The sequence below is a fragment of the Lactuca serriola genome, chromosome 8 (assembly GCF_051521515.1).
Source record: "Lactuca serriola cultivar US96UC23 chromosome 8, Lser_US96UC23_V15, whole genome shotgun sequence".
In the NCBI taxonomy this organism is placed as follows: Eukaryota; Viridiplantae; Streptophyta; class Magnoliopsida; order Asterales; family Asteraceae; genus Lactuca; species Lactuca serriola.
This window is the reverse complement of record NC_136415.1, coordinates 101,874,049-101,946,137: the sequence shown is the minus strand read 5'-3', so window position 1 is coordinate 101,946,137 and position 72,089 is coordinate 101,874,049. Positions and strand designations below refer to the sequence as shown.

Here is a 72,089-nt window from a genome sequence, read left to right as displayed (position 1 = left end):
AGAAGATTACCTGGTAGGCCATCATTGAAAAGGAAGAGGGATGCAGTGGAAAGAGAGTTTAGTGAGCCAGTTAGACATTCTATGACAAAAAGCGGAGCCCTGATAAGGTGTAGTATTTGCAAGGAACTAGACCATAACAAGAAAAAGTGTCCATTTAAGCAGCAAAAAAATACATCAGGTAAATTTCCCAATCATTTGAACATAATACATGATTTTGATAAGTAATTGAGACTTCAATTTTTTTGTAGCACTAAGTTCCTCCAGGGGTAGTGGAGCAGGACCAGGTCAACCACCACCAGTAGCAGCAGCCCAACCATCACCAGCAACAACAACTCAACCACCATTAGCAGCAGCAACCAACCACCTCAACCACCACCACCAGCCCAACCACCTCCTCCTCCACCACCACCACCAGTTGCAAGGCCTGTCCCAAGAAGGGGACCACTTGGTAGAAGTGGACGGAGGCAATATTTTGAAAGGATTGTCAAAATGGCATTAAGGAGGAACATACCTGTGGTTGGGAGCAGTGCAGAGAACCCTGCAGTCCTTGATTAAGTTAGTGTGTAGGTAGTGGGTGGGCACATCTTTTGTTATCAAGTTGTGATGTAAAGACAAAGTACTATGTTTTATTTATGTTTTCCTTTTGGGTATGTGGGCACATGGTGACCCTTCTTTTGTGGTCCCTAGTAGGAATCTTTTGTTCTATCTTTTGTGTATGCAGACAACTAATTACCCTTTATTTAATTTCAAATGTTGATGGAGTATTTCAATGAATCCAACCACCATATTCAATTACTTTATTGTTATTTGTATGCATTGTTGTCTCAGTGATTCTATTATAGTCAAAGAATGGAATCATATATTGTTAGCTTAGCTAATATGACAGTTAATCAGTTTTAACTACCAAGGGTAGTTTCATCATTTTTTACTTTCTAGTCTGTTACAAGTTATTTAGACGTCTTAATGTGTAATGTTATTAATTGTACATATATGTAATAGTTCAGTAGTTGTTCAGAAGAGAAATAAGAAAAAGTTTATTTTCAATCATCCTTTTTTCTCAAACCAATCTTTTGAACATCAACATATATGTATTCATTGTTATATGTATGCTACTTTGTGATTCCATTCTAGTGCAAATTACTACATTATAATTCCAGTCAAAATTACTTATTCCTAATTCCAGTCAAAAGCTTAGCTAATATGATAGTTAATCAATTTTAACTACCAAGGGTAGTTTCTTCATTTTCTACTTTCTAGTCCGTTACAAGTTAATTAGACGTCTTGATGTGTAATGTTATTAATTGTACATATATGCCTTCATTCCAGTCAAAATTACTACTTTGTGATTCCATTCCAGTCATAAATTACTACTTGTTGATTCCATTCAAGTCAAAATTACTTCATTCCATTCCAACAAGAAGTTAAGATAACGCCTTCATTCCATTCAAACAACATCTTTCAATACATCATTTCACATCATTTAATCATATACACGATGATCAAAAAAGAAATCCTATGGTAAACTTATATATTTTTTCCTTCATTGCAATGGCATCAGAGTACTAATTCAACTTTCATTCCCTCCACCACTTCCATTAGAGGCATTTGTACAGGTTCTACATCTAACCATTTCCCATATTTACATTTACCCTTCAACACAAATAACTCATAATGAGAATTCAAATTAGGAAAAAAGAATCAGAAAAGGAAGAAGATTCAAGTGAAATAACTTACTTTATTGCACACCGTGAAATGCCTCCCTGGATTCTTTGATGTTGTTGACGTTAGAATACATGCAGGGAACCCACAATCACAAGTTTTTGGATCGTTCACTGTTGATTTCTTGCTTGATCGATTGAGGGATGATGAGAAGCTGTAGGAGGAAGCCATTGGGGTATTAGGGCACAATAAAGGAACCACATACACCCCTCTTTTAATAACATTATCCCTACATGCCACGTAGGATCAAACTGACACGTAGGATCGACTAGGGGTGCAAACGAGCCGAGCCGAGCCCGAGCTTGGCTAGGCTCGGCTCGGGCTCGTTTAAGTTATATGAGGCTCGAGCTCGGCTCGATTCGAGCTTTCTTTTACTGAGCTCGGCTCGAGCTCGTAAAGAGTTATACAAGCTCGGCTCGGGCGCGGGCTCGACTCTTTTTTATCGGGCGTGCCTAAATAAGCATAAGCTCGGCTCGAGCTCGTTTACTAATACCCGAAATTCATAATTCTCCTAATATGTTTTTATTTTAATATACATAATTAATAATAAATAATATTATATAAAGGCTCGATTAGGCTCGCGAGCCTAATCGAGCTTTATGACATAGGCTTGAGCTCGAGCTCGTTTAATAAAAAAGCTTAATATTAAGCTCGAGCTCGGCTCGGGCTCGTTTAAAATCGGTTTCGAGTCGAGCTTTTAACGATCCGATCTCGAGTAGCTCGCGAGTAGCTTGACTCATTTGCACCCCTAGGATCGACTAATCCATTAAAACCGGAAAAAACCAGTCGTAGGGGGGAATTTACACGAATTAACAAGTTAAATGGCTATTAGAGCACGAAAAAATTTTAGTGACCAAATGTGACCAAAAGCAATAGTATGTTACCCTCTCACGTCATTATCCCAAAAATAAATTATGAGTTGTAACTTATGATAAGTTAATTCAAGAATTTAGTAAAATGTATGAAAACTAAAAAGGGCAAATGTTATATTAGCCCATCGAACTTGCCGTGTTTGTTTTAAAATGTCACTTAACTTTTTTTTGGTACATTAAGGGAATGAACTATCATTTTCCTTTTTTAAAATATCCTTATGTGACCTGATACAGGGTAAGACTGTAAAATGTGTGCCTTGACCACTGTTTGACCATCAACTGCGCCTCCACCCCCATTGAAGTATACTTACTATATCTACCTTTCTTGATTAGGTCAACTAGTTCTTTTCATTTTCATATCAATCGAACGGAAAAACTTGATCATTGATTATTGATTTGTATGTATATGACTTTGTACACTGAAAAACAAGAACAAATCAAAAAAGACGAAGGGAAAAGCGATAGAGAGAAGTTATCTCTGTGGATTCTGATATTTTTTTTCTTTTTCCTTATATTTACTAAAGAAATTTGATTTTGAAGGAAAACATAATGTATAAATCGATGGTAGCTATTTATAACGGTAAAAAAAAGTCATCGGTGATGTTGAGGTTTATTTTAATCCTCAGAGAAACTCAGGAACAAAATCAGGATTTTGTACTATTCGACCCGTAAAGAGTCGGTTTCTACATTCATTTTGTTTTCTTAGTAATTTTATTATTATATTTATTATATAAATTATAATATATGATATTTGAACTTTATATTTTTTTTTTTGACTTCGTGAGTCACTAACTTTTAGAAAGAAATATGTCGAAATAGAGTTTGTAGTTTTGATTGAATTTGATTTTTTTATTTAGCGGGTATCTATGAACCGAACCATGGTTACCCGCCTTTATACGGTTCGGTTTCGATTAGTGCATATAAGGTACCCGCCCCGTGGTTACGGTTCATAATTTTATTACTATTCGAATGGAACCGCCCCTAGACTCTAGTCATCTTCTCCTGCCGACATAATTTTTTCAACAATTTTTTTGATATCTTCTTGTTCTTGAATGCCTTGGTAAGACTTCTCTACGTCCAATCCTAAACTCAATGATGAAGAAAGGCAAAGATATGTACAAAAAAATGTGTTCTTGAACAAGATGCAAACTCGAACTTAATTTCATATCCGAACTTGATCTTCAAACTCGATTTCGTTATTGTGTTCTTCGATCTTCAAGCTTTTCATTGGGTTCTTGTGTTCTTAAATCTTCAAACTCGTTTAGATTTGAATGCATTTGTGTGTGTATGAACTCAATTTCATATTCGATTTAATGTATGATATGCCCCGATTTGATTTTATAGTTTATGTGTGTGTTGTTAAGCCCAAATTTCAATAACAAACCTAAGTCTAATCTTCATTGTGTTCCTTAAAAAACCAGATCTTTATCTTATTCATCAAAACACAGTTAGATGGTCAATTTATCTACGAATGATTTGAAGTTTTGAACATTAAAACCCACAAAAAGCGAACCTAGCGAACCTAGAAAACGATATTCATACGCAAGAACACAAAATTAAGAACACGAACCTAAAAGTTCTACTAAACATAAAAATTGAACCTAAAAAACCTTTTGAACATGAGAAACCTACATACACTCCTGCTGTCAATTTGTAGTTTCTTAAAACACATCAACACACATTTTTTTTCTAGGTTTTTTTTTTTTTTTTTTTCCAATTCTTGAATCTGATATGGGTTTATGAGTTCTTGAATCCAAGAACAATAACATATCAAAAAATAAACTGACAAAAAATTCATATTTAGCTGGAGAAGATAATGAATTCTGGTCGGAGCTGTCAAAAAGTTGGATGATAGGATTTTTATAAATATGATAAACAAATTTAATAATGATATATATGAACAACTAAATGTATAAACATGCTAAAATATGTTACCATTATAACCAGTAACCTTTATCAAAATACTCCTCACATCGAAATAGTGTTACAATCTACTGAATCGCTCGTTTAGGGACTTACATGCAAACCTGTTACAAGTGTAGGGAATAAGGGATCTACCAGCAAATTTTCCTTCTGATAAACTATACAAATAATGGAACCTATAAATAAAAACAAATGATGGAACACGCTCTCACTTCTCATATGCATTGTAAAAGACTAAAAGGTCCGATTTCACTTTCTTTTTTTTTTTTTTTTTTTTTTTTTTTTTTTTTTAAATTAGGGCACAATAGATTAAAAAAAACACTATTTTATTTATGTATTTTAACTACTCTATTTCAATATTATCAATAAAAGTTATAAGTTTGATATTGTTCTATATCATCTACTTTGACCCGCTATAATATGTTAAAACAATTAATAGAAAATTGTCAAAATTTAATGAAAAATTAAACTTTGACAACAAAAAGAATATATATATATATATATATATATATATATATATATATATATATATATATATATATATATATATATATATTATAACCATTTTAACTTGATATAAACCAAAAGATTTATAACTCAATGATATCAAATGTTGCTTCCTTCTCGAAGTTGGAAGTTCAAATCTCTTATGAGATATAGATAAAATTATGAGTATATTAGATTTTTATGTAAAAGAACTTTAAGATGTTATAATAGATTAAAAAGAGTCTACATAAAAACAGAAAGAACTTCAATTGTGTTTGTTGGGGAAATGTGAGGTATGGTGAACACCTTCTCACCCTCCCTTCGAGAGAGATATACATACTTGTCCTGTTATTAAAGATTTATTTAAAAATGACATTTAGTGAAAAATTAAACTTTGAGAATATATATATATATATATATATATATATATATATATATATATATATATATATATATAATATTATAACATTTTAATTTGTTTTAGAAGGTTAAAATAACAATATAAAAACTATCAAGTTTAAATGGTTTCTATTAATAAAACTTATATATAATTGTCGAATCTCAAAAATTGTTAAAAATATAGTAAGTTTTATGTATATTTCTTTTTTAGATCATTATTAATTTAATTTAAATGGAATAGAAATAATAATACCAATATGATCGAAGCCATATGTGATTTTAAGGGCGATTATAATAAAATATTATTTTGTTAAATGAATAAAAATATAAAAACATAACCATGGTTAATCATGGGTTAGGTGTGTTTGACCATTCTGGTTTGGTAGGCGTGTTGTCTCGGTGCCTCCTCTCTCCCCCATAAAAACCCCTCTTCAAGCCCAGACGTATCTCTCAACCACACCCAACACAAAGCGTTAGAGAGAGAAACTAGAGAGAGAAAGTTCAACAAAGTTCTCTTTTCTTTCCAATTTCTCTCTCTAAATCAGCGCTCACTTTCTGAATCGCCGGCGAGGACTTGTGTGGTCAGTTGAATCAGGTTGAGTTAGTGGAGAAATGCAATCGGAGTCCGTCGAAACGTCGCTGTTTGATTTGTTGACCGCAGCTCTGAAGGGGAAACTTATTGGCACAGTTAACGGATCGGATAGCGGAGACTCAACGATGCCGCCGGCTTTGGCGATGATTCTGGAAAATCGTGAGCTGCTGGTGATACTGACCACGTCGGTTGCTGTTTTGGTAGGATGTTTTGTTGTTTTGGTGTGGAAGAGATCTACGAATAAGTCGGTTAAGGAATTGGAGCAACCGAAGATCGTTATACCCAAGAGACGGGTGGAAGAGGAGGTTGATGATGGTAAGAAGAAGGTTACGATTTTCTTCGGAACGCAGACTGGAACGGCGGAAGGTTTCGCTAAGGTGAACTATCGATGTTGATTCGCATGTCTCTTGACATTTTTGAAATTTTGTTCAATATAAAGGTTTTCGCGTTTTTTTGACATCGATTCCTCTTGTTTTGAAGGCACTCTTTGAAGAAGCTAAAGTGCGATATGAAAAGGCCTCCTTTAAAGTAATCGATTTGGTGAGTGTTGACTTTTAGAGTACAGATTCAGATGCATATGGTACATAATAATTCTTGTGACTCGATCTTAAAGTCCTTGATTCTTAGAAACGTTGAATTTTACTGCTAGTTGAATCAAGGATCATAATTATCATTATGTTTTCAATATGCAGGATGATTACGCTGTTGATGACGAGGAGTACGAAGAGAAACTAAAGAAGGAGTCATTTGCTTTCTTCTTCTTGGCTACGTAAGCTTTTGTACCCATTTATATCTGTTTTACTTTTTTCTGAAAGAATCGTTGACTATCTTAAATCATGGATCGAAATCTATTGGATCGATCAGAACCCGGCAATTAAGTAACTCGACTAACTGAAAGTGGACTTTATTAATAAAAGGAGCAGATGCATAGAACTATTCAATAGGATTGCTTATGCAACACTCTTCAACAGGAAATCTTGAAAATAATAAACAATTGTTTCAACTTCCCTAGTCATCCAAAAAAGAAAACTGTTGAAGTTTTCATGGGGTAGTGAGAGGAAGCAACCTCAAAGGTTATAGCAGGTTGCTAATTACCTATTAACTCAACTTGTTTGATAACTTCTTGTGTAGATATGGAGATGGTGAGCCAACTGATAATGCTGCCAGATTTTATAAATGGTTCACTGAGGTAAACATTGTATACATCTTTTAGATTCATGTCACAAATCTCTCCCGATCTGGATATTGATTTAGAACCTCTTGTTCCTTATACAGGCAGAAGAGAAAGTTAGTCTTAACAAACTTCACTATGGAGTATTTGGTCTTGGCAACAGACAATATGAGCATTTCAACAAGGTAACAAACAATAACTATCACACCACCTTCTTAATCATTCAGCATCTTCTAGCATTATCAGTTTCTGAATCTTCTTATATTGCTTGTGTTATTTATAGATTGCAAAAGTGGTTGATGATGGTCTTGCAGATCAGGGTATGTTAAATTTGCTAATTTCTATCCATTATCAACTTATCAAGTAACAAATCTTCTCTTATTTCTTGTAGCATCTCTAATGTTTATGTTTTTCACCATTTTCAGGTGCAAAGCGTCTTGTTCCAGTTGGCTTAGGAGATGATGATCAATCAATTGAAGATGATTTTACTGCATGGTATTTAAAAGACTTCTTTTTCCTCTCAAAAAGATAAACATTTTTATTCCATTTGTAACATTTTATCTAATCCTGATTCTTCAGGAAAGAGTTAGTGTGGCCAGAATTGGACCAATTGCTTCGTGATGAAGATGACAAAGGTGTTGCTACTCCTTACACAGCTGTCATTCCTGAATACAGAGTTGTGTTTCATGAGAAACTCGATACATCAACTGAAGATTTTAGTCAAACAAATGGTCACACTGTTCATGATGCTCAACATCCATGCAGGTATTTGAAATGTTCCAAAACTGGATTTAAATGTTCTAATTTCTATAATCTGACACTTTCTCTCTGTTTAAAGATCCAATGTGGCTGTTAAAAAGGAGCTTCATACTCCCGAATCTGATCGATCTTGCACTCATCTTGAATTTGACATCTCTCACACTGGATTAATGTAAGTTACACCAAGAAACTTTTTACAAATAATTTATGTTATAAGTTGTATGATTCCAAATTAAAGTTTTTGTGTGTGTGTGTGTGATTTTTAGATATGAAACTGGAGACCATGTTGGTGTATACTGTGAGAACTTAAGTGAAGTTGTGGAGGAGGCTGAAAGATTAATAGGATTAGCACCAGATACTTATTTCTCACTACATACTGATAATGAAGATGGAACACCAAATGCTGGATCCTCATTGCACCCTCCTTTCCCTCCATGCACTTTAAGACAAGCATTGGCTCGTTATGCTGATCTCTTGACTTCTCCCAAAAAGGTAAATGACTATTTTACCCTTTGTCTGGAGTCGATGTTAAATACAAATGACAATAGCTAAAAATAACCCAAAATGGCATAATCACCATTTTATAGATAAATGGCATATGACTAGTGGAAGTATTGTATGAACAATGTCTTTTTTTTTTGCACTGTCTGAATAACATAACAGTAAATGACGATTTTACCCTTTGTATGGAATGAATAGCTAAAAATAACGAATGATTGCATACATTAATTTCAGTCGGCTTTGATTGCTCTGGCTGCTCATGCTACTGATCCCACCGAATCTGAACGACTCAAGTTTCTTGCATCTCCAGCTGGCAAGGTTTGAAATTTCTTTCATAATCTCATTAAATTTATAAAAAAATAATATAAAGTTTTTATTAAAAATTAATGTGGTTGTTATTTGTTCAGGATGAATACTCTCAATGGATTGTTGCAAGTCAAAGAAGTCTTCTAGAAGTGATGGAAGCTTTCCCATCAGCCAAACCACCGCTTGGTGTCTTCTTTGCAGCTGTTGCCCCTCGCTTACAGCCTCGATACTACTCCATTTCCTCCTCCCCAAAGTAAAAAAAAAAAATCATCTCCCCAAATATAAATTACAAAACAATCTCAAATTATTACAGTTATTAATTATTATTACAATTTACAGGATGGCACCTAGTAGGATCCATGTCACTTGTGCTTTAGTATACGAAAAAACACCCGCAGGACGTATTCACAAAGGAATCTGTTCAACCTGGATGAAGGTACTTCAAACTTCAACTTATTATTAATTTACATAAACAAAAATTAATTTTTTTTTTAAATTTTCATTTATTAATTATTATTAATTTACAGAATGCTGAGCCTGAAGACAGCTGGGCGCCTATTTTTGTCAGAACATCGAACTTCAGACTGCCTACAAACCCTAAAGTCCCGGTTATCATGATTGGGCCTGGAACCGGATTGGCTCCATTCCGGGGTTTTCTTCAGGAAAGATTGGCTTTGAAAGAAGCCGGAACGGAATTAGGATCTGCTCTTCTTTTCTTTGGCTGTAGAAATCACAGAGTCGTAAGTTTTAAACTATATATTTTTAATGTCATATTACAGAAAAGCCACTATATATTACATGTTTTCACTCATATTAATACCAAAAATAATACTATTAGTTATTATTATTATTATTAAAAGGAACCCAAATCACAATGACTTTCTTTATATAGAATCAGGACATTTTTAAAAACAGAAAAAAAAAAAAACTTGCCAGGTCATCTATGCCTTTAAAAAAAAGTAAAAAGTGATGGCTTTAATGCAAAAAAACATAATTTAATTGGTTGGCAAGTAAATGGCTGAAAAGGTGGTTTGGCTTTTATTTAATATATGTTTAAATATATTTATAAAAGGGTTTTATGAAAAAATTCAGGATTTCATCTATGAGAATGAACTAAACAACTTTGTGGAGAGTGGTGCACTATCGGAGCTTGTTCTTGCCTTCTCACGTGAAGGCCCCACTAAGGAATACGTCCAACATAAAATGACACAAAAGGTAGGAAAAAGAATTCTCCATTTTATTTAATAAATATGTTGGTTTTTTATTATATTATATTAAAATGAATTATTATTATGTGTAATAAATAAATAGGCTTCGGATCTATGGAATTTGCTTTCTGAGGGAGCGTATTTGTACGTATGTGGTGATGCTAAAGGCATGGCTAAAGATGTACACAGAACCCTCCACACCATTGTACAAGAACAGGTAACTTTCTCTTTCCTCATACAGTCATACTCTCTATTATTTTAAAATGATTTATATCATTATATATATGCCATCCAAAGTTGAATCTTTAATTAGTCAAATCAGAATGTGATTGTGGGGTCCTATCTGGTTGACGTATGTAATTGGATGTATTTTTGTTCAGGGGTCTTTGGATTCGTCTAAGGCAGAGCTGTTTGTTAAGAATCTACAAATGTCGGGGAGATACTTGCGAGATGTTTGGTAATTCAAGAGAAACAAACGTATGTGCCAGTGGGACCTGTTTTATGACAAAATATAGTTTTATCTTTTACATGTTTACAATCCGAATTCTTTTTCCATATCATTTTTTTGTTCTTGTATAATTTATATATAAGGATAAAGACAGCTTTGTGTCTCTATTTGTAATTGTATGACATCATGAAGTGGTAGCCATATGTAATAATAATAATAATAATATGAAGAAAAAAAATGTCTCTTAGAATAATGAATGAATGATTGTGAGAGAGTTTGTTAACTTATATAAATACAATGTCTCACCATAACAATTCAAAACTTAATTTCTAATCTAAAAATTGATTAAGGATGTGTTCCATACGGGGTGTTTGAGAGCTTTTAGTTTTTAATGTTTGATAAAATATGTCGTTTTAATTAGAAAGCTTCATTTGGTACTATAAGTTTAGTGTTTAGTTTAAACAAAATGTTTCAAATTCACATGTAATATCACATGACATTTAACAAAATGCTATCAGCTACAAGCTATGTGATATCAGCTAGTTGTCTAGTTTTGTCGAATATACCCTTAATAAATTCAATATTGAATTCCGCCAATAAAATTGTATCCTTCAATGTAGGGATGAAAAGTTTGTACCAAACTCGATATAGGACGGCACTCAGTACTAAAAAATCATAAAATTCAGGAATCGGTATTGTTGGTCTCGGTACTAGTACCAAAAACGGTATCATTCCTGGTACCGGTACCAATAATGTTACTCATGATTAACTTTCGATGAACTTTGGTATTCGGGAAATCAAAAACGGTACCAGTCCGTACCTATAACGGTACTAATAACCATCCTTCAAATACAATGCCTTTTAAAAAAAAAATTGCATATATTTGAAGCTACGTGTGTTTGAAATTATTTATTTAAGATAAATTATGTTTTTCATAAAATGTAATTGTTTATCCTTGTCAAAACATAATATTATAAAACATATTTAAATTAATTTATTTGGTATTTGGGTTTGACGTTTGTGTCCTTGATGAAATGGGTGGTGAAAATTTGTCCTAGCATTCCTTATCATTTTTTGAATCCTTATGGCAACCGGATGATATATATATATATATATATATATATATATATATATATATATATATATATATATATATATATATATATATATATATATATATATATATATATATATATGGGTAGCATCGTGTGGTGTTCTTGTCTGACATGACACGACAAAGATGACATAAATAACAATTGATTTATTTAATTAATATTTGATCATACAAAACATGAGAGACAAATGTTAAATCGTGTCAATTTCATGTCGAATCCTGAATACGGACACAAAACAACACGACGTTGTGTTTTTACACTTGATAGAATACGAATTTCAGTTTTGTTCCAATTTCGTTTCGTGTCGTGTATTTTTGTCGTGTTGTGTCATCAGTTGTCACCCCTCATTGTTTATTAATTTTAGGGCCTAATGTTAATTTATCCACATGATCCTTAAATTATCAAGGTTGACCTTATATTTCGAAGTTTTTGTTTTCATATATGTAGGAGATTTTCTATGTGACGATGTCGCTCTACCTATTAACGAGGTACAATTGTCAACATAAACCTTCTTATGTCCATCATAATACTATTCCTAGTGTATGTTGTGTTTTTTTTTCCTCAAAATTTTATAAAAAATAAATAAATAATAATGTGTCTTCACACACACAAAAAAAAAAAAAATCGATTATTTAAATAAAAAAAAATATAACTAATTTTAAAGCGTTTAATACATTGAAAAAGCTATCGGTTACATACTTGCTAACAGAAAATTACAACAGATTGGTAGTTTTGGTGTTTAAATAAGTGGTTGTGATACTCGAGGTGCATTTAGTGGTGATATTAGTTAGTGGTGTAGGTAGAGATGGTAGAATAGATGTTTTAGTGCATAAAATAAACGATCGAGTTCACATTAATAGGTTTGGTTGGGTTTGATATCGCTAAAAGGTGGTGTGAAATTGTGAATTGTGAATCAAATTGAATGATGGGCCTCTATTTCGAACGCCTTTATTATTATTTTCTTTCCTTTTATAGCTTTTTAACAACTCATCATTTTTCTTCAATACCATTAGATCTTCTAAAATCTGTCATAATTGGTACATTTGTCTAAACCAACGAGTATCATATATATATCATGTGTTCTGGTTCATTGAATACGTTATAACACCAAAATATTAAGCATATTCTCAATTTAATCATACTTGCTGAAAAACTAGTTATTAAATAAAAAAATTAGTTTATAACTGAAAAGTTAGTTGATAAAAAATATTGTTTGGTAAAACAAACAGAAAAGCTAATTGAAAAAATCTAAAAGGACATATAAAATAATGTGTTTTTATAATTAATTAAAGGGTATATTTGAAAAAAAAATTAATTTCTAAAAAGCTAGTCTAAATAACTTTTTAGAAAATATATAAGCTACTTTTTAACTTGTAAACATAACAACTTAAAAAAAAATAGAAAAATAAGTTAACTGTCGCGCGGCAAATAGCTTAAAGAATCACATATTCACTATCTTTATTGAACATATTCACAGCAATTTCTAAACGTGTCAGCTTGATATAAACTTGATTCTATTCGGAGGCCTTCAAGATTTAATAGGATGCGGGCTCAACAATAATGAAATATAGCCCAGTAATTATGAATTAATTGATCTGACTGGGCCTTAGATACAACTTCCAAGTTCCCCCAAGCCATTAAAAGTTTGATTGAGATTCAATTGTCGCATGTCAACTATTCGAGAAAATTAAATCTTACTAGTTTTGTGAACTGAAATTGATTAATCTATGTGTGATTTGATTCGTGTGAAAGGACCATCTTATATAAACTCTATAAACCGACAAATAGAGCTATTACATATAAGATGATAACATGAACACACATAACTTTTTTCTTATCTTTACCTAAAAACAGTCACAAAACTCACGATTGTGTGGCCATGAACATGCAAGGATCCGTTTCCCAAATAAATGCTTTCATTGACCATTCGTGATATTCATTAAATTTGTGATTCATCTTCATGTTTAATTCATTCATTCAGAGGTAACTGCGAATTTTGCTCGCATGTTTGTAGTGAGTGTTAAATTTTAGAATGCTTGTATCTAATCTTTGCATGGAACTAATATGGGACAAAGTCATCTAATTTCTTTTGTTATTCAAATAACACGTCATTAGAAATAACCATTGATGAAGCTTTTAGAATGCTCGAAACTTTCATTTATAATGACACTCCCAAAGTTTTTCCTTTATTCGCATTTTGTTGTTTTACACTAAGATTAGATTGTTAACATCTTTGATTTTTATTGTTTTCTATCTAGTGGTTTTGAGACAAACAAGTAGTTTAAAAAGATCTCACATTTGGCAAGAACAACGGGTGGACTAATATGAAGTTTTCAATTAATTCCTATTACTATATGAGAATGTGAAGCTGCAACTTATAATGATTAATTTCTATGTAATCAAAGTATGATATAGCATCTATGAATTACATAATGCTCATATACAAAGAATCTTTGATGAACAATCTTGTATCGTCTAATGGGGCCATTTATAAAAATGTGATTACAACACTCATCCGGAATGCCAATAAATGTTTTAGGCATTTTGAGTGTTCACGATAAGATGCGAAAGGCCTTCAATATATCGATGACTTATAATTTTAAATTTTATATGGTATACAACGGAACATGGAGAAGCTTGTATTAGTGTATCATAAAAAGATTAGATATAAACATTTAGTCCATCTATGGTTACATCTTAAAGCCCGAAAAATCATAATGTGGTTGGTTCTAATGTTCTCAAAGTCGCTGCATACCTCCATATTGGGTTACGCTGATGCTGATTGGGCTCAATGTCTGGAGACCCGAAGATCCACCTATGGTTACTCCATTTTTCTTGGTGGTAATCTAGTTTCTTGCTCGAGTCATACTCTCTTTGCTGCTCTGTTTACTTCACGTGATCCCAAGGGTTTCAAATCCGCCATCAAAAGCGCGCATTTTTTAGATGCTATGGAAACAAGAGCTTGGTGCACTTTCTAATAATCATATGTGGTCACATGTGCCTCCCTTGAAAAATCATAATGTGGTTGGTTCTAAATGGCTTTTTCGTACTCAATTGAGCGCTACAAAGCTCGTCTTGTAGCTCAAGGGTTCAATCAAATATCGGGCTTGACTACTCTCACACGTTTAGTCTGATTGTTAAAGCCTCTACCATTCGTGTTGTTCTATCTTTGGCAGTTATTAATAATTGGAGACTTCATCAACTTGATGTAAACAATGTTTTTCTCCACGGGCACTTGATTGAACGTGTTTTCATGGAACAACCTCCAAAGTTTACTGATTCTCAATTTCCCGATCATGTTTGTCTCTGCAACAAAGCTATTTATGGCCTCAAACAGACTTTGCGTGTAGGCCTGACAATGGAGCGGGTTTTGACCCTGATCCGATCCAAACCCTTAACAATTATATGGGTTTGGAGCATAGTTCTTGATCCGTTTACCCGTTAACGACCCATACCCGCTAACCCTTTTATTAAAAGGGTCGGGTATGGATCATCACCGATCCGCTCCGTTTATAACCCGCCCCATATAAATTTTAGAAATTTAAATTTATATTTTATATTGCCTAAAGTTTACATTAAATTCCAATTAGAAGTCCAAAGAGAAAAGGTCAAAGACTAAATTGTTTTTACATAGGACTCGAGGAATCACCTTCTAAACTTCGAGTCTTCTCCCAAGAGCCATGATTTCATTTTATTTATATTTCATCATGTAATCACCAATTTCATTTATAAATCAATAAGTTCATTTATCAACCGGAAGAAAGTTTGTAATTGTTATTCTCTATCAATGCAATCGACGGTCAAAAACCAATCGGAAGTAACTAAAATAATGATTTTAATTCCAACAGAAAGCCCTCGAGTACATAATGTGTTTTCTAAATCAAAACTTAGTTTTATTTAATAAATGTGATTTTATGATTTAAGTAAAATGTGTTTGATTATTCAAAAAACCTACGGGTTACGGGGAGGATTTGGATATATGTTGATTCGGTGGATAAGGGTATGGGTTTGATTATTCAAAACCATGCGGGTTACGGAGCGGGTTTGGATTGGATTTTGAAATTTGTTAAAAGGGCTTGGATCAAGGTTGATTCGCTCCAAACCCGCCCCATTGCCAGGTCTATTTGCGTGCATGGTTTCAATGCCTCAGCCATTTCTTGCTTCAAAATGGCTTCACATGCAGTCGGTCTGATCTGTCCTTGTTTGTATTCTCGTGTGACTCATGTCTTATGTATCTATTAGTGTATGTTGATGATCTCATCTTAACCGGTAACCAAGAGCATGTTCTTGCATCCTTCACTTCTTGGTTGCATAGCGAATTTGCCATCAAAGACCTTGGTGATCTAAACTATTTTCTTGGACTTGAAGTTACTAGGTCTAATGATAGGTTGTTTCTCAGTTAATCAAAGTATGCTCATGACATCCTTCAACGAGTTGATCTTCTTGACGCTAAGCTTGTCCACACTCCTTTAACATCTAATGAGGTGCTTAGCACTCATGGTGATCCATTCAAAGACCCGGCTCTCTATCGGTCTCTTATAGGAGTTCAATACTTGACTATTACCCGGCCTGATATTTCCTATGCAGTGAACAAAGTGAGTCAGTTTCTACAGTGCCCAACTACTACTCACTACCAGCATGTCAAACACATTTTTCAGTACATTAAAGGGACTTTGTCTTTTGGTCTAACGTTCTCAAAGTCGTTGCGTACCTCCGTATTGGGGTATTCTCATGTTGATTGGGCTCGATGTCTGGAGACCCGAAGATCCACCTATGGTTACTCCATTTTTCTTGGTGGTAATCTAGTTTTTTGGAGTGCTAAGAAGCAACCGATAGTTTCTCATTCCAGATGTGAATTTGAGTATCGTGTTATGGCTAACACCGTTGCTGAGATCATTTTGATTACTCATCTATTACGTGAGTTGCATGTTTTACCATGTGGTCGACCCATGTTGTTGTGTGACAATCGAAGTGCTCTCTTCCTCACTCAGAATAGAATCATGTGGCTTACAAAAGGGCCAAACATATTGACTTGGACTATCATTTCATTCGTGAGCTTGTCTCCTCCAGAAAACTTTGCACTCGGTTTGTTCCGACCAAGTTTCAGGTGGCTGATATTTTCACTAAAACTCTTTCGCAGCTGCAGTTTGAGTTTCTACGGTCCAATTTACGTCTCGGCCCGCCACCCTTTCGCTTGGGGGGGGGGGGGGGGGGGGGGGGTATTATTGTATCATGATATATTTTGTTGTATCTTATGTACTTAGGTTGTATTTATCTCATTCTTGAGGTAGCTCTTTTGTAAATTTCTTATCTATTTATGTAATTGATCCCCACCATTTGAGGTACCCGGTTCATTAAATTGAGACAGCTTGTGTATTCACTTTTCTCCCAAGTGTTAGCTAATCTCCTTAATGATAACTGAAAGATTATGTATTTCAAGGCATAATATTATTCAACCGGTTATTTGTAACGTAACATTATGTTCTATACTAAGGATCTTTTGATGACTCAAGTTTTATAAATATATATCTCCACAAATATATTAGAAACAATAATGATATGAGTTCAAACAAACAAATACATAAACTCATATACGATTACATCAACTCAAAACCGATTACATTAACTGAAGAAAAAACGATTAAATTAATAGAAAACCAAAAATTCATAACAATTTTCATCTCTCTCTATTCCAACATTAATTTTGGCCTAGTAAAAGATATTTTGGTAGGCAATATTGTAAATTAAAAAGAGACTCTAATTGTTAGTAACAATTGACATACGGTGTTATTTCTTATCTATATATATATATATATATATATATATATATATATATATATATATATATATATATATATATTGAATTTCAAATTAAATTTATCATTTGTCGACCTATAATATTTAGTGAACCATATCAATAAAATCAAACAACCTCATCATTAGGTAACTATAATCTTATGATAATGTCCAACATAGGGTAAAATCACTTCATCTTCAAGTCAATACCAACACTATTACCAACATTGTGATAAAAACTAATTATCACGACTTGCATAAAATGATCGACTTATAAACTCAAAACCATTCAATGTACTTTAAATGAAAGACGTCGGCATGCCAAAGTTTCTAAGAAGCAAGTGAAAACCTTTATTAAAAATTGTGTTCCCAAACGTTCAATATATACGAAAACAAGCTCGTAAAACTTAATCCATATTTATTTCCAGTAAATCCAGACGTTAAGTGTGTTTTCCAGATGGCGTGTTGCAACAGGAGGAACCGTCGTTTAATGAGGATATTTTGTCTGCTCCTGCTCACGTGGTGCATTCTCGAGATGGTAGTAAGTCTGAGTCACAAGAGAAGGTGGAGGTGTCATCCTCCTTGTGGAAACCACTAGGGCGATGATATTTTCTCGTCTAAGGAGAAGTACAGAAATTCAAAGTCTAGTTTCGACTTACAAAAGATGTGTAGCTCTTCTTCTCATGGTAATGCCAAAATCTTAAAATCGAAAGTTTTTGCAGAATCAGATACGCTTATCGAGGAATTAGATTGGTTTGTCGAGATGGGAGGTTCGTTAGGATATGACATGGAAGGTAGCAAAGATCAGTTGAAGTAGATTTTGATTAGTATAAGTGTTATTCAAATGGATCAATGAATTGTCTCTCCCTCAATATATGTTGCACTCAGACGTATAAAAAGCGTAGTTTGGTGAATTCCATTTGTCTCGATAATAAGGTGTCGTTTTTAGGTCTGCAAGAAACAAGAATGACTAAGGTGGGCCTATTTAAAATTAAGAGTATGTGGGGAACTGCCAGTTTGATTTTGCTTCAAGTTGTGCTTGTGGGAGGTCAGTTTGCTTTCAGTTTAGGACCCCAATGTGTCGTCAAACGCCAAGTGTTTTGTACTCATAATGCCATTGTTGTCGAGGGTACTTGGGTCTCGCTTAATTTTTCATGTTTTATGGTTAATGTTCACACGCCTCAAGACTTGGCGAGTAAATGTTATCTTTGGGCGTATCTTTTGGGTTCTATAAACCAAAACGATGGAATCTGTGTTTTATTCAGAGATTTTAATGTGGTACGTGAACCTTTAGAAAGATTTGGTTCTTTTTTTTTTGTCCTATTGCGGCTTCTGCCTTAATAATTTTATTGATGTTGCGAGGGTTGTAGATGTTTCTATGATTGGGAAATGTTCTACTAATGTGGATAATGTTCGGGTGAATCTTAGCAAATTAGATCGTTTTTTGGTGTCAGGTGAATTTTTTTATTGTTTTATGCATTTAAATGTTGTTGTGTTAGACAAGAAATGGTCGTATCATTGTCCTATTTTTTGCATGGTCAAATGCTTGATTATGGTTCATTTTCATTTAAATTCTTTAATTTTTGGTTTAGTGTTGAAGGATTCGATACGGCGGTGAAAAAAGTGTGGTTTATTTTTTACTACTTCCGGGGTGGAGCAAATTTGTGTAATTCAAAAACAAATTCAAATTTGTTAAAATTGGATAAAACAGTGGAACTCGGTTGTTAAAGCTCAAACTGGTTATCAAAAGAAAGGGTTTGAGAAAAGATTGAAGGATATCGATTATATCATAAATGATGAGGCTTTTCGGATCTTCTCACGGCAAAAAGGAGGGGGGTGCTCAAGAATTTAGCACAGTTGGAACACCGTGATTCTTTGGATTTGCTTCAAAGGTCTAAGGTGAATTGAGCGGTGGAAGGTGATGAAAACTCTACTTTTTTCATGGGATGTTGAAGAATAGGAGAATCCAAATTATGATCAAGGGTATTCCTTTGGCGGGGTGGGTGGGTTTCTGAACCTAGGGAAGTGAAAAAAGTGTTTTTTGATTTTTATGCTGACAAGTTCAAACCATTTCACGGGATCCTTCTTATAAACCGAAGCCATGGGGTTTTGTATTTAGATATTGACGACAATTCTAGATTGGAAGTGCCTTTCACCGTTGACAATATCCATCTAGCAATTTGGGATTATAGTAGTGACCATGCACCCGGTCCTGGTGGTTTTTCATTCTGATTCCTTAAGCAATATTGGGATCTTTTTGGTGTTGATGTTATTACTTTCGTGAATGAGTTTTATAATTTCACTTCTATTCCATTAGGATGTAACGCTTCTTTCATCAATCTCATTCCAAAGGTGGAAAATCCTTTATTTATAAAGTATTACATGAATATTAGTCTTATTAGCTTGCAGTTTAAAGTTATTGCAAAGTTGCTTGCTAATAGATTGGTGGTTGTGGTGCACAAGGTGGTGGGATATGAGCAATCAGCTTTCCTTAAAGGTCTTCATATTCTAAATGGTCATGTCCTGGTAAATGATTTGGTGTCGTGGTTCAAGAAGAGGTGACAAAATCTTATGATTTTAAAGGTGGATTTTTACAAAGCTTATGATTCGATTAGTTGGGATTATCTGGATCGAATGTTACACTTCCTAGAGTTTGGTGATATTCTGAGATCTTGGATCCATGCTATGATGCTACATTCAAGAATGTCATATCCTTGGTTATTCTTAATGGTACCCCGACTAAGGAGTTTTAGTTTCATATGGGTTGAGACAAGGAGACACGTACACACTCTCTCTCCTTTTTTGTTTATTATCGTCATGGAAGGACTACATGTGACTATGGAGGATACGGTTGCTCATGGATTTTTTTAGAGATATTTCTTTGTGGGCGAACGAGTTGGTGTTATCCCATCTTTTTTATGTGGATGATGCTCTTTTTCTGGGAGAGTGGGAGGAACAAAATGTTTAAAATATCATTTTTATTCTTCGATGTTTTTATTTGGTGACTAGTTTAAGGATTAATCTCCTTAATTCAAACTTATTTACTATTAGATTGGATGCTTTTGAGGTCCGGTCTTTGGCTATTTTAATTGGGTTTAGTGTTGGTTCTATTTTGTTTATGTATTTGGGTCTTCCTTTGGGTGAGAGTGTGAATCGACTTAAAGTTTGGAAGAGTGTTATGGATCGTTTCAAGAAGTGTCTCTCTTCTTCAAAAGCCAAAACGTTGTATATTGGTGGTTGGTTAACTCTTCTTAAATCGGTTCTAGGTAGTCTTGGGATTTATCTCATGTCTTTGTTTAGAGTCTCAAGAAATGTTGTTCATGATTTGAAAGCTTCTAGGCCTCGTTTTTTTTGGTGCCGAATTATAGGAGAAACGGTTGAGTTGGGTTAAGTGGTTTTGAATGGTAAACAAAAAAGTGGCTTGCTATTGATAGTCTTGACGCTTTTAGCTTAGCTCTCTTATACAAATGGAGATGGTGGTTCTGTAATGAGCCTAATTCCTTGTTTGTTAGACTCACTAAATCTCTTTATTGAAGGGATGGTGGTTTTTTGGGTGGTTCAAATTTTTATGTGGGTAAAGGAATTTGGTCTCGTATACTTGGTTCTATAAACCAGTTTTATGATAGTTTCGTTATTCCTAGGTCGGATATGGTATGTGTGTTGGGTAATAATGATGATACTATGTTCTGGACTATAATCTAGTGTGGTAACTTTTTGCTTATGGTTTAATTTTGAGGCTCTTTGCTCTTTTGAATTCCCAAGAGGCTGTAGTTAGAGGTTTTTAGTCTTCTGTTAGGTGGAGATTTCATTGGCGTTGTCTTATAAGAGGTGGTGAGGAGTCATTGCAACTATCAGAGTTTATGACTTTGTTGGATTAGGCTCATCTCTCCTCTAAGTCGGATCGTTAGTTGGGAGTTGGACCCTTCTTAAGTTTTTTCAGTGAGCTCGACTAGGTGATTTTTGGATGAGAGTCATTTTGCTATAGGTGCTTCTCCTACATGTTGGAATTAGTATGTTCCTATTAAGGTTAACGTTCTTATTTAGTATGTTTTACTGAATTGTATCCCTTTGTGGTATAATCTGGTGGTGGATAGGGGGGTGGATATGGACTCAATTTTGTGTCCTTTTTGTGGGAGTATCCCAGAAGTTGTCAATCACTTATTTTTCCAGTGTTCGGTGGCCTTAGAAGTTTGGAGGAGGGTAGCGGGTTAGCTTGATTTGGTGGTTCCTTTGTTTTTGAATAGGTTGATAATGGGACTACTTCTAACATGGAACGTGTGATTATTGATTTGATTTATGGGACAGTCATTTGGGTTCTTTGGACCTATCGGAACACGCTCATTTTTTGTCAAAGAACTTACTAGAAGGAGTTCATTTTTTATAACATTGTTTCTTTTTCTTTCAACTGTTTTCAGTTAGGAACGCTAAGGCTTCTAAGAATTGGAATGTTTTGATGCTTAATCCAATTTTGCCTTAATTTGTATGGTTTTTTGCTAGCTTGTTTTAATGACAATGATGTTCTAAATAACACGTTGGGTGAAAATATTACAGTATGATCGCAAACAATATATCTTCAATTGATAAACAAAACAAACTAACTCCTAGCAATATGGATCTTATTTGCTAAATAAGGAACCAACAATGCACCTACTATAAACACATGTTTTTTTTTTTGACAAAATATAGTAATATAATAGATATTATAACCATGATCCGACCAAAAGGAAAGTCATGTTCATACTAGATAAGACACTTCTAAAATGATTGTGGGTTGCTCTTGGTGGCCTTCTTTTGTAGCAACGTATGTATTTAGGGAAGTGATTCGTACATAATAATTTTTTTCCATACATAACAATTTATGTTTTATAGAGTTGTACAATACAATATTTTAAAACACAAATTGTTATGTATGGAGAAAAACTATTGTGTACGAATCAGCTCTCATGCATAAAATGTTTCTTATACACGATCCTTAAAATTATTCAAGTATTCTATTGACAGTGGAAACCCAAAATCTAACAAAAGATGATGGGTTCATCATTAATGTTGCTTGTTGGCTTTCTTTAGCAGCATTAAAGATTTTTTTTTTCTGTCTTTCTCGTTTAAAAATAACTTTAAGATCATTCACATCAATGTAATATCATTAACCTTTCTAATTGTCACATCACTTTTTGCAATTACTATTTATATGAGTGCAATAACAATCCTCTTTCAAAATGGGACCCATAACCATATCAACAAATAATATAAAATATAAGAAGGAATTATATTGATTATATTGATAAAAACGATTATGTGGGACCTTAAGGGCTTTGCAAGCCTTTTAAAAGTTGAAAAAAGTATGCTGACATGGCTTTCAAATAATGTACAATAAGACATTTGCAAGATGAAATAATGGCGAGAGGGGGAGATAGAGCATCCGCAGTCAATATCGACATACTCATGTAGTCATGTGTTGCTTTATGGAAATCCAATTGAATCAAAATCATACATAATGAAATAACCCACAATGTAAAAGACGCCAAGAACCACATTTCAAGTATCATACAAATACCTAAATATATAATCTCGAAACCCTTAAGTAGAACTCTTCAATGGTTATACATACTATGAATACATGGTTTTCTCTGTTTAACAAAAATATATTCACTTACCTTAAAAAGAGTCCTAGGTTTCTGAATCCGTGAATGAAGGAAGACCCCACTCACTTGGGTTAAAATCCAATAGTGACGTCACCACTTTATCTGCTGTTTCATGGAATGAAGTATCCAATCTTGGATCCGGAACCATAACTACAGACCTGCATCCCATTTTAACAAAAAAATATATATTTACTCACCATTATTATATTATTTACTTTTTCTTTAAAAAAAATAAATACAAAATTGGACTACTACTTACATTCCAGCATTCTTAGCTGCAAGAACTCCCGAAGGTGCATCTTCAAAAACAAGAATCTTGGAAGGATCCACACATCCACCCTATAAATTATAATAGAAAAAAAAAAAGTAAAATAAATGAAAGGATGTTGCTATTTCTATCATTTTTCCATAATATATTATATAAATAGATTGACCTCGAATCTTCTAGAAGCTGCAAGAAATATATCTGGTGATGGCTTGCCTTGTTTGACTTCCGGATCATCTCCCATCACAATATGATGCATTAATGAAAATATCTCACCATGTCTTTGTGTTTTCAATTCAAAGTGCCTTTTATGAGAACTGAAAATATCACATCAAAATAACAATAAATGATTCTTTAAGAAAAATTTAAGTAGAATTGTTTTTTTGTATTTTGAATGTAAAGGTTTCTTTTACCCTGTTGCAACGCAAATTGGGACACCTGTCGAATGTAGATGTTTGACCAAACGACTTGCACCTACAATTAGTCGTTTAAATTTTCAAAAACTAGAAAAATAATATTGATATAAATAAATAAATAAAGGATTTTTTTGTTAGTGATGACCTGGCATGAGTTCACTTGTGGGAAACATGGATTGTAGCATAGATTCGCGCTCTACCAGGAAGTCTTCGGCGGAAAGGGAATCACTGATTCCGGTCTCTTCAACAAACACACGGGCAGCCTCAATTGCTTTCTTCCCCATCATCTTTGCTTTTAGAGACCAATCAAAAGTTTTGTTGAATCTTGAAAGTATAATCTCTTGAACTTCTGTATAGAATTTCTCAGTATCTGTCACATAAGATTTTGTGTTATGTTATTCTTTCTGGTATCTAAAATATTGAATTGGTATGGATAATAACAAAATGCATTATGATTGAGGTCATTCAAATGTAGCCATAGAACCTATGCTCTATAATGAGGATGAAGTTAAATATGTCTCATTGTGTATACTGAACTAACTGAACTTCATAACAGACTAAGATAAGAATAAATCATAAATGTTGTGATTACAAAGTGAATTTGAATTTGTGAAGATATTAATTTCTTTGAGACTTTGACCTCATGTCAAAGCATAGGTAATGTTCTCAACCTTGACCCTCTCCAAAAAGTTAGGGTTCTGAACTTCTGATTGCAACTGAAAGATATATTTACAGAAATCCTCTTTACATTTCCCCTAGTTAATCAAATCACTAAAACGAACAAGCCAATAAGAAACCGATCCAATTGATCGGAAATATCAAATTAATCGCAAGTGTGTTCAAATCTACAACCATTTGTACTCCAAACTACGAAAAACGTCTTACATTATGCGTGCTTACGATTAATAGATCTGTATATATGAGACTTCAAAAAGCGTTCAATGATTAATTGGCTTAATGTCAGTGATAATCTATCCAAAATAAGTTTAGTTGAATGGAAACCATGGATGTAACAGCACTAACCGAGCAAAAGTCCATCCATGTCGAAGATGACGTGAGTGATTGACTTCTTTTCTGAATCGCTGGCAGTCGTGTTCGCCATTTTTGCCGATACGGATGCTCTTCGTAATTTGAACGGGAGCTGAGTTCTGCTGCTAACAGATCTTACACTTGATCTTGGCGTTTGAGTGGCGCAAAGAATCAAACCGAATATTTGGTTAGGCTTTAAAATAATGTGTCTCATGTTTTAAAAGAATTCAAGTAGAATTAAGTGAAACGTATAAAGCTATTTTTGTTAACAAAAAAGCCTTTTTTAGAGTAGAGAGATTTTCACAACGAAGTAAAAGTTAAATCGCATCAAAATCTAATGTGTTCTTTTGTCGATTTGATTATTAAAATTGTACTTTTTACAAACAATGGTAAACCGCAAAATGTTTTTTGAAGAGATAAAATTTGTACAAATATTTTAAATTTGAAAGAAATGGAAATTTGTTATGACGTTTGATTAATATGAAATTTAATAAGTTTTTTATTTAGTTTGGAGATAAGTCGAAATCAACCGGAAAGTAAATCACATAATATGATCAAAATACATTGTTATTGAATGGTTGTAACTTAATGTTTTTTTAAATGATAAAACTTTTATTTATTAAATTCGTACTCACTCAAACATATGTGGGTTTGTTTACATTAACATGGGAGTGGGCGTGGGTGACTATGTGTGGGTGTGGGTGTATGGGTGTTTGAGTGGGGATGGGTGTGTGTGGTGTTAGTTAGATGGTAGGTGTGGTTGTAGGGTTTGGTGTGGCGGAGGTGTTTGTGTGTGTGGTTGGGTGGGGTGAATTAGTAGGGGTAAGAATAAATATGTAAGTGTAGGTGATGAGAGGGGTAAGTAGGTGTGTGTGGGTGTATAGGTACGGTAAGGTCATCGTCGTTATCGGTGGGACACTACAAGAAATGGTGGCATTAACGACGACATGTAATTGACGCGTTACATGTTGCCGCTAAAGGCGTCATCGCTAATGTCAACCTAATAGCGATTCGCGTCAAACAAGCATCATCCGTCCGATTTGTTTTCAATCCAAGGGTCGTAGAGGAACGAAAAACCGCGTTGACTTTTCCCTCAAGGGTGTCGCCGCTAATAGTCTTTTGTCGCTGCTATTGTCCGTCGTTGCTAAAGGCCTTTACAGATAACCCCCCATCAGCTTCATTTTCTCGTTTTGTGTCGTTCCTTTCTTGTTGTGTGTGTCTCTCACAGTGAAAACCCGCGATGAGCTTAGATGAACAACGACGCAAGCGACAATCCGGCGTCCCCAACCGCTCCTGTCGCCACAAGACTGCCACACCGCTGACCACCTCCATTACCGACGACATAAAGGTAATCACTATCGGCGACCTATAGCTCCAATTCCAATTTTTTGACATTGAAGGTCGAATTACTCCCTATTTTCTATTATTTTTCTTTTTTGGTGCTAATTTGGGTGGTAAATTGGTAGTATTCTTCAATTTTGTTGTGTGATTCTCTTTGGGTTGATGGATATGGAAGTGTTTATGCATTTTGTGGGATTATATATGTTTTTTCAGATTTGTGGGAGTGTTTATGTATTTTGTATATGTTTTTGTGATTTATGTTTATACCACATTGGCTTAAAAATGAAATTTGACATGAAATTGAAATTAGATATTGAAATCGGATGTATATATACATTTGTTTTGATTTTGTATTTTGATGTATACAATTGTATGAAATTGAAATTGGATGTATGCATTTGTTTGAAATTGGATGTATACATTTGATTGAAACTGCTTGTTTGATTGTATGAAATGGGAATATGCAGGTTGTATTGTATGCCTAAGATGAAATGAAAATTGGAATTAAATATGTTGTATACATGTATGATTATGTGATATTTAGGATTAATAGTTTAGTTTAATTAGGTTATTAATAGCAACTTACTTCTAGTAATGTATTGTATATGGTTTCAAAGTGTTTGATTTTGTTAATGACTTAATGTTGGTCATTACAACTTAAACTTAAATAGGTTATTAATAGTTTTTATTTTAAAAAAATCAATAAAAAATAATAAATTCATTGTAATAGTGTAGGTCAACCATTGTAACCCCGTTTTAAAGTAACAAATATGAATTACTTGAATATTATGTGAATTATGTGCTTTTGTGTGCTTATTACTTGTTTATAATAATATAATAAATAAATGATAAAAATAAGCATCAAAAAATAAAATATTAGATAAACTTTATATCTATGAAGAAAGCTGTAATGGTCATGACAATGATTCCAGAGATATAAAGAGCGCCGAAATCCGAGTTATAACGAAGAAGTTATTGTCTGTCGAATTTTCACGACAGAACCGGCACGGCACTGTGTGACGTAAATAGTGAATTATTTGATGGAGGACTTTTTAGCCTTAGTGATCTACACTAAATTCGTAGTGTTTGTTAAACCAAGAGTGTGCATAAAAAGAACGCCCAAATCTGACTTCGTATAAGAAGTTATGATTTTTCGAAGTTTCGGCTTAGCAGTGTACAACTCGAAGTTCGAATATTAGATCGATCGGTTTTTAACCGACATAACTTAAACAAGAATCGAAGATATCGTTAATAGTAGGGTAACGATAAAAAGACATATGAAAACGGACGTCGGATGAAGGAGTTATGAATTTTTAACAGACCAACCATGTCTCGGCATGTTAAAAATATAACCTTTAAAATAAAGTCAAAATTAACCGACGAAGTCTAAACGAAAGTCGTAGATTATGTTTCCGCCCACGCGTGGATATAAAGAACGTCGAAAACGGAGTATACGAAAGTTACGAATTTTAGAAGTTGGAATGAAAAATCTCAAAGTTTAATGCGAGCCTACGCCCTACGTAGGGAAGGGACGCCCAACGTCCGAAGTACGCCTTGCGTACGAGGTAACTACATGCAACGTACAACTGCCTTATGCGGACCAAAACGAGCCACAAACCACCATCCGAAGTTCGTTACGTACCGATCTTATCCGAGTTACGCCCCGCGTAGCCGAGGACTACACCTAACGTACGTCTGAGGCCTTGCTCTATAAAAGGGTTGCGAAGGCTGCCGAAGAAAGCACTCATTTCTCCCATCTTTCTCTCACTAGTTTCTCTCTCTAAGATCCCTAAACCCCCCTAAAGCCTGGGAAAAACACCTAGCCCCCAAAGGAAGCCCCGGAGAGCCCGAAGGTTCCAAGAAAAAAAGTTTCTCGGTTTGAAACTTTGCCCGCGAGGAGCCTGATTCTCAATCAAACTTCCCAGTTTCGTCAAAGAAGGTTATTTTTAGAAGCGAGGTTTTGTCCAAAACACTCTGTATTAGGTGAGTGTATAGTCACTTTCATCTTACACATAGATATGAAGTATTTTATATAAATTATGTGCTATATATATATATATATATATATATATATATATATATATATATATATGTGTGTGTGTGTGTGTGTGTGTGTATGTCTGTGTGTCTGTTATCTATTTACTTGAGATATTTGCTGGATGAAAGATCTATACTTATTTCTTTCAGATCTAAAAAATTTTCCTTCAGATCTACACTTTCTCATCTCAGATCTAAACTTGTCTTCAGATCTAAACAGGCCCGACCCTGACATTTCGGAGGTCTTGTGCAAAAACTAAAATTATGCCCCACAAAAATTTATTGTAAATATTATTAACTACATTTGCTACCACTAATTCAAAACATAAAGTTGCTAAAAAACATCTCATAAATTCACTACCACAAAATAATGTCCTAATCACTCATTAATAATCAAATAAAACCGTAAAACTGTTATAAACAACTTTTCAACAAAAAAAAAACAACGCATTACTATTTTCTAAACATTGATCGTCTAGCATTTTTAGAAGAAAATTCATCTATGAGACTTTCATAATCAATATTCTCAAGAAATTCGTTCTCAATCGAAATCAATGCCAAAGCGTTTAGTCTCTCTTGAGACAATGTCGAGCGCAAATAAGATTTTAAAAGCTTTAATTTTGAATTTTTTTTTTTCAGCTGATGCAACTGTAATAGGAACAATCAACAATATTCTGTATGCTAGACAAGAAACTGGATAAGTGTTCATCATTTTTCGGAAATTTAGTATTCCGTTAGCTGTATTGTGTTCAACCGGTAAATGTTTTTGTAACAACTTCAGTTTGTTGAATAAATCATCAGCATTAATGTCTGAGATATGACCATTTTGCAGCCTATTTTCCAGATTTTTGTAACATGACTTTAACTCGCTAGTATTCATTGACTTCAACTTTTCTATTGTGAATAAGAAACCAAAAATGTCTTCATATTGTTTGTATCATTCAAACATTCGCTCGAATGAACCAATAGCTTGATCAACTATGTACACAAAATATTGAATCCTAAATGACTCTTGAGGTGAAAGTTCATGTACCGGCTCTGATGACCCAATGTCATTCTCATCAAAATGTCTTTTTTTAACAACTTTTATTTTATTATTTTTCTCAACAAACACCGGATAAATTTCCAAATCAGAAGCTATAACTCTCACACAATCCAAAGCCTTCCCAAACCCATTATCTCGATAGTCTTTAAAAAACTCAACAAGTGCTCCCACACTACTCATTGCCTCATCAATACGCATACTCTCAGACTACTGAAGTTGTTAGCTCAGGTTATTTACTTTAACCAATATATGATACCATATAACCATACATGTTATAAAGTCAAATCTGTCAAGTTCATACTTTGCTAGACAAGTAGCTTCACTTATGATCTTTATGTATGTCTCTTCTTCAACAATTTTATGCAGAGCTTTTACTATTTCAGGAGCTTGAGTAACTATTGCTTTCACACTTTCAATCCTACTTTCCCACCTTGTAGTTGACAATGATTTTAAAGTGAGACTTTGTTTCGTTAATTCAAATGCATCGGAGGCCAAATGTTAAAACGCATCTAAAATTGGAACCAAAAGTTATCGAGCTAATTTTATTTATTGATAAAACATAAAAATAGATTTTACAAAAATACCAATACTATAACTATAAATTATCCTAAAAATTGGAGGCCCCCTAAAATCGGAGGCCTGGTGCGACCGCACCGCCGACACCACCCCATGGCCGCCACTGGATCTAAACCGTGTACTTTGATATCTATGTTGGATGAAAGATCTGAACTTCTTTCCTTTATATCTGAACCTTTTCTTCAGATCTAGACCGTATATGTATTTTATGTTTTGAAAGTTATACTGGATAGAAGATGTAAACTTTGTTTTACAGATTTGGTCCATGTTTTTTTTTATATCTACAAATATGTTGGTTAAAACATGGATAAATAAAATAGTTGGTTTGTGGTGAAATAAAATGATGAGAGACCTCAATGTTGACGCTGTAAACTAGTAAGTGTGATATATAATCATTTATCGACTATATTCACAAGATTCACGTCCATCAATAATACATCTAAAATAAATTAAAATTTATTCTAACGAAATGTTACGCTACCCATACAGTGATATAGAATTATAGAGGTGAATATACGATTGGATTTTGTTTGTTCATTCAACACTTAAAAAGACCTATCCTTCAACGTGAAATTACCCAATGAAAACCCTTTACTAGTCATCACACGGATCGCAATCGTACGGCAATTCATCCACCGATCTCATCCAATCCAACGGCTGTCAACGCACCCATCACAAACACAAAACCAACAACCACTATATAATCAAATCCCCGTGTCCAGAATTAGAAAATACACAGAAATCAAAACCAATTCCAGAGTATCTATTCCGTACGAAGAGATGTCAGGAAGAGGAAAGGGAGGCAAGGGACTCGGAAAGGGCGGAGCCAAGCGCCACCGTAAAGTTCTCCGAGACAACATCCAGGGAATCACGAAGCCGGCGATCCGTCGTTTGGCCAGGCGAGGTGGTGTTAAGCGTATCAGCGGTCTCATATACGAGGAGACGCGAGGTGTCCTCAAGATCTTTCTCGAGAACGTTATTCGTGATGCAGTAACCTACACCGAGCATGCTCGCCGGAAAACTGTGACTGCTATGGACGTGGTTTATGCCTTGAAGCGACAAGGTCGTACTCTTTATGGTTTTGGAGGTTAGGTAAGATTTAGGGCTTCTGGAATTAGGTGTAATTTGAGGTTTTGTTTCACAGATCTGTTTGTTGGTTTGTTAAAATTGTTCATATATCTGTGTAATTGAGATTTCCAATCAATGTTAGTTTGATCTTGTTAGCAGCTGTTTTGTCTGATTTTGCAATTTGTGCCTCTCAAGTTCTCAGTTCGTTTGATTTTCGTGTAATTTCAAATTTGCTGTGAGTGGATATTTAGAACAATTAAAAATCAAATTATTTGATAGATATTAGAAATAAGGTCGATAACATAGAACAACATGGGACTGATTTATCAACTAAAGATTCGTAAAAATGTAGACGTTGGGTCCTTATGAATGGAAACAGACGAGCCACATAGATGTAAAGAGAAACCGGATCAAACATCAGCATCAAAATCATGACGCAGAAAAGCAAATTGAACCAAAACGTACATAAAAATTGTATCTTTCACGTTCAAGAAAAAAGCGGAGCCTGGACAACCACCGTCATAGCCTTCATATCTCAACTTCATCTCCCTGAAACGCGATTCCGAGAGAAAAAAAAGACTATCAAGTTCACCTCTCTGTCTCTCTATGAAACTGAAACTGGAGCCACCACCTTCGTCTTATTTTCATTTCTACCGTCCTCTGATTTCGTTTGGGGAATGTATCTCTTAAACGTGATCTGGAGGGGACGACGACGGCACAAAGTCGGAGAAGCTGAAGAGAAGGCGCACATGAAGGAAGAGGGGTTTGGGATTTAATTTTGACAAAATTGCAAAAATGGTCTGTGATATGTAAATTTTTAGGGTTTTAGGGGTGTTTATCTTAGCTTTTCACAAGGAAAAAAAAAAATGTAAGCTAGTTTTAAAAACTATTTTTGGAGTTTTTATACAAGGAAAAAGAACTTTTTGGAAAAATCAGAAAATCACTTTTTGTAACTTTTCTAAAAAGAACTTTTAGACTGAAAAGCTAAGCCAAACATCTCATAGTCTAAATCATGACTTTGTATTTGTGGTCAATTTGGAGTGATTTGTATGTGAAAATAGTCTATTCGAAAATTGAAATTACTATAATACCTTTAGGGTATTTATTTTTAATTTTCGCAAAATTTAATATTTATTTATTTATTTTAATAATTAAAAAAAATAATAAAGGTCTCTTTCTCAACTCCCAAGAACACCTTCATAATCTTATATATTCATAATCTGAAAAACACTTAAAAACATATTCATGAACTTAAGAATATCTTCTACAACCACCACCCTTTGACCACCGTCCACCACCACCACCACCCTTTGACCAATGTTTTGAAAACCGAATCGGACATCGAACCGGCCGTCTTACCGGTTCGATGGTTCAATTGGTCGAACAAGTACCAAAAACTGAATGAACCGGATAATGTCATATATATATATATATATATATATATATAAGTTTTAATATATTTTATAATATATTAACGACAAAATTGCAAAAATGGTCCCTGTGGTATGCATTTTTTTGGGGTTTTGATCCAAACCATGACTTTTTTGGCTTGGTAGTCCTTTTGGACTGGTTTGTTAGTGAAAATGGTCCCTGTATTTAACTCCCGTTAAAAGGAATCCGTTAACCCCCTCATGTGCCTTCCACGTGAGGGTATTTTCGTCCTTTTACTTTTAGGGACCATTTTTGCATAAGAGAAAAAAACCCGTTTTATTTATCATTTTCTATGTCCATCTTCTTCCCCAATAGGTGTTCTTCCCCAACATTCTTCACTATGGCCGGTTGTCTCCATCGTCGGCAGCCTCCTCAGCGGAATAGGTTTTGGGTTTTTCTCTCCGTTAATCACAACCTTTGAAGTTATTGGCACAGATCACAAAGACAAGTGCTTCCATTGCTTTGTTGTAAGTAGCATTCGCATCAAACATCAAAAAATCCCGATTAATGAATCAACGATTTCTCTTCTGATTTCTTGCTTCAGGATGGATGTTTTTCTACACTCGAAGGAAGTTGCACTGTGGTTCGAGATTTTACAAATTTTTGCTTCCATTCTTACTTCTCATTCATGGACGATCTCAGTGAAGAAATTCCTGTCGGCGATAAACCAGTCGACATCTGGTTCATAAAGTGATAAAAATCCAATCTTTCTTATAACTCTCAACAACACCCAGTTTGTAAAATTCATGGATTTCCGAACCTGTATGATTACATCACAGATTGTCCAAATTGCCAAAGAGTTTATTCATCATCCCCATCGCTATCACCATCGACATACCTATGATCACCGGCGTTGCTCTATGGAAGAGTCCATACATGTTGATTATCGGATGGAAGAGACTACTAGAAGACATAATCGGGAGAGAAGGCCTTTTTCTGGAAACTGTTTGTGTGCCTTACGCCGGACTTGCCATCATCTAATGGCCTTTATCAGTCGCCGGAGCTGTAATTGCGTCTCTCTTCTCCGGTTTTGGTCTTGCTCTATATAGTGTCATAATCGTCCACCGGGTTTGACCAAAAAAGAGAACCCCATCACTAATTCCAAATTCTAAACACAAAGTCACTAAATCTGCTTTTTTTAGGAAGATTCAATCAAGTTTGCATTTGCGTACATCGTGGTTGTGGTTTCATTGTTTGATGAGTACACAAACGACTTGCTTTACTTAAGAGAAGGATCATGCTTTCCTAGGTATATGTATATAACTATATATCGTCACTACTTTTCAATTTTGATTGTGTTCTTGATGGGTTTTTTTCTCTGGAAATCTTTTCAACTGCAGGTTAATATATCGTGAGAACGTGAAAGCATATGATCGCTTAGAGAGAAGGAATTCAATTGATATCAAGAACAAAAAGGAAAGCTCAAGTGGGTCAAGATTGGTTTCATAACGTTCAAAAAATTTGAAACCGGCTCTTCAAAAGTACACACATGTGCAAGTTTTGGATTAGTTGTTCAAGTCATGTGAGGTGAATGAAAGAATACTTTTCCGCGATGGTTTGATATATGTTAAAGACAATGAAGAATGTGTAGTGAAGGGGAAATGTAAGAAACTAGGGATCAAATTACCCGCGTGGTCTATATTACAGTGTCTTCTTGCTTCAGCAAAATCTGAATCTTCAGGTGAAGGTATTGTATCTTGAGGCATAAGAAATTAGCCGTTGGTGAATAATAGTGAAGAACGTTGAGGGAAGAACAGTCGTTGGGGAATAATAATGAAGAGATTTGGGGGAAGAACAGTCGTTGGGAAAGAAGCTAGAACTAGAGATTGATATATAAAGGGGTTTTTTTTCTTATGCAAAAATTGTCCCTAGAAGTAAAAAGACGGAAATACCCTCACATGGAAGGCACATGAGGGGGTTAACAGATTCTTTTTAACGGAAGTTAACTACAGGGACCATTTTCACAATCAAACCATTCCAAAAGGACCACAAAGCCAAAAAAGTCATGGTTTAGACCAAAACCCCAAAAAAGTGCATACCACAGGGACCATTTTTGCAATTTTGTCTATATTAACTAATAAAACATCATGATTTATGTTCTAATAAGTTTATACATCCTTCCAAAAAAATAAAATAAAATAATAAGTTATATGTTACTGTGGAAGAATATTCATTTAGTATTAGTGATTGTTTTATGTTTTGAAGACAGCCATCTCTCATATCCTACATCCTATATCGGTCAAAATACAAAAGTAAGAGGGATTTGGAGTTCTATAAAAGGAGTGGGTTACCAAGGAACTTAGAAAAGCCAAGCGTGCACTTTAGTATAAAATCGTGGGTCACTTTGAATTTTTCTTTAATACAATTTTATTTATTTTTTATTAAAAACCACCGGTTTTTCCGGTTTGACCAAGCCGGTTTTCACCGGTTTTTGGTTGAACCGCCGGTTTTTTCCAGTTTGATTCACAGGCGGTTTTTAGGCCTTAAAAAATGGAACCATTGCCGGTTTCCGGTTGAACCGGTCGGACCGGCCGGTCCGGTCCGGTTTTCAAAACCAAACCTTTGACCATCGTCTAGTTCCACCACTGTCTGCCACTACCACCGTTTGCCACTACCACCGTTTGCCACTTCCATATATATTTGAAATCTAATTCTAACAACCAATCACGACATCCACCATCATTGTTGAAATCTAATTCTAACCTCAAATTAAAACCAAGAGCTTATACTTAAAATCTAACCTGCAACTCAAATTCTTCAACACCTTCATATTCTTCAAAAATCCATACCTGACTCATCCATTACCCATTTTCTCCTCACATACGCATATACATACACCACACAATCGGAGATTTGGTTCCCAGTTTACAAACCTAGGAATTTGCAGATCCATCTCCATCTACGCACCGACCATCACCTCAATTACCCTCCTGTATCAAGCTCCATCGTTTCTACAAGCCTCACACCTCCAAACATCACCTCCTGCATCATCTTCTTTACATACCCACCTCCATTATCATGTTATTGATTCATTTTTTAGACTTGTTAAACGATTAAGAGAGTGGGAATAATAGAACTCAACACGCTACCAGCATCTGCATCGATTGCAAAAAATATGAGGGGATTAGCAAATCTATTTCTTCTCTCCGTATACACTTTGACGAAAAAAAATCCTATGTTGTTAATCGATTGATAGTTAGGACCGGTTCTGGATTTTTGTGGGGTTTGGAAGGCTATAAGTCAATTATTTAGATATTCAAAGAGAGGATGGGTAATGCGACGGTCAGATCACTTAGGTAATTTCACTATAGTTGTTTGATGGGTGAAAAATAAGAAATTCATCACATGACTCGTTTTTTCCTGATGCATACCATATGCTTCTTCCCCAAGTTAAAATTGCTCTGTTAATTAACTTCCTTCTTGGAGGAATTAATCAGCAACTAGTGGAACTTCGGTTCATGGAGTAGGAAACTTAAAGATCGAATGATCGATCGTTCTTTTCTACTTTTCTTGGGGTTCTTAAATTTGGGGTTGGGGGTATTAGGAGGTCACAGGGACATTAAGGTGTTTGTGCATATCTATGGTGCTTTCCTACGAGATAGATAGATAGATAGATAGATAGATAGATAGATAGATAGAGAGAGAGAGGTAGGCCCAGATTAGGTAGTTATTTTATTTTCCATTTAAATTAAATAGAAAAAGCATAAAAATATATCAGACGGGCATAATAGTCTTTTCAATTTATCGAGGGACAAAAAACGCAAAAAAAACTAGTTCAAAAAGACAACCAATCAAAAAAAGTCATGATTTGAACTGAAACCCCAAAAATTTGCATACCATAATGATCATTTTTGCAATATTGTCTTTAGTCTTCAACCAAAACATTTGAGTCAAAATAATTTATTGATTTATGGTGGAAAAAAAATATTATGACACCTCAGTAGATCATCAGATGGAACGTATCAAATACTTGCTGGGAGTCTGACTGTGCAGATAACAAATCTTTTGTGGTGGCTGAACTGTGGAAAAAAGATTGAGCACGCCCCCATTTTGTATGCGATGGTGTGTTCTCATGGTCAAGATTGATTCCGTTTTAGGTGTTTTGTTTTGTGTGGCGTGCAAGGCTGGGAAATATCCCGAGTGCTATGGAGTTGAGCAAACGAGGAGTTCATATTAATTCATTGAAGTGTCTAACATGTGGTAATAATATGGAATGCTCGAACCACTTACCCATCTCCTGCATGATGGCGGAAAAAGTGATCGATACGATTCTCAATTGGTGTGGCCTCACGATGCAACTTTTTGATGTCATTTCCTCTTTTGATTTTTTGTAAATTGTTTTTATTGCCAACATTTCTTACTTATTGTTTGACTTGCCGTCTTTAATAACTCCGTCGGTTAAAAAAAAGAAAGTCTAAAACCGAAACCATAGTGTGAAAAAATTAGCAAGAACAAAATACATTGGCTGAAAACTTGAAAGACACAATTTTCTTTTCAATACTTTAGTCAGATATTTTGGTTTAAAAAAGGTTTAAGTTAGATATTTTGGTTTAAAAGAGGTTTAATAATTTTATTATGATATGTTGATGACTATGTGTTATTTATTTGTAAATTTTATTTAAAGTGTTTTTAGAATATAGCTATGTAATTTTATTTAGTAAAACTATAACTACTCACAATTAATTAAAAAAAAAAGATATAACGAAAAGTTTCATATAAGTCAGCAATCAAATTAATTTGATAAATTTACTATAATAAACGAAGGTTTTTTTCGACAAACGTCACATTTAATTCAATTTTTCGGATGTAATTTTGTGGTTATTTTGAATTATTTTTTTCCCACATGTCATTTTATGATTTTTCTATTTTAGTAAATTTCACATAATATTTTAATATAATAATAGATTAAAATCAATTTCATTAATAAACATATATTTTTATTTCAAAATTCTTAAATTAATGGTCATTAGTTTATTTTGCCTATTTATTTAAGTTTAAAAGAAAATTCAGTTTTAATAATTTTTTTTTTATTTTTTTATAAATATAAAGTTCTTAAATATTTAGAATTATATATATATATATATATATATATATATATATATATATATATATATATATATATATATATATATATTAATCAATTAATTAACCCATATAATAAATCGGTAAACAAAACAAAACAGTATAAAAAAATTCCCTTCATTACACATGAATCAAATTCATATGATTTTGCAAACCAAACAAACAATTTAATAAAACGAAAAACTCCTTAATTATAGGTTTTATGCATTTAAAATAAAAATAATAACATTAAACACCAATGAAAAAGTGTCGCTGACATGCAATTCTAAGATAAATCCGTGCCTCCACTAATTGACCAACCAAAGGCCGAGTTGTGTGCATACGCGGATCACCATCTAACGGTTATCTGTCCACGATCCAACGGTTAATGCACATCTCTTCTAAAGCACACATTTTCTTCCAATCCACTATATAAAACAAAAAACCCTTCCCCCAAATTCAAAACATACGGTTAAACTCAATTCACAGAGACACAGAAAGCAGATACAGAAAAATGTCTGGAAGAGGAAAAGGAGGCAAGGGATTGGGAAAGGGAGGAGCGAAGCGTCACAGGAAGGTTCTCCGTGACAACATCCAGGGGATTACAAAGCCGGCGATCCGCCGTCTGGCGAGGCGTGGTGGCGTGAAGCGTATTAGCGGTCTTATCTATGAAGAGACACGAGGCGTGTTGAAGATCTTCCTCGAGAACGTTATTCGTGACGCTGTTACTTACACCGAGCACGCTCGTCGGAAAACTGTTACTGCCATGGATGTTGTCTATGCCTTGAAGCGTCAGGGACGAACTCTGTATGGTTTCGGTGGTTAGGGTTAGTTAAGGTTTATAGATTAGTTTCTATCCTGTTTCATTTACGTTTCCGATTTGGTTAGTTTTTGTGTAGAGATGTTTGTTATATCGGTATAACTGAAGCTAGATTCTGATTTAAGATGAATTTTAAACTCACTTTCATGTTAGTTTTCACTTCGATTGTTTTATTATTCTCAAATGTGAAACTACTTATGGTTTAATTGTTACCGAATTTTTAAGTTTAATATCTTCATCACGATTCACGACTGTTGACTCTTGTTTGTAAAAGTTCATACATTAATAGAGTGGTTGCTCTCGAGTAGGTTTATGGTTTTGGTTTGAGATACGAATTCCGTCTAATTGCTACTCTAAGATTGTGATCAAAATAACAATTAAATTGGGTTTGATCATATGTTTTAGTTAGGGTTTACATGTTTGCTTTGCATATATATAATGATTGGCAGTTAGTGTTTGAGTTGCATTGTATTGTCTTATTTCAAGTTTGGACATAAGAATCATACTATGTAGATTTGGGTATTGATGAATCTGGTCCTTCGGGATGCAAGATGTAGCGCTTAGCACAATGAATACGTCTAATTCTGGAGCCTGGACAGACCTGAAAAGAAGAAGCAACGTCAGACGTTCACCAGATGATGAGCCCGAGAGAACGCTCTAATGCTTAAGTCAATCACGAGATTTGAGTTGTTATAATCGAGTAGTGAGTCTATTGTGATTTCTAAGAACATATCTGTTAGCAAAAAGGGCCGACCTGCTTTTATACCATTGGCGCATTAGGAAGGCGGAGTCGAGGACGAACTGAAGAGGTCTCTGTCTCGTCGTCATTAATAATGTACTCTATGCCAATGGTACAAAAGTGATACTTAGGAACCCTCAGTAGTCTTGTCATTCTCGTTATCCAAGCTGCATAGGATCGTTAGTCCATGACAGGCTGTTGGTATGCAATTCCCGATGACTTCTTGACCTGACTTTTGTTAATGTTGGTTCACAACGTCTCACACAAGTAAAGTGGTTCGGCTTCGTCCGACGTGGTTTGCTATTCCAACATATGTTTGTTCGGATCGGTCTTTAGTGGATTGGAGTTTGTCCTGCCGAGCCATTTTGATTCGGAGGTGAGATACCTCATTGGGTATATTAAACTTTAACTGGTTGTGGGATTATATTTCAATTAAAAGAGATGGATGAAAGGTGGTTTAACAACCATCTAGCCCCTACTAGCTCCTCCACTAATCCAAACATTTGTTTTTTTTTTCTACCATATAAATATCAAATATTTTGGTAATAAAAAGTGATTTTTGTTCTGAAATTCAATCTCAAATACCTTTTAAGATTCATCAAGGCATAATTGTATCGAGAGGTAAATCCACAAATTTACCATGAAAAGTTAAAATTTTCAACTTATTTTAATTGACGCATAAAACGTGCTCTAAAATGCTTTACCAATGCGGTAAATATAATTTGATCTTAAGGATATTTAGGTCATTCTTAATTTTATGTTCATGAATAGTAAGAATGTTTGTCCTACTAAAATTGATATTTGTTCTCGTTTTGTTGTAGATATCTTTATTTGTAATCTTATTTATTATTAACTAGTTTATAACCTGTGGGAACCACGGTTAGAAAATTAATTAAACTTTCTAAGTAAAAACTTAAAACTATTAATTAATAATTTTAAATAACTTATTAATTAAAAGATACTTTTTTAGTTATATATAAAATTATAATCGCTGATTCAAATAAATACGTAAAGTATATCATCTTATAATTTGTATAAATTTTATTTTATTATAATTTGTATAAATTTTATTTTATTTTTATTCTAATATTATTAATTTAATGTAATTAAAATGTAATTTAAATTTTGAAATTTGAAATTTGAAATGGAGAATTAATAGATTGATAAGTGTCATGATATTAATTACAAGTATCAATAGATTGACAAATGTCATGATATTTATTACAATGCCTAACATGGTGACATATGACAAAAAAACTATTCTTTTATTAGTATAGGAAGAGGAGATGTATAGATATATCATAACATATCAAACATCCTATCTGTTTTCGGTGTTATATATGATATATAATGTTTTGGTAATTCAAGAAAACTAATGGGAATGTTAGGGTTTTTTGGAAATTTTTTTATGTAACTTTCAAATTTGATAATCAAGTAAAATAGAAAAAAAAAGAAAATTATAGATTTTATTGAGGAAACTGTCTTGAAATTAAAATCATAAAATCATTAGACTTATCGGTTTCTTAAATGAAATAAAAAACAAATATCTTAGGAGTTTAATACAAACGAAAAAGACGATAATGGCCCGCGAAATGGTTCGATCCAAACTTTGAAAGCAAAACCAATCCAACACAAATTCCCTCTTCTTCTTCTTCTTTATCCGCCCAATGACACCAGAGAATCTCCTCCACCGCCCCACTCATACCCAATACTGCACTCTCGGCTGTCCGATCCTCGACGCCTTCCTCGGCGGCGGAATCCCCTGCAACTCAATCACCGAACTCGTCGCCGAAAGCGGTTGCGGCAAAACCCAACTCTCTCTCCAACTCCTCTTTACCGCTCAGCTTCCTCTCCACCTCAACGGCCTTTCCGCCTCCTCTCTCTATCTATACTCCGAGTACCCATTTCCCAACCGCCGGTTAGACCAACTCGTTGAATCGTTTCGGTCGTCTCATCCAATCTTATTCGCCTCTTCTCGTGACCCTCGTGATTACATATTTACCCGCAATTGTCAGACTGCACAAGACCTGCTCGACGTATTGCTCCTCTTGGAGTCTCGTCTTGAGAAACCAAAGGAAACCCGGTTGGATATCAAATTGATTGTTATTGATTCGATTGCTGCTTTATTCAGAAGCGATTTTGACAACAACCCGGCAGATCTGAAGCGGAGATCCTCTTTGTTCTTCAAGATCTCCTCCATTTTGAAGTCACACGCTAGGCGTCGTGGGATTGCGATTGTGGTTACAAACCAGGTGGTTGACTCAATGGACGACAATAATGGGTCAAGTGGTGTCCGAGTTGGGAATCTGGAGTCTATGTATACATCTGGAAGACGAGTTCTTCCAGCTTTGGGATTGTCTTGGGCTAACTGTGTTAACTCAAGACTGTTTTTGTCAAGACACGAGGTAATAGAAGGTGTAGAAAATGGTTTACCTGATTCTGATTATAGTGGTTATGTCAGTAGACGAAAAAGGAGAGAACTTCATGTTGTTTTTGCCCCCCATTTACCTCATTCGTCTTGTGAGTTTGTTATACTAAGGGATGGTGTTTTTGGTGTTGATGAATGTCTTTAAGAAATGGGATTTACCTTCTTCAGCAAATGTTATCATATTTGAAAGCATTTCAAGAATGCCCATTTGTTATTAGCTTATTTAACATTACATTTGGTTTTTCTGGGGGGGAATTTAATGTATGCCATAGGGTTCATCGTTAATATGTTTGATTTATGATGATTTTTGTATACTCCCTTTTCTAGAAATGAAAAAAAAAATATTATCTTTGAGCTTGAATATGTTGTAGGAGACTAACTAGTGTGTTTTTATTATTATCCGCCATATTTTTTATTTTGTAAGAATTGAAGTTTAATGTCATTCTGAGAATATTGTTCCACAAACTGTATTTATGAAGCACACATTACATCATCATCTTTTACAAGTATATAACCCTACCACATGCCCTAGAAGCTATACCATATAATCTTGAAAACTTTTCGGTTTTTTCATGGTTACATTTGAATATTAGTTGTAGAAGTCTTGATAGCTTTGTTGATTTCAACCTCTGCAAAAAAGTGAAATTGCTTTAGGCTCTATTTGTCATTTGTTTTTTACTTAATGGACTTAACAAGACAAAACTAGATACTGTTTTCTTTTTAAACTTAATATAGAAAGATCGACTTACCTCCTTTTATCTTGTTGATGAGAACTGGGAATATCATGCTCAATTGGAATACTTTATGAATACAAATGGCACTGAAAAAACACATGCAACAAATTAGTATTATTTTACAAACAAACATCTATTTAAACTCAATACTTTTTAACAAAATTCAGTTGTAGAGTAAAGAATTAGAAAACATGATATCAAAAAGGGCTCATTTTTCTAGTTAGTCAACTTCAATTTAGGATTTGGTATAAACTTGGGAGAAAAAAAGTGGAATCGATGAAAAACTTACCAATCAAAAAGATTGTTAGCATGGAAACAAGCATGACTCGAAATGAACAACTTCTGTGCAAATGTATTGAGGTCTGTAGTTGCCTTTGACCACCAACAGCCCTTTTAAATATCTGTAAACACATTCACTTTTGAATATTAAACTAAATGTTAATAAGCCTGCATTTGTCGCACATGACAAAACTGGACTAGACTGGACTAAATATAGACGTGACATGATATGACATTCACGTCTTTTTGTAAAGACAAGATATCTCCCATCTTTTTGGTTATATCATCTTTTTGGTTATATCAGTTTCAGTTCAATACATATCAAACACATTACAATTAAGTTAACATACTAACCTGGTTGATCCTATAATTCCCACATCTTGGTCTCCATAAATAACCTTTATCTTTCGATGTGGACTCACTATTCACAATTAATGATTTCTTTTCTTCATTATCATGACCAATTGTAATCTTTAGTGTGCCAACATCTTGTGAACCCCATGTTCTTCTAGAACTTGCCTTCTTATCACATGAAGAACCATCACTAGTTCCCAATACTTCATGGCTAACATCTTTACAACTTGTGATATAATTTGTTTTTTTTGGGCTATCTTTTTTCGAAGAATCTTTAATATCAGAATCCGAGTCTTTTGTGCTATTTGAGCTTCCTGGATTCCCGGAGAGAAACATAGCTAAGTCATCACGTTCGTCTTCATCCAAATTCACCCAACGAAGTGGTTTTCTGACTCCGTCACTGAAATACTCTTTCAATGCTTCTTCGACTCCTGAAATCTGGGTAGCTATGGCGGAAACGAACTGGTCATGTCTCGTTGACCTAATTTCGTCGACGTTTCTGTAGCTCATTCTTACAGCTCTTTGAAATTCATCCAACTGAAATCAAGAATTTTAAAGGTTAAAAACATAGATTATGTTTCAAAATCCTTTGAATTTAGGGTATGATCGTGTTCATATACCTGCCATTTTGCTGTGGCTAAAGCAGTTTGAAGCTCCCTACAAAGCTCATCTACAGCAATGGATGATATCCCTTCCCTCTTCTGTCTAACCCATGTCCTATAAGCTGACTCCATTCTAAAAATTTCGAAAAACAACAGAATCATGTCATACAAATTAATACTTTTTGGATTGAAATGAAAAACCCACATAAAAAATTAGAATAATGATATGTCTAGAAGAGAAAATCCCCAGATGCATGGTCAAACCATAAATAGTCAAAGATTTTGACATGCCCTAACACAAAATCGAACGGAAAAAACTAGGGATTGAATCGAAATAAACGATACCCAGATAACAAAATAAAGGAATCAACAAGAACCCTGAAGGAATTTGTGTGAAGGTTGAGAAGAAACCATACATATCTGCAGATGCCTGAACCTCCTCTGCGGCTGAAAAGAAGATGTCTTTCTGCCATAGATCAAAGGTGTTCGCTACCAACATATTTTCGTGAATTTCTCAAAAATTAAATGGGATTTCGTTTGTTTTTGATCTTTTTGGTATATGTTTCGTGAAAAAATTTGGAGGTTGGATTAGGAAGGGGTTCTCTTCTTCCTCTCTTCTTTGCTTTCTTTAAGCAAAGAAGAGAAGAAAGAAGAGAGAGAAAGCTAAGGAGGAGGGAGAGAGAGAGGGGAGAACAGAGATAGAGACAGGGTGGGAGGTATAATGGTTTATTTTATTTATTTTTTTATATTTCTCCTGCAAATTAAAAAAAACGAGTTTTTTTTTTATTCTTTTATATTTTTTGTTGGTTGAGAAAAAGACGCCAGCTTATGGGATATTATTAACCACATTCAGAAAACAATAAACTCTCATTTTCCTGTAAAGCATGTGTAACTTCATATGTAACTTAATAAAAATATGTTAGTTTTTAAGATATTTTATTGTTTATTATAAAATATATTAAATTATATATAAGTCAAATGTTATATTATTTATAAATGTATATTATATAAATGGGCCTGGTTATGGTTGTGATTTGAAGATTGTAGCCATATTAACAAGAACTGTTTTGATTAATTTATGAAAATTATAATGTGTTTTTTTATTTATAATCTATTCTCAATTTCTCATCCTTGTTACAACTAACTTGATGGTTTTCAATAAGTTTTTTTTTTCTTATTTATTTATTTATAAGAATTCCACTCAAATATTTGTTGACTTTCTAATAAATATGCATTTATAGTGAAGTTAATGTCACATTTTTAGTGAGTTTATGAGCAATTATATCATCAAACATAACTTTATACATATTTTGGAGTTTCTAAATTGAGTTCGAGCCGACATAATGCATCCAAACGAGCTCAAACTTGTTTCAAAAAGACACGTGGCAAACAATAAATGATGCTAGTATAGGATAACTTACGTGGTCAGGGGAGCAGGTGATCCAGGCTTAGTGAGATGGTAAAATATAGAAGCGTCGGCTGGTGGATTAGTGAACGAAAAAGAGAATATGATAAGGTGTGGACGGTTCCACGTACATTAGTATGCATTCACGCCAGCCATCCACTATGGGCCTGTGGGGCCCAGAACACCAATATAAAGAACCATTATTTATTTAAAAAAGATTATTTACTCATTTATAGCCACATATGATGATTATACTATATAAGGCATTTTCGGAAAATAATTATTCTGTTTTAATTGAGCAATATATTTTCTAGCCAAACAGTATTTTAAGATTTTAAAGTTTTCATTAAGTAATTTAGACAGAAAAAAGTATATTTTAAAATTTTAAAATACATCTGAAGTTTCAACTTTCAAGTAAATATTTGTTTTTTTTTTTTTTTTTTTTTTGGGTATTGAAATCAAAATAAAAATTAAAGAAACATAACAAAAATGAAATAGATTCATATAATGGCATAAATGTACAATTTAGTTGAAAACTGATAATATCGTTAAATCCAAAATGCACCATTTCGATAGATAATGATTAGTCGTCTCAGTAAATAAACAAAAGTCAAGTTATTTTTTTATTTCTCTCGTAATTTTGTGGTCATATTTGCAATTGCTTTAAATGACACTACATAGAATGATACAGAAATACCATTGTCCGTGTCAGCTTATAAGTTAGTTATTTGATAACAAAATAAACATGATACACAAAAACAACTGTGAAATCTGAATTATGGATGATTGGGTTACGTTGCGAGCTGGAAATGAGACATTTTCATCATCCCACCACACAAATCCAATAATACAAAAACAATTATAATCATTTATTTTGTAACATACTTTTTGTATATAAAATAAAAAATTAAATATACTTATTGCTTGGTATTTATCATATATTTTAGACACAACAAACTAATGATTATATACCCATTGTTTTCATAAGATTCTTCCAAGTTCGTAATCATCACAAAATAATTCAAATGATGGTTTTCATTAGATTCTTCCAAATTAAAAAGACTTGACGGAAAATTTTGCGGTAGAGATCGAAATCTCCCCGCCAACTCAGCATGAATACCGCCCCTCTACCGCGGTCTGGGTGTGGTGGAGGCCGCATCATGGTAGTCTACGGCTGCACTCCCATTTTTCCCTGTCTCCTCTTTTACTTGCTCTCTGACTCTCTCTCTCTTTCCTTTCTCAACCAATCATCTTTCTTTCTTTTTCTTATCTTTTCTCTTTCATAACCGTTTCCACTAGAGGTGACAATCGTGTCGTGTCGAAACATTAAACGGGTTGAAAGTGTTTGACCCTAACCCGACCCATTTAATTAATGTGTCGTGTCGTGTCAACCCGTTTATTTTCGTATCGATTTCGTGTCGGGTTTCGAGTTAGGGCTATACCTTGAAATATGTCGTGTCATGTGAGGTAAAAGATTGAGAATGCTGAAAGAGTATGAGTTAGGTAGGCGGAGAGGAAAAACTAATAGTTTGGATGCAGAATAGATGAAGTCATAGCAAGTTCAGATGACAAAATTAAAAGAGTGGGAGTTGGAGAGACGGATGAAAAAGTCGCGAGGATGTGAGAGTGGTGAAAGAGACTGGGCAGTTTGGGAGAGAATGAAAAAACTGAAATTAAGTCTTGATCTAGACGGCTAAGTCATTTTAACATTACAAAACGATTCAATTCGAAGATTTTCTTTTACTTATGGTTTTGGTTTTGTATCTTTCTAGTTGATTTAAATAATTCAAAAAATTTGCATATAAATAAACGGGTCATTTTCAAGTCATATTCGAGTTGAAAATCTCAACCCTAACCTTATCCGTTTAATTTTCGTGTCGTGTCGTGTCAACCCGTTTATTTAAACGGGTTGAAATATCTTACCAAAACTCGTTTATTTCGTGTCGGGTTCGTGTCGTGTCAATTTTTGCCACCTCTAGTTTCCACTCCCATCTTGTGGTTTCAAATTGATAAAATGAGAAAAAAAAAATATGAGTTGACATCTACGTGACATAGGAGGGAGTGCGGTTTCAGTGGCGCCACTCCTTCCACCCTAAGGATATGACTGAATTTTAGAAGAAAAACCAAAAGACTTTATAAATAAAAAAAATTAAACATTAACTTCTGTCTATTATAATCTTCATATAAATTTTATACATGTAGAACTTTTTGTATTAAACACAATACACAAACAAAAAATATAATCTAATATATAAATCCTATTGAAGGAAATCTTAAAAATATAATCAAAGGTTTCAAAAAATAGATGATTTTAATCTGCCCAAAATTAATATAGTTATTCTTTTAGTAAATTTACATATAAAATAGATGTTTAATTCATGTAATGTCATCAAATAATGGATTATGTGTATGATATTACATATTTGGATCATAAAATAATATAATATTATTATATATAAAAATCAATTCAAATATAGTCGCTTAAAAATACAAAAAAAAGTGAATCATTCTTTATTATATATATATATATATATATATATATATATATATATATATATATATATATATATATATATATATATATATATATATATATATATATTTATGTACGGTTTTTTGAAAAACAAATAGTATGTGAGAACATAAAGACGTAAACGTCCTCCCACATGGAGACATAAGTGCTAAAAAAAACTTTTCAAAAAAACAAACACCATCCACTATCTTCGATCAATTTTCCTCAAATTAGCTCTATACTACATATCTTTGTTAGCTCCGCATCTCTGTTAATTGTGTACTGCACAAACGTAAAGCAAACTTGTTGAAAAACAAAAAAAGAAACACAACAAAAATCTAGTTGCAAGTTTATGCGGTGGTGAACATCGTGTAAACACTCTTCCATAAGATGATTTTTAATTTGGGGAATTTTTCGATGTTGAAAATCGGAATCATGTGAAAATTCATGATTAATCCAATTACTTGGGTGTTGTTTCTTATTTCGAAGCAAAAACACTTGAAGTCAGCGAACCATATTTGCAATCTTCTATAACAGAAGAGATGGACCATACGGCTACAACCTATAATAAAAAATTTGTTTGTTTTTTAACGTATGTAGGCTTTTGCAATAAACTAAAATTTAAATAAAGTAATATTAGCAAAGCTTATATCAAATCAAAAACATAATTTTCATGATAATAGACAAATATTGCTCAAATATGTCTACATGGTGCTGAAAGCTAATATGATAAAGCAAATTAGCAACACAAAAATCAAATTTCTTTATATAAAAAGTCAAATATCACTCTTCCTTTTTTTTCCTCTTTCATCTATCAAGCTTATCTTAGACTAGTTCACATTTCAAATAAGGTCTACTCGTTTCCTGTTAATTAAAAAAGTTATACAACATTTACATGTCTACAAAAAGTTACTCATATTATTATTATCAATCATCATTACTACCATTCGATAAAGGTACTAAAATCCATATAGAAATCTATACTAAAATCCTTATAAGATAACTACCATTTTTCCTATTGTACTCCTCAGTTGGCCAATCTAATTCCTTCCTCAATAACTCTAATTACCTGGTTCTCTTTTCACAATTCTCTTTCGTTTTGAGTTGTTCATGGGGTTGGAAAGAATCAAGTACCCTATTTTCACCATTTCTTTGGTATGTCCAAACAATTGTCCTACAATCTTCTTCAACAACATATACACATGCATTAATATCACCATTGTATCTGAATAAATTCACTTAGTTTTTCCAGCAAAAAATCTTTGATGATGCTTGAATCTTTAACAAATAAATAGTTGAAATCGATATCACAAAATAAAAATCCATCTCTACAATCAATTCTATGAAGGTGAAGCAAATCAAAAAAATTATTTATCAACAATCAATTTCACAAAATTAGCTTATCAGAATCATTTGAGAAAATCAACATATTAGGATTTGGCCCCTGACACTTGTATGTAAGACTAGGATTGCAAGGAAAGACCATGATTTGACTCATGGAAGCAAGTGATTGTAAGCCTATGATGTTGATAATAACATTCGCTTTCTTATGTATAGTATGAGGTATTTTGGGAAACTCACTAAACTTTGTGCTTACGGTTTTATGTTTATGGGTCCAGGTACTTCCGGTACTTAAGGGAAGCGCCCGGAGTGATTGCACCGCATCCAATAGAGTTTTCTACATTAGTAATTTTCAATATTTACTCTGATTTTTAAATAATATATTTACTTTGATCGGTTTTGGAACAACTCATTTGTATGGTTTTTTGTTTTTAAAAATGAAAATTTTACTATGAATTTTTGGGACGTTACAAGTTGGTATCAGAGCTTTGGTTTGAGGGATTCAGACACATTCTCGGGTATGTATGAACTCAAACTGAGGAATTAGTAATATTTTGAAAAAAAAAATACGTTTCCAAAAAGATTTTTGTAAAGAAAATAAGTTTCTAAAAAGACTTTTATAAAGAAAAAGGGGTGTGTTGCGTGCAATCAGTTGATCAAAGTGAATTGCATGTTGTTATGAGAATTGCATGCTAGATTAGGGCTAAGGATCTGCTCAGGATTTAATGTTAGGAGAGATGCCTTTTTATGTCTGATTGTTTGAGCTTTTGGAATTGCATGCTAGTATGGATTTCGTATGATTGGATGGATTGGCCTGATATGTGAGGCCTCATAGCCTAGGAGGATTAGATGCAATGCTAGAATTGGAATCTATATTGGTAGAAGTAATTGCTAAGTGTATGCTTTAAAAATTATATACGATTAGGATCATATATCCCTAGAATGATTGATTTTGCATTATTTCATGTTCCTTGTCTGGTTGTGGTCCTAGGATCGAATATTTTATTTGACAATCTATTTGATCCTATATTATGTATAATTTGCATGCATAACGCAACCGAAAGTGAGGGTAGAAGTTCCTAGCATGGTAGTAGCAAGTGAGCTTGATGTGTCCTTTGATTACTTTTATGGCTTGGAGTGTTACTGTATAAATGTTGCTTGCTTTGTGCTTTGTGGGACTCTTAATGGCGTGAGTTAAATATTGAGCGACTATGTTAAGTCACATGCTGCATAGGTTAAATAATCCCAGAGTGATTAATTTGACCCTACTGCACAACTCTCGTCTGAGTTAACCGTTGTAGTGTTGAGACTTTTACTCGAAAGATTATATAAGCTTTGTTGCATGTGACTGTATTCATGAAGTAGTTAACTGAAATTATTCGGAGTTTTTTAGCAGCTGATGGCAGGGTGAGGTCAGGAACCTAGGAGAGCCTTTGAAAGTTCAGTAGTGGGTTCAGATGCACTATTTAGCGAGTACTTGGAGTATCAGTTTGAGAAGGTGACCACGAGGATTCGAGATAATTCTTGAGGAAAGTATGGATAGGTGTGGAAGGTAGTATGGGCCCCGTACTACTGAAAGCACAAGATCCATACTCAAATCAAGGAGAGTCACGAAGAATAAAGGAAGCCTATGGGTTGAGGACTCTTGGGTATGTTTTGGTCAAATTGTATGACTTCTTTCAGAATGGCAATGAGAACGTGTGGATGAGGTTTAGGTTTTGGTTCAGGCTCAGGTGTAGGTACTGAGCCGATTGATGAGCATATGCGGAAGTTCATCTCGCTGGAGATCACCTGTGGTAGTTTGGAGTAGACTCCTGTGTCCTTCAGAACGGTCAAGGAGGGGATTATGGAGATTTTGGATGAGCGTCTGGGCGTGTTCCGCACTGTGATTATGACTATTATGGGAGCTCACATTCTTTCCTTCCGCGAGTCCCATGCTTATGGAACTATCGAGTTCTTTGGGGAAAAGGACCCCATTGCGAGTAGGAGGTAGTTAGCAGATATGGTAAACGCTTCCTGGACGAGTTTCTGCCCCGAGGGGTCAAAGGTTAGATTTTCTTCCTTTCTTTTGAAAGATAGAGCTTGTGATTGGTGGGAGGAGGTAGACTTCGCTTTGGTAGGTGAGGCCATTGAGACGATGACTTGGGATGAGTTTGTGAACCAGTTTAGGGCAGAGTTCACACCAGTTATCGAGGTGCAACAGTTGGCGAAGGAGTTTTAGGACCTTCGCCAGACGAATGAGAGTGTGGCGGAGATTACCATCAAGTTTAGGGAGAGGTCTCTTTTGGTTCCACAATATGCCGCAAATGAGGAGATGAAAAGGACAAGGTATTATGATATGTTGCGAGACGATATCAGGGAGTTTGTGACCTTTTCAGCTTTTCAGACTTTGGAAGGCATGATTGCTAGAGCTTGAGAACCGTGTTTAAGGGATATTTCGGTGAGACAATTTTGGATTTCGATATAGGAGGCATCGGCCATCACCGCAACAAGCTTAAGGTGAGAAAAAGACCAAAAGTCGATTTGGTCTTTGGTGGTATCAACAAGAATTCAAAAGGAATTCGCGAGGTGGGCATGTCGGGTTTAAAGACAGGATATGTATGGATTCTTCCTGGTTTCTAGGCAATGAGGAATTGGTTTGATTGTGGGTGTAAGATCAATAGTTGTCAAGTTCATGAGATTATTGGAACTCGAGTTGGTGAAGATCTGTCATGATTGATAGGTGTAAAGGATTGTTCAGAACGCAAGTGTCAGATGAGTAACTACTAAATTCATGTCTTCAGGAATGCTAGTATGGTACTCGCATCATGCGCTTTTAGAAAAGATCTCATGGAAGCTGGTTGTCTCCATTTAGGACAACGAAGTCAGAATTCAGGAGCACTTGTGTAACACCCCATTCCTGGTACGTTGCTTCCGTGGCATTTATTTTGAGGTTTTTGTGAGGGACTCGACGAGTCTATGGCCCAACTCGTCGAGTAGGGACGGGATTTCGAGCACGTGTTAGTCGGTGACTTGACGAGTCCATATTCGGGACTCGGCGAGTCTGCCTGCCAGGTAGAAACCCTAAATCCCCGGGTTTGCACCCTATTTAAACAACCTTATGAGCCCCCAAACTCGTCCCCTTCACCCTCAGAGCATCATTTAGCAAACCCTAATCATTTCCTTGGTTATTTGTGCATTTCTTGTGTGAATCTTGAAGTTTTGAAGAGAAGAAGGAGGCTAGGTTCAAAGGAGAAGAAGAAGATCCAAGGTCTTGCTTCCATTTCTGAGTTCATTGAGGTAATTCTCGAAATCCTCCTGTTTTATGCTTAAAACCTCCATTAGATCATTTCTAGGGCTAGTTTGATGTATTTTCAAACCTTATAGTTGTATGGATGCCTTAATAGGTCAAGATATCCCTAGATCTGTTCATTTAGGAGTTGTAGAGCCCGGATCTATTGCCTTTTTGAAGTTGCTTTGCATAAGAACCCTAGATCTAGCATTTATCATGCTTTTTGAGCCTTATAATCTTCATTGATGCTTTTGGACACGTAAAGACAGAATCTTTACGTGTTAATCGGACTAAGGAAGCTCAAATCTATAAAATGTATGCGGTGGTTTTGATCAGAAGCGAGTTTTTAGGATCTGCATGCATGTGACTCGGCGAGTCGTTCTTCGGACTCGGCGAGTCCGGTCGCGAGTCCCCGATCTTTACCCTTTGAGTAATTCCGAGTGGAGGCCAGTGAGTTGTAGGATGGACTCAGTGAGTCGAAGGGTAGACTCAGTTATGGTGGGACTCGACGAGTTGTTCATACAACTCAGCGAGTCCAAGACAATCTTCTTAGATCGAAGAACAACTCGCCGAGTTGTTCATATGACTCGGCGAGTCGGATGCAGATTGTCTGAGTTTTTGAATCGAGAGGGTACTCGTCGAGTCGATGCCATGCTCGACGAGTAACCACGAGTAGGGTTGAGAAGTGATGCTAGGGACTTGGCGAGTTGGCGGCCCAACTCGGCGATTCAGGTCAACTGTAGGTTGACTTTGACCGGGAGAGTTGACTTTGACCAGGGGTAAAAGAGTCATTTTACCCAATGCAGTGATTAGCATCTGATTGAGTGTGTTATGGAATTGTAGCCGGGGAGATACCGGAGCAGCAACAGTTAGTTTCCAGAGCCATACACAAAGCAGCCAGTTCACGAGGTGAGTTTCCTTCCAGTAGGAACGGGTCTAAGGCCACAATGCCGGCCCGTTCAGTTAGCCGTAGTTTTTGGCTTCGGTCCAATGCAGTAGTTAGTATGTTTGACGCCTCCGTGGCTCAGACAGGATTTATGTGCTTATGCTAATTGATATGTGATGCTATGCTCAATCAGTCAGCTTCGGACTTCGGTTCGATGTAGGGGACAAGGTCCCAGCCAGTCAGCTTCGGACTTCGGTCCGATGTAGGGGACAAGGTCCCATACAGTCAACTTCGGACTTCAGTTCGATGGAGGGGGCAAGGCCCCAGTATGTGCTTTATATGTTATTGCATGGTATGTGGTAATTTGGGGGAGCTCACTAAGCTTCGTGCTTACAGTTTCAGTTTTGGTTTCAGGTACTTCCGCAAGCAAAGGGAAGAGCTCGGGATGATGGCATCGCACACACCACAACTTTAGTTTTGTCCTGGGAGTTGATTCAGTTTTTGATATGTTTGGATACAGTTGTGATACATCTTTCTCACAGTATTTTATTATGGATTTTGAACACGCAGCATATGGTTTTTATTATGTGATACTCAGTTACATGGTTTTGTTATAATAAAAATCGAAATTTTTGGGTAGTATTTTTGGGTCGTTTCAACTTGTATTGCTCAGGATGGATGTCATCTGATTGTTGTCATGATTTGAACCAATTACTACTAGTAGTAGGGTAAGAGCAGTAATAAACCATCACTTTAGAGTGTGGGTGATGAACTGACCGCATGGGTTTGATCAGTTGTTGGGATTGTCAAGAGGATGTAAATAGACCTTGTTAGAGATGTTCTAAGTGCGTCAATTTTTTTTTGGCAAGTGGGTAGTTGGGCTGGTGATCCTTTCCGTCCCGGTCGAGTGTTACAGTTCTTTGTGACGAGTTGAAGTGGCTTAAGGATTTGGAGTTGTATCATGGGAAGTTCTTGGGATTACTGAGCTCGTTAAGATTTCAGGAAGTAGTCATCTGGTTTTGGAATGTGTGTGATCACTAGGATTAGTTAGTAAGGGAATGCTAGTTCTTGTAAGCTCTGGTTTTCAACATTTTTAATTGTAAGGTTGTGAGATGGATTGACAATTCATTAATTTTTGGTGATTTTAAGAGCGCAACCGAATCCAAGTGGGGGAGAATCGTTTGGTCTAAGGGTTGAACAAGAATGGATATTTAGGTTACATTGCGCATCAGTAGTGACGCATGGTGAGTATGTGATCATGAATAAGTTAAAGGTTGTGATAGGGCCTCTATGTCTGTTTTTGTCTGATTAAGGCTTTAGGTTTCGAGGCATGACCCAAACACCTGGTTGGGGTATAGTCGGATGTGGGTTCGGCTTATGATGATTATGTTTGGTATGGTAGATTAGTCGTAAGACCATGGGTTGGGACCATGGCACATATTGATAGAGGTTTTGTAAGACTGTAGGGGTGGTTGTAGCATTCACTAGATTGACAGATAACGATAGAGGTGTCGTAAGACTGCGAGGTGACCCGCGACATTCACCTGGTCGTTGAGCAGCTGTGGGAGCATGGTGAATCTATGATTTAACTCGTAGTTTACTCTAGGTGGGATTAGACCATGGCAGGACAGGTCGTGAGTCTGTGGCAAGGCCACAACATTCATGGAATTAAGGAAGGTTATGGGCAGTATGGGGCCAGTCATGATGTAAGACTACAATTGGGCATGTAGCATTCATTTAGAGAAAAGTAAGTTACATTGCATTGGTGTGATGGTTGGTTATGATATCCTTGGTTGGAACAGGAGGGGTGTTGACGCCTTATGTACAAGTATGTTAGGGTAGCTTTTCTAGATAGACTCTTGGGTAGAGTCTCGTGGTACAATCGTTTGAAATGATGTCAGTTTCAACAACTGATCGGGAATCTGTGACAACCCGAAATTCCTATCTTGTGCAAGAGACCAATCTAATCAAAGTTAGACTCGTTTTGCTAGCTTTTAGCACTATTTGGGGTCTATTTGAGTGTTCTAAACCTAGTACAATTAAGGTAAGAACCTAGAAATGGGATAACATGATGCATATCAAGAAAAATCAGGGCAAAGACTCCAAAACATGGAGTGTGCAGCCGCACACTTGAGTGTACGACCATACACAGGTGTGTGCGGCCGCACACCCATCCCAACCACACACTCTTGCCTATATATGCCATCCTTAGTCATTTTTGAACACTTTTCCCACTCCTTCAAAGCTGGAACACGTTTTCTCTCAAGTATCATCCAAATCTTCATCTTGTTCTTCACAAAAGTAAGTAATACTTCCTTTGATTTGTTGGTACTTGAACTTAACAAGCCTTCTTCCCCACTTAGATCCATGAAAACACGTTTTTGGTGTTAGATCTTCAAGAACACCAAGAACACATACTAAAATTTTTAGAGTTTAACCATACTTCTAAGCCTCTAGATCATATAAACACTTATCATAGCTTGTTATAGGCCAAGAACACTTGAAGATATTCTGGAAAAACGCCATTTCTCATGATCTTCAAGAGTGTACGACCGCACACACCATGTGCAACCATACACACCCTTTTTAGGTCCTAAAATGGCAATAAACTCCATATAAGGCTAGAACTTGAAGTGAGAAACCTTCTGTGACATCCCCAATTTCACGGCCAGAAAAGACCGATTTGTTTATGCTTTGTTTTATAAATCAGAGTGATCGTTTAAAGAAAACGGTTGCGGAATTTGTTCCCAAAATAAAATATGATAACCATTTATCAAAACATTTCTCGAAAAGAATGTATTTTCATTAAATAATAAAAACTCGGGATGTCATGTTCGTTACAGACCAAAAGCATAAACAATATAAAATAGACCTTACAATAGTTATTCAACTACTGATCTATAATCCAAAATCTCTCGTCAAGTCCTCCAACTTATACCCTTGTGCCATTACCTGTAATGAAAAGAAAACTGAGTGGGTCAGGCTTGGGAGCCTGGTGAGCATATAGGGTTTTCAACCCACAATAATATAATTATTATATGTAATCAGCAAACAATCAACCCAATTACCCATCCCCATTATCTTCTTAAGGTTTTACCCTAAGAACCAACTATCCTTCATTCATTTATTCATAAGGAATTTGGCACGAATTCCATTGCTACCAAAGCTTATTTATCAAGTACTAAATCCATAATTATCTGGCGCTAACTCCATAGTCACCAAAGTTCACTTAACAAGCGCTAACTCCATAGTCGCCAAGGTCTACTCAACAAGCGCTAACTCCATAGTCGCCAAGGTCTACTCAACAAGCGCTAACTCCATAGTCGCCAAGGTTTACTCAACAAGCGCTAACTCCATAGTCGCCAAAGTTTACTCAACGTGCGCTAACTCCATAGTCGCCAAAGTTTACCCAACGTGCGCTAACTCCATAGTCGCCAAGGTTCATCAAATAGGCACGAAGTCACATCGTCGCCAAGGTTTATACAATAGGCGCTAACTCCATAGTCACCAACTATTCCATCTACCTGTGTTCTACCCAACAATTTTGTAGATATAAATACTTACACAGTTTAGATCATTTAACACCTGTATAAAACTCCAATTTCCATGCCCATCTCAAATAGACAAATAACATATAAACACATAGCACATATTTCATAGCAAATACTTCACATTTATGTGTTAGAAGAAAGTAACTACACACCCACACATATAAACAACAATATACTTAATACACTCAAACCATACTTGTATTATTATCGTGTTTATGAAAGGTAGTATACACTCACTTGATCAGAAGATGATCGGACAACACTACGACTTGCAGAAGTAGTAATCCTTAGCAGATCTGGAAGATCTCCACAAAAATCGAACTTCTCGCGGGCAGAGCTTCGACTCGGGAACCGCACTTCTCGGGATCTTCGGGATCTCGGGACTTGCCTTGGGGCTCGTGAATAATACCGGGGCTTTGGGGTATTTCTGGCACGCAAAACGATGCAAAACGGGAGAGAGAAGAGAGAAAATTGGCAAAAGAGCCGGCTGCCCTCGCATCCTATTTATAGGAGGCTGGAGCCTCGGAGTACGCGGGGCGTACAGGCGTACGCGGGGCGTACGCGTCCGAATTCGTCACTGCATGCGTCATCCGAAGAACTCGAGTGCGAAGGTCGTCATGCTTCACTGTACGTGGGGCGTACGCTCGTACGCGGGGCGTACTTCGGATGAGTCCGATGACTCGTCTTCGGATAAGGCCGGGATTTAATAATTAAATTTAATTATTAATTCATTAATAAACTTCGAAAATTCATATCTTCTTCATACGAACTCCGTTTTCGACGTTCTTTATATCCACGCGTAGGTGAGACTACGCTCTACGACTTTTGATTTAGACCCCGTCGGCTAATTTTGACTTTTATTTTTATTATTTATTTTTAATAGGTCGGGACAGAAAATTTCGTTATAAATGCATAACTTCTTCGTCCGACGTCCGTTCTTGCCTAACTTTTCGTCGTTTCGCTACTAACAACGAGATCTTCGATTATCGTTTAGATCGCTAAGGCTAAATATCACTCTAACATGAATTCACTTTTTACGTCATTCAGCGTTGTACCGGTTCTGTCGCGAAACTTCAACATGTCATAACTCCTTCGTTATAACTCGGATTTTGGCGTTCTTTATATGCACGGAAACCTTGTAACATATACTACAACTTAGTTAGGATTATTCATCCTAAATAATCTTCTATCAAAAAGTCATTTTTGACGCTTATTGTCTCTAAATTGACTAGCCCTGATCTACGGGCGTTACACCTTCCTAGATGGGTTCTAAGGCCTTAAAATATGTTTTGACACACTTCATAGGGAGTGTGCGGCCGCACACACACACACCAATATGGGGTATTTTGACCATACACTCCCTTGTATAGCCATACACCCTTTATATACAATCATTTATGATTGTAACACTTCAATATAAGTGTTTACTAGTCCCTAGGGTATGCATACATATGTCATTACATGTTTAATTTACATGTTTAATAGGATTCGTTTGTGCTCAAGTCCACAATTGACACACAACCTCTGAAACCGATCCTACCGTCACCTCACTCACTACAGGTGAGTTCATACCCCCTTAATTAACCTTTTATATGATTTTAAGTGATTTTATGGGGGGGGGGGGGGAATACAAGTTGAATTATACTGGATATTATATAAATCACATGTGATTAATAACTAGTACACAAAGGGATTTACTATGCTTTAAACTGTCTTGGCAACAAAACTACTTCAAAATGATTTACAAACACTTTTACATGTTAAACTATTTATAGAACTTAGTTTTAGTTTCCAAATATTTACTTCAAAACTCTTTAAACTTATATACTGTCAAATCATGTTCAATACATATATAGTTATATAAGTAAGGTTCGAAGGACTTAGGACTGATAATACGCTCTATTCCTGTTCCTTGTTTGGTTGTGGACTTAGAGTTCCCTATTGTTTGTCTGAGTGTTGTTTGATCCTTAGCTATATATCATGTGTATATGTATAGATATAAAAGTTTTCTGTCTGATTTCAATACACTCAACTATACAAACGATCTTTCTAATAAACTATAATAAGTATAGTTTAGTGACATACTACTTACTACTTTTAAGTACTACGAAACATTCAAAGAATCCGTTCATACATGAGTCTATACATACTGTAAATAATACATACTTTACACTATAAAATTGAACATACTACCAACTAGAAAGAGAGAACATACATTATTACACATTATTCATACACACTAAATACTATACTAAAGAACATACTATGATGAGAATTAGGGAAGACATTCACTACACTAATACATACAATACATACATACTTTTACATAAATGTGAACCACTGTTTCATGGCATGGCACCACCTGCCATGGATCGATATGTATCCAGAATCTCCTGGAGGGAGAACATGAATTTGTGTATAGATCTATACTAGATTGACAATCCTACACCTTACTGCTAGTTACACTGGGATCTACAGATCTTTAGGTGACAAATGTCATTACTGTTCAACGTATTACAACGTCGTGATTTCCCCTAGTCAATTAGTACAGTTACAGTTATATCACATTATACCTTAATTAACAATTGGATTAAGGTAGTTAGTACAATAATAATTTATAATATTATTACACTACAATACTTCCTTATTTTTCCATTACATCTACTTTGTGATCTTCTCACGTAAACAGTGACGAAGGGACTATATTTTATTAAATGATAGTCACATTTGGAAGAAATACTCACTTTTACACTAAACAAACATGCAACACTTGAGGCCTTGGTAGAAGGCTACTTTTAATAGAAAATATAGATTTTTCTAAGGGTTTCAAACAATTACTACAAACATTTTTCATACAAAGCATGACACTAAAATACTTATGGACTCACCAGCTTTAATGCTGATCTACGCTTTCAAAATAACTTGTATTCTCAGGTCATCAGTAGACAGGTACCGATGCCAGCTTTTTAGAAGATGGAGTACTTACAAGACTCATCCTTTATTTTGATTCATATTTTTGGTGTCTATAACTGTACAAAACATACTTTTATTAAAATACATTATTAATGCAATGGATGATGTTGTTTGCTTGTTTACTATATTTCTATGTTGTGATACTTTACATAACGTCCTCCGCCCCAGAACGTTTCCGCCATTCTTGGTTTTGGGGTGTGACAGATTGGTATCAGAGCATTGTTTATAGTGAATTAAGTATATCAACCTATAAAAGATATACTAACTATAAACACAATGGGATTAAAATACTATGACCAGGAGTATATACTTTTAGATAATAAAATATTTAACTAAGTATACATACCTGCATTCATACTAAAATCGGTGTCACTAGGACAGAACAAAAGTATTACGATTGTTGAATGTCACAAGCAGACTTGGGGATGTGTGGTCAGTTCTGGGAGTGGCATAGCCTGATCAACTATGTTGACCCGAGAAGTGATTAACATATGCCCAGGAATGATTGTGATATGGCAACAAGTCTAAAAACTTACCAACACTACCACAAAGAAAACATTAGAACAGAACATAAAAACCTAAAATACTATAGTAGTATTTAGTGGTACTATAATTACTTGTCTGGGAACTAAAAAGGTCTTTATTGGTGGGTCAATAGTTGCTAAGTGGATACGCTGAGGTTATGTGTATTTAGGATGTCATAGACTCAGAATCCGTGACCTTTTCTTTACTCCCTGTTCCTTGTTTGGTTGTGGGTTTAGAGTTAGGGTCCCCCATTCGAAGGTCTATCCTATTTTTAATACACATAAATGGTATGCACTATGCAAGTATTGAAGTAACCGATAAAGATTTTATTATAATTATCTTAAATAGTACGCCTATATATAAGACTCTTATACCTCTTTTCTCGCGTAGATATCATGGCTGGATTCCATCCTCCTGGCGACCCGTACTTCCAGAACCAAGGAAATGCTGGATGGCTTGACTATGAGCCGGAAGATGACCATCCAATCCCTTTGGATGATCACCTTGTTGAAGGCTTTTCTAATGGTTCCGAATCTGATCCAGAAGTCAACAACCTACCTCCTGTGGCCCCGGTCCCGAATCCTAACCCCCGTCAGGCTTTTCAAGGCCCGACGCCTGCATGGGTTGAATGCATAGAAACATGGGGTGAAGAGCAAAATCAGCCCATGCCATTCAATGGAGACCGAAGCTTTTATGACACGAGTGAAGGAGGATCAACGGACAAAGTCTTGCCAATCCTGGTCCGAAGGGTTGCCTGCAATGAAATTCAGGGCAGGACAACCCTTCAGCGCATCTCGGAGGTTGATGCAAATGCAAGAATGCATTCCATTCACACCAGCCACCTAGAGCATGCTCGGGAGAGGTCTACAACGGACCACGAGACCCCGCGGCAAGCACTAGCTGAGACTCAGGATGAAGTCATAGAGCTGTGGGTTCGCCAGAGAGTCTACGAGTGACATCTTCTCGAAGTGGAACGTCAACTAACAGACCTTAGGGTTCGCCCGGGTAATGCCCGTCGCCGGTAGAAGATGTTTAGTATATCTTTTCTTTTGACTCAAGGAATAGCCTTCCCTAACTATGCTCTATGAAGCTTTTACCTGTAAAATATTCCTACTCTCCAAGTACTCTAACTAGGAATCTAAAAAAAACTGTCAACCTTTTTCCTTATGATATGATGTAAGACCTATAGTTAGGTCATTTTTCCCCGAACTTGTTACATCAATAATACCAATATATTTGACAGTTATCTAATCCGTTGGAAAAATCTGTACTCTTGTGCCTCTCTACTTATCTACTGTATTTGTATTTCAAAACATACAATCATTCAACTGTTGGACAATGGAAATTCAGCCCATGGATCGCTCTCACTATTCTTACAATTGATTTTTATTATCATGTTCATCTTTTAAACTTATAGTTGAAGGATGCCTCCTTGCAAATCACCAAGGCATAATCCTCCACCTCCACCAGCACCTCCTCCACAATACGATGCAGCAGCTCTAAACACTACAGTAGCTACAGCCGTGGCAGTAGCCATGGCACAATATCACTCCACTGATGCCAGCAAAGGTGGAACCCTTGTTAACTCTACTCAAGGTGAACTCCTTGTGTGCTCGAGGGAGTGCTCTTACAAGGACTTCACTAACTGTAAGCCAAAGCCCTTCAAAGGGACTGGCAGAGTCATTGCCCTCTCGCAATGGTACGAAAAGACGGAGTCGATCTTCGAGATTTGCTCCTGCCCTGCCACGAGTAAGGTCAAGTTTTCCGCTTGTACCTTTGAGGAAAAAGCCCTGACATGGTGGAACAACCATGTCAAGTCACTAACGCATGCAGTGGCTAACGACATGGGCTGGGAAACTCTGAAAGACCTCATGATCGAGGAATACTGCCCGAGGGGCGAAATCCAGAAGTTGGAACAAGAGCTGTGGAGACTAACCATGAAGGGATCCGACATAGTTTCTTATACCGCCAGATTCAGCGAACTGGTGGTCCTCTGTCCCAACATTGTTCCCACAGAGGGAAAGAAGATAGAGAGATATATCTGGGGGTTGTTGCCTCCGTTGCAGGGGAATGTGTTGGCTTCAAACCCCACTATCTTCGACAGTGCCATGCGATTGGCACATCGTCTCATTGACCATGGGGTCCATACCCCATCTGCAACAACAACCATAGCCATCCCCGAACCTTCGAAACCCGCTGACAACAAGCAGAAATTCTGGGATGACAAGAAGAAGCAGAAAGCTGCGAAAAAGCAGCAGGTTGTGGCGGTACATGCCGCGATAGCACCTGCCATTGCTTCTCCGGTGAAGCAGTACGCTGGAAACTTGCCTAAGTGCAACAAATGTAGCTTCCACCACAATGGACCCTGCCGAGAATTATAGTGCTCCAACTGCAACAAGAAGGGAGACACTGTCCGCTTCTGTAAATCCCCGGCAAGGCCAATCAACTAGGTCCCTGGTGCTGGTGTGACTCAATCATGCTATGGATGTGGCGAAGTGGGCCACTACAAGAGGGACTGCCCCAAAGCAAGAAATGATGGTGGAGCGGGAAGAGTTCTGGCTATAGACCACGGAGAAGCAGTTGCTGACCCTACGGTGGTGACTGGTACGTTTCTCCTTGAAAACTCTTATGCATGCATACTATTTGATAGTGGAGCGGAGATAAGTTTTGTAAATCAGAAATTTGCACGCTTACTTAAACAACAACCACACGCACTTAAAGAACCATTCACTGTAGAAATGGCTAATGGGAAGACTGAGAGCACTAATAGCATATACATAGGATGTACTCTAACTCTAGATAGCCATTCATTTCCTATCGACCTCATGCCGGTCTTGATTAAAAGTTTCGACGTCATCCTCGGCATGGATTGGTTGAGTCTTCATCGTGCCGATATCATGTGTTATGAAAATATGTACGCCTTAATCTTCCGCCTAACGAAACTCTTATTATCTATGGCGACAAACTCGACACTAACCTTAGCATCATATCAAGTATTCAAGCTCAAAAGTACCTACGTAAGGAATATCGTGCCTTCCTTGCACACGTTGTTGATACGAACAAAGAAACCAAAGACCTGAAAAACCTCCCCGTAGTACACGACTTTCCCGAAATCTTCCCAGAAGAACTACCAGGGTTACCCCCACAGCGACAAGTCGAGTTCCGAATCGACTTAGTTCTAGAAGCTACTCTAGTAGCCAAATCGCCTTATCGCCTCGCACCACCTGAGATGCAGGAACTATCCGGTCAACTTAACGAACTACTCAGCAAGGGCTTTATTAGACTAAGCTTCTCACCCTGGGGAGCACTAGTCTTGTTTGTCAAGAAGAAAGACGGATCGTTTCGTATGTGCATCGACTACAGGGAGCTCAACAAGCTAACGGTTAAAAATCGTTACCCTTTGCCTTGCATAGATGATTTGTTTGACCAACTGCAGGGGGCGTCTTACTTCTCAAAGATTGATATGAGGTCCGAGTATCACCAATTGCGAGTGGTAGAGGAGGATGTTACGAAGACAGCCTTCCGAACTCGTTACGGACACTACGAGTTCGTGGTGATGCCATTCGGATTGACGAATGCGCCCACAGTATTCATGGATCTAATGAATCGAGTATGTCGTCCTTACTTGGATCAGTTCGTCATCGTATTCATCAATGACATACTTATTTACCCTCGAAGTGAGGAGGAACATAGTAATCATCTGCGGCAAGTCCTAGAAACCTTATGAACAAAGAAGCTTTACGCGAAGTTCTCTAAATGCGAATTTTGGATCCGAAGGGTCAAATTCTTAGGACACGTGGTTAGCAAATAAGGAATCCACGTGGACCCTTCCAAAATTAAAGCTATTGAGAATTGGTCAGCACCGAAGACGCCTACCGAAATTCGTCAATTTCTAGGCCTCGTTGGCTACTACCGCAGATTCATACAAAACTTTTCCCGGATTGCAAAACCTCTTACAACGTTGACCCAGAAGGGCATGACCTTTGACTGGGAAGAGAAACAAAGAAGGCATTCCAAACGTTGAAACGAGCCTTGTGCACCGCACCGATACTATCCCTCCCCGAAGGAATAGAATACTTTGTAGTCTACTGCGATGCGTCAAATCAAGGGCTCGGGTGTGTTCTGATGCAACAAGGTAGGGTCATCGCCTATGCCTCAAGACAGCTGAAGACGCATGAAGTGAACTACACCACACACGACCTTAAGCTAGGAGCAGTTGTTTTTGCTCTAAAGATCTGGAGACACTACCTGTATGGTACAAAAAGCACGATCTTTACAGACCACAAAAGCCTACAACACATATTCAACCAGAAGGAACTCAATATGAGGCAACGACGGTGGGTTGAGCTACTCAATGACTACAAATGCGAAATTCATTATCATCTGGGTAAAGCCAATGTAGTAGCGGACACCCTAAGTCGGAAAGAATATTCTGGTCGAAGAGTCAAATTAGTGACTATGACTATCCATTCGCATCTGTCCACACAAATTAAGGAGGCTCGGCTTGAAGCTTTGAAACCTGAAAATGTGGCGGGTGAATCCCTGCGAGGGATGGAGAAGAATCTGGAAGTCAAGGGTGGCGGAGCCTTATTTCTCATGGACCGGATCTGGACACCAAAACACGGTGGATTTAGAGACTTGGTCATGACCGAGGCGCACAAGACTCGATATTCCGTCCACCCGGGTTCAGATAAGATGTATCTGGATCTTTAAAAGCCATACTGGTGGCCAAACATGAAAGCAGATATTGCTACCTTCGTGAGTAAATGCCTTACTTGCATGAAGGTTAAGGTCGAATACCAGAATCCATCGGCTTACTTCAACAATCGGAGATACCGGTGTGGAAATGGGAATGGATTACTATGGACTTCATAACCAAGTTGCCCAAGTCAACGGGTGGACTTGATGCCATTTGGGTCATCGTCGATAGATTGACCAAATCCGCGCATTTCTTACCATTCAAGGAAACTGACAAAATGGAAAAGCTTACAAGGACTTACATTAGGGAAATCGTACGACTGCATGGTGTCCCTATATCCATTATCTCCGATAGAGGTAGTAGGTTCACTTCAAGGTTCTGGCAGTCGCTACAAAGTTCTCTGGGGATGAGGCTGGACATGAGTACAGCCTACCACCCACAGACCGACAGACAAAGTGAGAGAATGATACAAACACTAGAAGATGTGCCGAGAGCCTGTGTGATTGGTTTTAGGAAGGCATGGGATACTCACTTACCCCTTGTCGAATTTTCCTATAGCAATAGTTATCACATGAGCATAAAAGCTGCTCCATTTGAAGCCCTCTATGGCCGAAAGTGTAGATCCTCTTTGTGCTGGGCTGAGTTGGGTGACACACAGTTAGCTAAAGGACAAGTTCCTGAAAGCACTCTCACAGGTCCAGAGATCATTTGGGAAACGACAGAGAAGATCATCTAGATCCGTGAACGATTGAAAGCCTCTAGAGACCGACAGAAAAGCTACGCAGACAAACGAAGGAAAACTTTGGAATTCCAGGTGGGAGACCGTGTCCTTTTAAAAGTCTCACCCTAGAAGGGCTTAATATGCTTCGGAAAGCGTAGGAAGCTAAATCCAAGGTACATAGGGCCTTTTGAGATTCTTGCCCGAATCGGCCCTGTAGCTTACAAAGTCAATCTACCACACGAACTCAGTAACGTACATTCTACATTCCACGTCTCCAACTTAAAAAAGTGTCTATCCGACGAGACTCTCGTAATCACACTCGACGAGATCGAGATCAACGAGAGCCTCAACTTCGTGGAAGAACTTGTAGAGATCATGGACCGTGAAGTCAAGCGAACAAAGTAAAGTCACATCCCGATAATGAAGGTTCGCTGGAACGCCAAGTGAGGACCGGAATTCACATGGGAGCGCAAGGATCAGATTAAACAGAAATATCCTCATCTTTTCGCTTAGTTTTGTATCTATTTACTGCTTAAACTCTAATTTCGGGACGAAATTCCCTCTAACGGGGGGATGTTGTGACAACCCGAAATTCCTATCTTGTGCAAGAGACCAATCTAATCAAAGTTAGACTCGTTTTGCTAGCTTTTAGCACTATTTGGGGTCTATTTGAGTGTTCTAAACCTAGTACAATTAAGGTAGGAACCTAGAAATGGGATAATATGATGCATATCAAGCAAAATCGGGCCAAACACACCAAAACATGGAGTGTGCAACCGCACACTTGAGTGTACGACCACACACAGGTGTGTGCGGCTGCACGCCCATCCCAGCCACACACTCTTGCCTATATATGCCATCCTTAGTCATTTTTTAACACTTTTCCCACTCCTTCAATGCTGGAACACGTTTTCTCTCAAGTATCATCCAAATATTTATCTTGTTCTTTATAAAAGTAAGTAATACTTCCTTTGATTCGTTGGTACTTGAACTTAACTAGCCTTCTTCCCCACTTAGATCCATGAAAACATGCTTTTGGTGTTAGATCTTCAAGAACACCAAGAACACATACTAAACTTTTTGGAGTTTAACCATACTTCTAAGCCTCTAGATCGTATAAAAACTTATCATAGCTTGTTATAGGCCAAGAACACTTGAAGATCTTCTGGAAAAACGCCATTTCTCATGATCTTCAGGAGCGTACAGCCGCACACACCATGTGTACGGCCGCACACACCATGTGCAACCATACACACCCTTTTAGGTCCTAAAATGGCAATAAACTCCATATAAAGCTAGAACTTGAGGTGAGAAACCTTCCTAGGTGGGTTCTAAGGCCTTAAAATATGTTTTGACACACTTCATAGGGAGTGTGCTACCGCACCCACACCCTGACCGCACACACACCAATATGGGGTATTTTGACCATACACTCCCTTGTATAGCTATACACACCTTATATACAATCATTTGTGATTGTAACACTTCAATATAAGTGTTTACTAGTCCCTAAGGTGGTCCCAATTCAATGATTAGCTGTTACAAACACTAATTGTATGCATACATATGTCATTACATCTTTAATAGGATTCGTTTGTGCTCAAGTCCACAATTGACACACAACCTCTTAGACCGATCCTACCATCGCCTCACTCACTACAGGTGAGTTCATACCCCCTTAATTAACCTTTTATATGATTTTAAGTGTTTTTATTGGGGGGGGGGGAATACAAGTTGAATTATACTGGTTATTATATAAATCACATGTGATTAATAACTAGTACACAAAGGGATTTACTATGCTTTAAACTGTCTTGTCAACAAAACTACTTCAAAATGATTTCCAAACACTTTTACATGTTAACCTATTTATAGAACATAACTTTAGTTTCCAAATCTTTACTTCAAAACTCTTTAAACTTATATACTATCAAATCATGTTCAATACATATATAGTTATATAAGTAAGGTTCGAAGGACTTAGGACTGATAATACGCTCTATTTCCTGTTCCTTGTTTAGTTGTGGACTTAGTGTTTCCTATTGTTTGTCCGAGTCTCATTTGATCCTTAGCTATATATCATGTGTATATGTATAGACATACAAGTTTTCTGTCTTATTTCAATACACTCAACTATACAAACGATCTTTCTAATAAACTATAATAGGTATAGTTTAGTGCATACTACTTACTACTTCTAAGTACTACGAAACATTCAAAGAGTCCGTTCATACATGAGTCTATACATACTGTAAAATAATACATACTTTACACTATACAATTGAACATACTACCCACTAGAAAGAGAGAACATACAATATTACACACTATTCATACACACTAAATAGTATACTAAAGAACATACTATGATGAGAATCAGGGAAGACATTCACTACACTAATACATACAATACATACATACTATAACATAAATGTGAACCACTGTTTCGTGGCATGGAACCACCTGCCATGGCTTGATATGTATCCCGAATCTCCTAGAGGGAGAACGTGAATTTGTGTATAGATCTATACTGGATTGACAATCCTACACCTTATTTCTAGCTACAGTGGGATCTTCAGATCTTCGGGTGACAAATGTCATTACTGTTCGACGTATTACAACGTCGTGATTTCCCCTAGTCAATTAGTATGGTTACAATTATATCACATTATACCTTAATTAACAATTGGATTAAGGTAGTTAGTACAATAATAATTTATAATATTATTACACTACAATACTTCCTTATTTTTCCATTACATCTACTTTGTGATCTTCTCACGTAAACAGTGACGAAGGGACTATATTTTATTAAATGATAGTCACATTTGGAAGAAATACTCACTTTTACACTAAACAAACATGCAACACTTGAGGCCTTGGTAGAAGGCTACTTTTAATAGAAAATATAGATTTTTCTAAGGGTTTCAAACAATTACTACAAACATTTTTCATACAAAGCATGACACTAAAATACTTATGGACTCACCAGCTTTAATTCTGATCTACGCTTTCAAAACAACTGTAAAGAACACACTTGTATTAAAATACATTATTAATGCAATGGATGGTGTTGTTTGCTTGTTTACTATATTTCTATGTTGTGATACTTTACATGACGTCCTCCGCCCTAGAACGTTTCCGTCGTTCTTGGTTTTAGGGTGTGACAGATCCGACGCTTCAGAAAATTGGTAGATCAACTTAGAGCTCAAAAGATCTTCGATAGATCGAAAATGCGAATGTTTGATCAGCAGGATAATTTCGGATGGTTAGGATTTCGTTCGGATTAGATTGTGATGTGGAGCCATATTGGCTGTGATTCAGAATGGTTTTGTATGATGGGAAGTTAGATAAGGTATTGGATTCCTTGATTTGAGTTGAGTAATGATGGTTGTCCTTTATAGGTTAAGGTCCGCGGGAGCAAGGATTCATTCGTTATCAGTATGTGAGTTCTACTAAGGATGGGTTCGATTATTGGAAGACCATCGTATGTTAGGTTCAACTTTTATCAGGGATCTAGAAGATATGGTCGGATCTTCTGATTGTCTGGAAAGTAGGAAAGAGTGATTTCGAGGACGAAATCTAATTTAAGTGGGGGTGAGTTGTAACACCCTGGTTCGAGTCGTTTCGAAAATTCGGGGTCGTGACCCGAAGATCAAGTATCATAAGGCTTCAGGCTTTGGTAAAAAGAGGTTTAGACCCATTTGGATATGGGCAATATAGACTATGTGATCCAAGAGTCTGGTTTGTGCTTTGGAATCAAAGGGTAAAATGGGAAAAATGGTGTTTCAGACTTCTTTTATGAATTAAGTATTTTAGTTAGAGGTGTTTTAAGTCAAAAGTAATTAGATAGCGTTGTATAGATCCTCAATACCTTTTAATGAATATAAAGACCGTCTAAAACAGAGTTGGAATGATGAAGTTATGACCATTAGAAGTTAGGAAATTTTTGGACTTAGTCTAGTACATTGGGCGTACTAGGGCATCCCTGAGTACGTTGGGCATACACGATCAGTACCTAAGCCCTGCTTTCATGGTTTGAGCCCTATTTAAGCTCCTTAACTTCTCCAAACCAATTCCATTCTCAATCTCCATCTCTCCAACACCCTTCCTTCAAACCCGAACCCTAGTTTCAACCTTTTGAGCAAAAGAAGGTGTACTTGATTGCTTTGGAGTGTTCTTAGTGCATCTTAGAGAAGAAGGAACTCTTTGGAAAAGTGTTGGTTTCATTGGAGCTTGTAGATCCAGACTTTTTTCACCTTGATCCTTCTTCTAGAGGTATACAGTTTAAATCTTGATGATGCATTTGATAGATCTAGCTAGTCTTGGGTGTTATGAGCTTTTGGTCACTTTAGTGCATAAATTTTAGATCTTGAAAGTTTGTGACCTTGTTATGGATAAAGTTGAAAACTTTATCCTGCTAAACATCATATTGATTCAGATCTAAAGGCTTGAGACTTGGACTTAATGGATTAAGTCGGAAAAGATGCACTTTTGGTCCCTTTAAGACTTAAAGACTAGATCTTGGTTGGTTGGACCATTCTAATGTATAAAGTTGGAAACTTTATCCATTATGGAGTTATTAGGAACCATAAAAATGTAATCTTGGACCTTAGTTTTCTTCCATTCACGAGCTAGGATGTCTTAAAGAATTAAGAAATTAAGGTTTTTGGTATTGAGCACTTAATGGAGATGCAATACCATAAAGCTGAAAACTTTCAAATTTATGGTTAAGGACATCATTTGAGGAATAGATCTGGAATTTGGACGAAAGAGATTAAGGGATTAAGCTCTTAATAGAAGGAAATGATGGTTGCACGTATGTTAGGTGTACGTTATGGTACGTAGGGCATACGAGGTCAACACCTTGTTTCTGGTTAAGGCTTGTGTACGCTAAGCGTACAAGCTGAGTATGTTGGGCGTACTTAGCTGAGTTGACTTGGTTGACTTTTTGACTTTTCGACATTGACCTATCTTTGACTTATCGTTATTTTGGGTATATTGATTATAAATTAAGTTTGGTCATGTTCCAATGATTAGGTGATCGGTAAAGTTGACTTAGGGTTATTTTGGGTATCTTTGACTTTTCACGTCTCGCAATTGCGGAAGTGCATACTGGATGAGGAGGCAATGGTGTCATTAGATGATATTCAAGTCGATGAGCGCCTGAATTACGTGGAGAGGCCAGTGACAATTTTGGAGAGGAAAGTGAAGGTTCTACGGAACAAGGAGGTACCAGTGGTAAAGGTATGATGTGTGACATCCCTAATTTCACGGCCAGAAAAGACCGATTTGTTTATGCTTTGTTTTATAAAATCAGAGTAATTATTTGATTAAAAAACTTGTGGAATTTGTTCCCAAAATAAAATATGATAAAATAAAATTTATCAAAGCATTTCTGAAAGAAATGTATTTTCATTAAATAACAAAATCTCGGGATGTCATGTTCCGATACAGACCAAAAGCATAAACAATATAAAATATACCTTACAAAAGTTATTTATAACTACTGATCTATAATCCAAAATCTCTCGTCAAGTCCACCAACTTATACCCTTGTGCCATTACCTGTAATGCAAAGAAAACTGAGTGGGTCAGGCTTGGGTGCCTGGTGAGCATATAGGGTTTTCAACCCACAATAATAAAAATATTTTATTTAATCATCAAACAATCAATCCAATTACGCACCCCCTTTATGTTCGTTTAATCTTCCCTAAAGATATTATCCTAAGGGTCATCTCCTATATCATATTTACCTCTCATCTCCTTACATCTTATTTCCTTATATGTTTGTTCCTAAGAACTTTTCCTAAGGATCATCGCCTACATCGCATAGACAATACTAATTCGGGGATCACTTCCTCAATATGTGTCTAGTAAGGGTTAGGGTATCATCGCATGATTACGCAGCCACAACATCGCCTGGACTCGTAAATCATAATAAGGGTTAGACTATCATCACATGAATACACAGCCACAACATCGCCTGGACTCGTAAATCATAATAAGGGTTAGACTATCATCGCATGAATACGCAGCCACAACATCGCCTGGACTCGTAAATCATAATAAGGGTTAGACTATCATCGCATGAATATGCAGCCACAACATCGCCTGGACTCATAATTCATCACCTAATTATCATCACCATTATATACTCACCTATCTCTTATCACATTATTTCAACACACATCAACTATTTCGTCTACCCATATTCTACCCAACATATTTGTAGATATAAATTACATATACAGTTTAAATCATTTAACACCCATATAAAAACATCAATTCCAAGCCCATCTCAAATAGACAAATAATATATAACACATAGCACGTATTTCATCGCTAATACTTTATATTTATGTGTTAGAAGAAAGTAACCACACACTCACTTGATAAGAAGATGATCGGACAACACTACGGCTTTGTAGAAGTAGTATTCTTCGGTAGATCTGGAAGATCTTCACAAAAATTGGCTTCTCGCGGGCAGAGCTTCGGCTCGGGAATTACACTTCTCGAGATCTTCGGGGCTTCAGGACTTGCTTCGGGGCTCGGGAATGATACCGGGGCTTCGGGATATTTCTTGCACGAAAATCAAGGCAAAACGGGAGAAAGAGAAGAGAAAATGAGCAAAGAAATAAGGCAGCCTCGCATTCTATTTATAGGGTGTTGAATCTGGGATTACACTGGGCGTAAATCTTGGTACGCTGGGCGTACCCAGTACGCTGGGCGTAATAAGCCTTACGTTGGGCGTACGCGACGTCATTGCATGCATATGTACTTGAGTGACGTCATTGCATGCGTAGCTGAGGCCGTTCCGAGTACGCTGGGTGTACTCCAAAATTACGCTGGGAGTACTCGATTAAGCAGACTTCAAACTTGTGTAACTTTCGTATACGAGCTCCGTTTTTAACGTTCTTTATATCCACGCGTAAGTGAGACTAAGATCTACAACTTTCATTCAGACTCTGTCGGCTAATTTTGACTTTATTTTTATTATTATATTTTAAGTAGGCTGGGACAAGAAAACTCCGTTATAAATT

General features: G+C 36.0%; 7 protein-coding genes and 1 pseudogene across 7 annotated transcripts; 5 read left to right on the top strand and 3 right to left on the bottom strand.

Moving 5' to 3' along the window:
- Positions 1-5,858: 5,858 nt before the first annotated feature.
- Positions 5,859-10,637, top strand: LOC145065962 (NADPH--cytochrome P450 reductase 1-like). Its single transcript, XM_079013086.1, has 17 exons — positions 5,859-6,368; positions 6,472-6,531; positions 6,684-6,760; positions 7,123-7,180; positions 7,267-7,347; positions 7,446-7,482; positions 7,588-7,657; positions 7,742-7,927; positions 8,001-8,093; positions 8,188-8,413; positions 8,657-8,740; positions 8,830-8,981; positions 9,068-9,164; positions 9,256-9,468; positions 9,821-9,943; positions 10,040-10,153; positions 10,317-10,637. The coding sequence occupies exons 1-17, from the start codon at positions 6,012-6,014 to the stop codon at positions 10,395-10,397; spliced, it is 2,109 nt and encodes a 702-aa protein (XP_078869212.1). The 5' UTR covers positions 5,859-6,011; the 3' UTR covers positions 10,398-10,637.
- A 12,132-nt stretch (positions 10,638-22,769) lies between these two features.
- Positions 22,770-24,863, bottom strand: GS1 (Haloacid dehalogenase-like hydrolase (HAD) superfamily protein). Its single transcript, XM_079017399.1, has 6 exons — positions 24,642-24,863; positions 23,764-23,988; positions 23,616-23,676; positions 23,372-23,519; positions 23,197-23,276; positions 22,770-23,095 (listed from the first exon to the last, which is right to left on the bottom strand). Exons 1-6 carry the CDS (start codon positions 24,859-24,861, stop codon positions 22,963-22,965), a joined length of 867 nt encoding a protein of 288 aa, XP_078873525.1. The 5' UTR covers positions 24,862-24,863; the 3' UTR covers positions 22,770-22,962.
- A 3,703-nt stretch (positions 24,864-28,566) lies between these two features.
- On the bottom strand, positions 28,567-29,268 carry LOC145067228 (uncharacterized). The gene is made up of 2 exons (XM_079014414.1): positions 28,989-29,268; positions 28,567-28,919 (listed from the first exon to the last, which is right to left on the bottom strand). The coding sequence occupies exons 1-2, from the start codon at positions 29,266-29,268 to the stop codon at positions 28,567-28,569; spliced, it is 633 nt and encodes a 210-aa protein (XP_078870540.1).
- Positions 29,269-30,368: 1,100 nt separating this feature from the next.
- LOC145070678 (histone H4) lies at positions 30,369-30,872 on the top strand. The gene has a single exon (XM_079017631.1). It carries the CDS (start codon positions 30,427-30,429, stop codon positions 30,736-30,738), a length of 312 nt encoding a protein of 103 aa, XP_078873757.1. The 5' UTR covers positions 30,369-30,426; the 3' UTR covers positions 30,739-30,872.
- A 1,473-nt stretch (positions 30,873-32,345) lies between these two features.
- On the top strand, positions 32,346-33,846 carry LOC145067227 (putative membrane protein At3g27390; annotated as a pseudogene).
- Positions 33,847-37,657: 3,811 nt separating this feature from the next.
- On the top strand, positions 37,658-38,185 carry LOC145071152 (histone H4). Its single transcript, XM_079018067.1, has one exon. It carries the CDS (start codon positions 37,721-37,723, stop codon positions 38,030-38,032), a length of 312 nt encoding a protein of 103 aa, XP_078874193.1. The 5' UTR covers positions 37,658-37,720; the 3' UTR covers positions 38,033-38,185.
- Positions 38,186-40,296: 2,111 nt separating this feature from the next.
- On the top strand, positions 40,297-41,365 carry XRCC3 (homolog of X-ray repair cross complementing 3 (XRCC3)). The gene has a single exon (XM_079013403.1). It carries the CDS (start codon positions 40,433-40,435, stop codon positions 41,336-41,338), a length of 906 nt encoding a protein of 301 aa, XP_078869529.1. The 5' UTR covers positions 40,297-40,432; the 3' UTR covers positions 41,339-41,365.
- A 270-nt stretch (positions 41,366-41,635) lies between these two features.
- Positions 41,636-43,879, bottom strand: LOC145066194 (uncharacterized). Its single transcript, XM_079013404.1, has 6 exons — positions 43,579-43,879; positions 43,181-43,295; positions 42,561-43,097; positions 42,217-42,328; positions 41,943-42,013; positions 41,636-41,822 (listed from the first exon to the last, which is right to left on the bottom strand). Exons 1-5 carry the CDS (start codon positions 43,659-43,661, stop codon positions 41,982-41,984), a joined length of 879 nt encoding a protein of 292 aa, XP_078869530.1. The 5' UTR covers positions 43,662-43,879; the 3' UTR covers positions 41,636-41,822; positions 41,943-41,981.
- Positions 43,880-72,089: the final 28,210 nt, after the last annotated feature.

Coding starts and splice junctions, on each gene's coding strand:
- GS1 (XM_079017399.1), bottom strand. CDS start 24,861: ATGAGACACATTATTTTAAAGCCTAACCAAATATTCGGTTTGATTCTT. Junction 23,677..23,763: donor CACAAGTGAACTCATGCCAG/GTCATCACTAAC, acceptor GACTAATTGTAG/GTGCAAGTCGTTTGGTCAAA. Junction 23,277..23,371: donor CAGCTTCTAGAAGATTCGAG/GTCAATCTATTT, acceptor TATAATTTATAG/GGTGGATGTGTGGATCCTTC.
- LOC145065962 (XM_079013086.1), top strand. CDS start 6,012: ATGCAATCGGAGTCCGTCGAAACGTCGCTGTTTGATTTGTTGACCGCA. Junction 7,928..8,000: donor GATGCTCAACATCCATGCAG/GTATTTGAAATG, acceptor CTCTGTTTAAAG/ATCCAATGTGGCTGTTAAAA. Junction 9,944..10,039: donor AACATAAAATGACACAAAAG/GTAGGAAAAAGA, acceptor ATAAATAAATAG/GCTTCGGATCTATGGAATTT.
- LOC145071152 (XM_079018067.1), top strand. CDS start 37,721: ATGTCTGGAAGAGGAAAAGGAGGCAAGGGATTGGGAAAGGGAGGAGCG.
- LOC145066194 (XM_079013404.1), bottom strand. CDS start 43,661: ATGTTGGTAGCGAACACCTTTGATCTATGGCAGAAAGACATCTTCTTT. Junction 43,098..43,180: donor TAGCCACAGCAAAATGGCAG/GTATATGAACAC, acceptor TCTTGATTTCAG/TTGGATGAATTTCAAAGAGC. Junction 42,014..42,216: donor GCTAACAATCTTTTTGATTG/GTAAGTTTTTCA, acceptor GTGTTTTTTCAG/TGCCATTTGTATTCATAAAG.
- LOC145070678 (XM_079017631.1), top strand. CDS start 30,427: ATGTCAGGAAGAGGAAAGGGAGGCAAGGGACTCGGAAAGGGCGGAGCC.
- LOC145067228 (XM_079014414.1), bottom strand. CDS start 29,268: ATGCGTATTGATGAGGCAATGAGTAGTGTGGGAGCACTTGTTGAGTTT. Junction 28,920..28,988: donor CATAGTTGATCAAGCTATTG/GTTCATTCGAGC, acceptor TATTCACAATAG/AAAAGTTGAAGTCAATGAAT.
- XRCC3 (XM_079013403.1), top strand. CDS start 40,433: ATGACACCAGAGAATCTCCTCCACCGCCCCACTCATACCCAATACTGC.